The sequence below is a fragment of the Spinacia oleracea genome, chromosome 3 (assembly GCF_020520425.1).
Source record: "Spinacia oleracea cultivar Varoflay chromosome 3, BTI_SOV_V1, whole genome shotgun sequence".
In the NCBI taxonomy this organism is placed as follows: Eukaryota; Viridiplantae; Streptophyta; class Magnoliopsida; order Caryophyllales; family Amaranthaceae; genus Spinacia; species Spinacia oleracea.
The window spans coordinates 52273283-52334294 of NC_079489.1; the positions used below are offsets into that span (position 1 = coordinate 52273283).

The following is a 61012-nucleotide window of genomic DNA, read 5'->3' on the forward strand; positions in this document are numbered from 1 at the left end:
GCGTCGCAGCCAGTTGCGTCGCACCAATGTGCGAAACAAATGAGCTTAAATGACCGACGCAAATGACTGTTTTTCCACTAGTGCCCGTAAACCTTTGAGTATAATTGTATGAATATCGTACTCTACTATATAAATTTCTAAATTCTTCTATTGTCATTGGACACCATAACCGAATATATAAAATATGATCAACTTGTAAATAATTATTTGCTTCTTTATTCATTAGATTATTTGATACCCAAATCAATTTATATATGGGCTAAGTTTATGAATTACGTTACATATTATTTTAATTTGAGCTTATTATATGCTAATGGTTAGAAACTTTAATAATTGAATTGGAATTACATGAAAACTTGAATGAGGTCTCAAAAGGTGAAAAAAGAAAGTTCAGGTCCCGAAAGGTGAAAAAACGAAAAGGTTAGTCCTCAAACTTTTGATTTACTTTAACCTTTTAACCCAAGGACCTAACATTTTAATGTACTCTAGTTAAATTTGGCCGAAAAAGGGGAATGAGGTCCCAAACGGTGAAAAAAAAGGTATAGATCCTAAACGGTGAAAGGTTCAAAAGGTTAGACCCCATTTATTAGCTTAACTCGTGAATGTTTTGTTTGACTACCCAAGACAAGTTGACAAGTCACATACGGTTCAACGTGGACTCCTAAACTACTAGTCATAAATTTTATAAGCAAACTAAAATGACAACTTGACAAGCAGAACTCAGACACACATGTCTACGCAAAATTAAAAAAATCAAATTTATTTCCACTTCCTTTTCATGCCAAGTGTAATGTCTTTCAAGGTGCAACAAAAGATGTTGCTTTAACTGATGCAGGGGGATTGAGAGAGCTGTGGTAAGAGGATTACAACACCTCACTAAGTCACACCAGCTCTGCACATCGGTTCACATATATCACGCATCCAACATCCTCTACACACCTACACTCCACGAACATACACAACATATCACTAAATATTATAGCACACACAGATGACAGCTAGGCATTTCATCGAACAAGTGGTGGGCATTGTCGAAATTACAGCTTAAAACCAAAAATATTAAGTACAAGAGTACACCATCTATTCAATTTAAATTATTTAGTTTCACAATCATTTGAGGCACATCGATCATACAAGTAATTTTGGTGCAAAATTGATGATATTTTAGGGTTTAAAAGATGAACAAAATTAAAGTGTTGAAAGTTCATAGACTACTTGGGAGAAAGAGATGTCCCTGTGAGAGGAATACTTGACGCTTTAACATCGAAATTGCAACAACAATCGTGAAGAGGGAGGTGATGATTGGCAATTTCAAGTCCTTTTTTTTCTTCATTAGTTGTTTTTTCGAAAATTTAGAGCAATTGCGAAGAATGAAGGACGATTTGGGGAAGCAGAGAATTCAAGAAACGAAGATCAAAGGGTATTTTTAGGTTTTAAATAATTGGGTATTTTGTCTGAGGGAGAAGAAGAACGCGCGATAAGGGTATTAGAATTTTCACGAAACCTTAGGAGGGAAATTTCACGCTTTGAGGAAAATTACAACAACTCCATCAAAAGGCAAATGGTCGAATTAGAAAATTCAATAAAATAGTACAACCGTTGCTATAGTTAGTAAAACCGTTGCAAAAACAATAATCCGTTGCAACAAACCTCGCAATAGAGAAACCCGCTACAACAACCGTTGCAATATCTTTGAGCGTTGCAAACAACCGTTGCAACATCTTTGACTGTTGCATTCACCCGTTGTGTTCACGGTCCGAATGTTTTGACACCAGATCGTGCGGCGCGCTCTTGCCTATGGGGCGGTAAGGACGCAAGCCTTGTGCGGAAAGTGAATCTTAAGGCTCAGGGCACAAGCGGGTGCTTGCTTCAGAATGGTCACTCTTGCCAATTGGCGACAAGAGCGAGGGTCGAAGGTCTATCGGGGAGCTTCGCACAGCAGGCACAAACAGGACCGACGAGAAGAATGTATTTGTTCTGATGGAGACTTTGTTGAGTCTTGGAAAGCTTAAAAACAAGCGACTGCACAACATTATAAAGGCTAACAACTAAGCAAGTGATTAAGCAAAGACAACTTCTGATTAGAGGTATTGGTCCATACCCCTCATAGAGGTTTATTTTGAATTAGCTAAAAACTACCAGTAAGCACTGGAATTACACTAACATAATTTAACACTAGAAACTATTAGAAAGATCCTAGAAAGCAATAGAAAAGAGAAATATAAGTAAAGGAATGTTGAATTCTAACACATTGCCTATGCTCGTTTATGTAGTAGTGTAAACACGTCAAAATAAATTAAGAATCAAGTTGTTAATTTTTTTTTTTTTTTAGACATGATCCACAATAATTTAGTATGAACAAGGTTAAAAATTAGTGTGGATAAATTTGCCCCACTAGAAAAAAAATAAGTGGACAAAAATAAAATAATTAGCGTACGAGATGTCCTACCGTCTAACCGGTTATAGTTAGTACATATAAAATACAAGTAGAAGTTCTCATAATTACTAGTACTATCAACTATGACAGAAAATTTTACCACTATAATGGCAAAATATGGTCCCTGCACTTTTTTTTTCTTTTGAAAACTTTTTTATACAAGTAATTATATAGCACTAGCAAGTTGATTTCTTTGTGCTAATTTTTTTAGATTTTCAATAATCATTACAAGTTTTGTGTTCAGCCGATTCACAAAAAACTTTGGAAGCCATCCTGCTGGATCTAGCTGTATCAAAAAACAAATTAAAAACGATCAAGTTAGAAATTCTTGTACAAAATATTTTCATTAAAAAAAAAAGCGCAGGAATTTTATCAAATTGTTGTGATTAGATTTGCCGTAAACTAGTTATTGGTAAGGGCAATGTCTCGAGTCATTGGTCATTATCGATAATACGATATTAATATTTTTGAACAGACATAATTATTGAAATATTAAAATTTTAAATAAATCGGAGATGCAATAGTTTTTTAATAAAATAAAATTTAATATAAATTGGTTTGCATATAGTTCACCCATTATTTATATTTAATTTAGTCCTTGTTTCATAGATTTGAAATGTAATTTATCAAAGGTTAAGTTGATATACTCCAGTTTTGTTCCGTAGTCCCATGCAAAATTATTATTAAATAGTGAAAATGAGCAAATAGATAATTTACTTATTCTTGTAAAATAACTATGGGGGATCATGATCGAGATAACATGTGAGAGATTGTGGTTTCTTTTAATTATTTAAGAGGAGGGGGCATAAGAAAAGATAAACTATAAAAAAATTTGAGTGGAAATTAATGAAATAGAAAAATTTAGTAAAATATGGTAGAAAGTTACCAAATATAAAAGTGATACAATTTTTTTAAAAAAAACACTCAAAAGAAACAAATGATGAATATTTTTAAAAAATATGGAGTTATTAACATAAAAGTTACGTAGCCTAGATTGTAATTCTTTAACATTATTAATGGGAGGACGTAGAGCTGTCAAAACGGTCATCGGGTCGGGTTTGGGTCGGGTCATTCCGGGTCTCGGGTCATGATCAGGTCGGGTCGTGTCGGGTCAATATTCCATCCGGGTTGAGTTCGGGTTCGGTCGGGTCGATTTCAGGTCGGATCATGTCGAGTTTTTTCTTATCCCGGGTTCAGGTCGGGTTCGGGTCAGATCACATTTCGGTCAGGTTTGATTTCGGGTTCGGGTCTTATCGGGTCGGGTTTAAGTCGATTTGTAGCAGATAATTTCGGGTTCGGGTCTTATCGAGTCGGGTTTAAGTCGGTTTGCAACACAGTTATTTTCGGGTCCGGGTCTTAGTTTGGATCGGATAATAATCAAATCAAATAGAATTCAGGTCGGGTCACTCTCAGGGACGGGTCAAACTCGGGTCTGATAATTAACCTATACATTTTAATTATTTTATATTCTAAAAAATTTTGTTTAACTTATTTTAGAGCTAAATTTTTCGGTATCTAGCAATAAATAATTAAAATAGATTTATCGTTGAAGTTAATATTTGATCGTGTCATTGATAACTCGGGTAAATCGGGTAGCGGTTGTCACAGGTCGGGTCAATAGCAGGTTTCATCGAGTTACAATCGGTTTCGGGTTGACATCGGGTCGGGTATCGAATCGAGTTCGGGTCATTGTTCGGTCGGGTCAGTTCGGTTATCGGTCATTTTCGGGTCGGGGTCGGGTTCGGGTTCGAGTGTTACAACATCGGGTTAAAATCGGTTATCGGTTTTTTCGGGTCGGGTACAGGTCGGGTTTCGGGTTACCTGTTTTACCGTAATTTCGGGTCATGGTCGGTTACGGGTTCGGTCGGTTCAGGTCGGGTTTTCAGGTCGGGTCAGTTTTTGACAGCTCTAGGAGGACGTGGTTTTAAATTGTGTTAGAGATCATTTTTACTATTGAATGGATATTGAAACTCAACGTTTTCGCTTATGTGATGCTATGTCGTGATGAGAAAAAAGGAGATACGTGGTGGACTGGTGGTACAATTGTCTTGGAGTTTATAATATTATAGTTAAGGTCATAAAATAAGGTGTACTAAACAAGCTATATTTGATGTTACTAGTTGTTGGTCGGCGCGCTAACGCGCACCGTCCCCCAAGTTAGCAAAATCTTTTTTCGTGAAATTATGATGGGTTGTTTTGGTTTATATAATTTGTGAAATTATGATGACATATTACGCGAAATTAAAATTATTAAAAGTACTTGTTTGTAGTTGCAACAAAAAATAGAGAAGTCCGTTATTTATCATGAACACAAATTCTTATTTACAATGGTTGTACAATAAATATTGTACACCAAAGTAAAAGTTAACTCAAAAGGTTTAAAAGTTAAACTTATATAGGTAAAAGTTATTCATTTTTTAATGATAAATTTTTTCATTTTAATAAAAATTGTTTCTTCAAAATCACTAATAATGTATAAAATTAATCATTTAACCTTTTTAAAATGCTTATCTATCAACGTTTTTTTTACTAATATAAAAGTTAATCAAAACTAGATTAAAGTTACAAAAAAATAGGTAAAAGTTATCTTGGTGTACAATAAATTTATTGTACACCTAGTGCGCACAAGACCTTTTATATCTTGAATTATTTTAAGTTTGTTTCTTAGATTTAATCTTGATTTTAAATTTTTAATACATCCTCCTAAAACCCGAGACTCACCTTCTAAATGTATAACACACAATCAACTTGCAATAGGACTTTAATGCACTTTAAAGGTACATAGTTCGTATGATAATCTGCTCCTCTATAAGGTATCTATATCTAACTTAATTTCATATACGAACTTTATTAATTAGTTGTATTCATTGGTTTATAGTTTTAGGCACATAACTGCTACAAAATACTTGTACTACAACAGAACAAACACAAATCTCAATAAAATATCCAAATGGACTAATAGATTGACAAAACCTCCGCAAGTTATCAAGGAGTCAAACAATTACAATGCATATTAGTAGTATTACATTATGCAAGTATAAGAGTTGTCTTGACAAAGTATTTAAGAGGTATTTTCTGTAAAAAGGATCGGGTTGATAAGCTCTTGTCCTAGTTTCTATATTACAACAATTGAATTCTCCTGTCGGAAAGCAATCCAAGGGCCATCTAGAACTTAGGTGCAAATACAAGATAGTTTACAAGCACGTATCCTAGCTTAGCAAATGGTTCACAAAAGAGAAGGTTTACTTCTTACCAAACTACTTTGTAACAATGCCATCCTCTTCGTCCTCTTCAGAGCATTCTTTTCCAATAAACTAACGAAAGGCTCCATTGCAAGACGTTGCTCTTTAAAGGCTCCGTTGCAAGAAGTTTCTCTATGACAGTCTTGTCGTTGTGCGAATCTCCACTAAGAAGTGGGTTAGTGGGGTGTTTTTCCTGACGGACCTTTTGAAGGTCTTTTGATGATTCTGAAAACATTGAATCTTGTTATTAAAAGAAAAGTTCCAGTATTAGGGTACTTAATTAGATGCTCTTGTTATCATCATCTTTGCTATTATAGTATAGTCTTGAGGAAAGAACATCTGCTTATAAATTAATCTCCTTACCCCGTTTCTTGCGGGAGCCTCTTTGAGGCAATGGGGAAATGATAATGAATGTATATCTCTGTCCTCCATCTATTTCGCATGTCTGTAACGGAACATAGCAAAACAGAAAATCAGTAAAACATTCACATAAGCCGTTGAGAGACACCTGTCTTTAAGTTTAACTAAAAACTATCTGTGACATACCTCCATGGGCAAATAATTCACTTTGTTTTGATTCCCTACTTGAAGACAAGGTAGGCGTATTGCATAGAAAATCCATACACCTCCTAGAAGTACTCAACCACATACTTTATATTCATTTTCTCATCAACGGTGAAACTGTCGAGAAAAGGAAAAATACGAATAAGCCATAAAAAAAAAGCAAGAAAGTGCTAAGGAGAAAATAATGAGGATAATTGGATAAAGGCTAACACATTAGCTCCCTGGTAAGATGTGGTGACACTCTTGATACTCCGTATTTCCTTCATACATTTCCTCTGTGAGTAACCTCCACTTTGATGCCTCTAAGTGATTTCTTAACCTGGATATAGAAATGAATGGAAGTTACCTTCTGATAGTATCAAATACTAATTACAATTTCAATCGATAAATTAATTGTCGGTATATATATCTTAAACCAATTTAAATCTGAAAGCTAGTATTGGGTATTTAAGACTTTCAAAAGAGTCTTTAAGTGTTTCAGGGTACCTAGAGCTAGTAAAGGAAGAAAGTAATCCTCTAAGCCCACATGTAATCAACAACCACAAGTCAAATATTGGCCAACGTAGAATTGGGTGATTACAAGTTTTGCATACTAATAGATGTCATAGCCTCCCTCAGCTACACAAGTATAAGTCAAGGTACAACAATAATAATAATTCCAAGTTTCCAACTCCACAAGTAAAAGCCAGGGTAAAACAGTTACAAAACTATAATAAGGAATGAAAATACAAATTCAAAGACAAGGAGGAGTGAACCAAAGATCCCTGCATGGAAAGACTAAAAGCATATAATAGATAGGCATTAGAAAAAGCAACCGAAACCTTTTTCAGTTCTGCTTCCAAACATGTGACAGAAACTGGTAAATATTAATGGATCATCGAATAAACTAAAGGAGGCCTTATGTGATCCTAGTCCGAATAAGGTGCTCAATACCCGATTTCAGATCCAGAAACATCCTAGCAAGTCATATATGTTTGGTGTATAACACCTTTATTGAGTTTTCTCCCAAAAAAATATATGGGAAGCATAGGCTGAATAGCAAGACCTAAGTAATAATTCTAACATTTTTCTAAACTTGGAACAAAGCTAATATAGCAATCAGAAAGTCTAAAATCTAAATCATAAATCTGTTATGCTCAGAGCTTTTAACTATCATATCATGCAACATAGCTAAGAAAATAGTTGATCCTAAACAAAAGTTCTTGTACACAATGTCAATAATGTTATATGAGTAACTTGTCATGTGTAAGTACCATTAGTCCTTAACAATACCAATCGATGAGCACCAAAATTAACAATGTTAATGATAAACTAAAATAATTTTAAAAAATTAGGACAGTTCATTATTCTCTGTACAATAGAAATAGTAAACAAATGTAAAGAATTTCAAGATCAAGCTTACCGGACGTAGAGGCAGACCTAAAGGTCCAAGATAACATGATGCAGCAGATGCACCTCGGTCTGGACTCTGGAGGATGATGATATCTACAAGGGGTACCAAATTTACAATTCCCTTTTTTTCCAAACAATATTCACACTCGGGTTCACCTGGTCTCCCTGGAAACTTATGGTCTGCAGTAACAGTGTCTGACTTCCCCGCGGAATATGGCAGAGCATAAGATCCAGGTAGACCAGGTGTAGAAGGTGTCACTCCAATACTCCATACACGGAAACTCTTGGAGGAGCATGTTGACCACCTGGCGATAGAACAAGACTTACAGGTCCCTGCATCAATCAAGAAAACAGACCAGTTAAGAGTTTAGTAACTCCTGCCCAGTAACCCATACAACTATACATACCTTGTATCTGTATCTTATCAAATAATCTACCATACCTTATCTTTCTTAATAAGAACGGGAGCATTCTTTCCCATCCTATCCAGAAAAGAAACGATTTGTGAGCGCTACTACTCAACTATGTAAAGCAGACTTGAAGAAATAAAACACATAAAGATAGTTTGAGTAAAAGAAGAACAGATAAATACGAACCAGTCTATAACATGGTTATGCATTATATAGGCACATTCAAAACCCAGCAATATCATTATAAGAGCATAAATTAATAAATCAAATCAGCATTCATACCTTCTTATTCCTGAAAGAAAAAATCCTCTCATTTGAATCTCTTTGTAACTCTAGCCATGATCTTTAATCTTTCCCTGCAGCGGCCTACAAAGAACAGATAAGTAAGTGGCAAACTTTATATGCAAACCAAGTCATATAATTACAACAATACATCCACATATTAAGCAAGAATTTTAATATTTCAAAACAAAATTAATAGGGTTCCTGCCGTAATTAACGAATAATAAATTTAAAAAGACAAACAGATTGCCGATAATCTAAAACAAAACACAATAGACTCCCCCTAATCCTATTCGATTACTCCTAATCAATTTTATTAAGGAAGGAATTAAAGAACTGAAATCATAATATAATTCCAATCCACTTAATTGATTATAGTCTAGCGCACTCATAACCTCAATCTACTTAAAAAAAATGCAACGAATCCAGAAACCTGCTTATATCTTAATCTACTCGAATCTTAATCTACTTAAACCAAATACAGTCCCAATCCTCTTCAAGCCCACTTTGTAGTTTCTTCTGGTTTGACCATCCACGCTCAAAAACAAAATACCGGTTATGAGCCACAGGGTCCACAAGCAATATGCTTTTGAACAGTATGATAGGAATGACCAGCATAAAAGTGAACCACAAAAGGGTAGCATGAAACTCAAAAGCCTAAACTATGGTAAAACTGAGAGTTCCTATATTTTATATCTGCACCTAACCTGTGAAGATATTATTTTGTAGCATTGCCTACATTAGGAGCAATCAAAGTTTGAAAAAATTATGACTTAAAGTCTAAACCAAGTCATTAGACAAAACTACATACAGAAAATTACACTTTTCATAAACGACAAAATTTCAGGGAATAGATATGCCAACAAAAGCAAAGTATTTCAGTAAAACATCTATCCTAACCCTTCCAGCATAATCAATCATAGTGTATAATGACTAAAACATCATTGTACGAACTGAAACAAGAAGAACGAAAATGAAAAAGAAAAGTACGGAGTATCAACTTTAGAAATTACGTATTTATCCTAGTCTTATCAGGGAAATAATTTGATGAGCCAGTATAATGAAAGCAGTCATAAAGGCGTAATGTACCTGAACTCAATGTAAACAACATTTTGCCCATCAGATTTGTGCTTCAGTCTTGGTTGAACATGAATCTCCACCCAGCCATCAGGAGAAGGTGCATAACGAACCATATTTACTAACAATTCTGCCAAAACTTGCTGAATTCTAACTTGATCCCCGCAGATAGCCAGAGTTTTGATTTCTTCTGGAATATCCATGATCAATTGTAAACCTCTTCTTGTAGTAATATCAACTTGGCTGACAACCGCATTTATGACATTTCCTAACATAAACTCAGCCTTCTCTAGCTCTAAAGGGCTATACAAAATAAGATCTAGATATCAGTCAACAATCCCCATCAGAAGTAAAATATGTAGGAGTACAGGAATCTAGATGGAAGTTTAATGAGAGGTAAAATCAAGAAAGTTGATAGGGTTACAAGGGTGAATCAAGTATCTGGCCCTACTATACTCATGCAAGTATAATATTGAATAGGATTGATAGAACATAAAACAAATGTTATCTTTCAACTCTGTGGCTGAGAAGCACAATCTAACATACATATAACCATGATAATGACAATGTCTTTAAAATAGCAGGATACAAGCAAATCAAAAGGCCACAAGTATCACATATAAGTGAGATTAAAGTCCAGTGTTTTGCATGAATTGTAGTAAGTATTCAGAAAAGAGTTTTAGACATAACGATTTTGAACATAGACATTAGTTGCAGAACCACAAACAATATAAAACTTACTTATCATCAAAGATTTCCAGATTGGTATCTTCTACAATCTTCTGAATTTGTTTTTCACAGGAACTGCTTGTCTCTATAAATTGCTTCAGATCTTCACTCAAATCTGTGGATTCCAAAAGTGAATTAGCAAAACATATTCCATTTGGGGGATTCTTTATTTCTTGAGATAGGTAAGCCAATTCCTTCATCCTTTCAAAGCATAATTTTTCCTGTTGTCTCTAAATTTTTATCATTTATTGCAATTCAGGACTTGCTATTTGCAAAAAGCAAAAGGCTCCAACAATATCATTCAACTCGTTAATTATCCATCCCCTAAGATTCTACGGTGAATAAAACTAAGGTAGAACCCTATTACTAATTAGAGCAAACATTTGAAATCGCAATCTTTTTTGGGGGTAATTTTGGGCAATTAGACATTATTGACCTATGCACTGTCGCTTCAAAGTAAATTACCTAATTCTTCTAAGACAATTACATTACATCAGAATACCCTTTTATCTTCACAAAACACAGGTTTTCACATTGCAACTCACTTGAGCTTAACAAGCCTTGAGCACAAAGACAAAATGTGGTCCATTACTTTTAACCGAGGTAGCATATGTCAATAACAAAAGGCAAAACTCGACGATGTCTCAAGTTTACATGCAATCATGATTCAACATTAAAAAGCACCATTAAAAAATTACTCCTTTTCCCCTAAATTTTGAGCAATAGAGGAAAGTAAACTATCATCCAACGTACTTTAAAATAATGATCAAGAGTAATTGATGACCTTACTTGTACAAATATGAAGCAATCCTAAGAATTATACAGAGAACGATATCGATGAAGAAGTTTCGACTCGACCTCAGCTGAAAATGAACAACAATTATCAGGATACTAACAGGAAATAAAATTATAAGCCAAGAAGGATATAAATCTAACAGGTTAAATATTATGTTGTAATTTAGCAACCTTTGTCACCGTTTTCTTTGACATTCGTATTCTTGATCAGAAGTTGCCTTGTCCACCGGTAAAAATCACAAAGAGTAAGCTCTGGGTAATAAAACAATTGGCTGCAGTTGTTTAATTCATCAAAATAATACAAGCTACTCACCTTGGTGTCAATCTCATCCATTAAGGGAACTTTCCAATCCATCTCCGGCATTTGCAAATAAGTACAAGACAATAGCATCATCAAAACAGAAGACATATCTAAAATTCATCAAAAGATATATGCAAACAGAAGAAAAACCTCGTTCATACCATGTGCCATGCTTTTCAAAGTGTCCAAACCTTTTGCTATCACATCCAGACCTTGATCCTAACAAAATAAGAAAATCAACATAAAGCAATGATGGAATCATGAGGAACGTACATGCAAAGAGGAAGTCAAAAAACACAAATTCCCACTGAATGTTCAGAAAAAGGCTTCGCACAAATTCACCTCCTTATTTTTTCTCATTTCACACTCTTGCTTAAATTGGCTCAACTATTCTGTCTCCTGTATATACTCATCATCAAATCTTCCTTCTAGCATTAACAAGGAACAAAACAAAAAAAGTTATAATTATGCCAACACTTTCAGTCTTTCACGTGTCAACCCTAAAATTGATGAAAACATATTCTCCAAAATGTCACTGCAACACACACCTGAATCAAATCTTATCTCCTGGAGAGTGGCTGAAGAATTCCACCCACCCAGATGTCTAACCCCCATTCTTTTTAGGTCCAGGGTTCCATTTGGTATTGATTGAATTCTATCAGGAAAACCAAGGACCAAAATCATTACGAACTGCAAATTCCTCAATTGAAGCCCTGTCACCTGCAGTTATCAAAAATAAATACTCTAAAAAAATGCAAGACAAACAGCCAGAGAACACAATGGCTTTACTAACAATCAAAATACAATGGCTTTCACCATTCAATCCTAAATGACTAATCATCACAGACACATTATCAGAAATCTTCGCCAGTATATTAACAGGGCTCAGAAGTAGGTCACAACTCAAAGCAGCACGATTTATGTCAAAATACCAGTTCAACATACAAATAAGATAGCACATATCTTCCTCTTTCTATTTAAGATTTTAAATGCAATCATGAATATCGTTATGTCAGACTTATTCTACCGTATGCGCCAGTAGCAACAACCGACATTTCAGAGCTTCATATTAATATAATCCGCCAAAATTGGGGAAATTTGGGCACAAAACAATTGAATGTTGAAGTAAAATCAAGTTTAGTGGAATCATAAAACAAAATTGAGAATAATAACTCACCCTTTTTTTTGAGCCAATCGCTGCACCTTGGGCACTGCTTCTAAGTAATCAACCTTTAATTCGACGAATCTCAACATTTAACGCCACAACCGATGCCCTATTCGTCTAACTTGCTGCAGTTTCAGCTTTCTGCATAAATTTTTCCCAATTCAACAACAATTAATACAATCTAGAGGAACCCCAATTCAACAAAGTACGAGAGAGAGGGAGACCTGGTTTCAACAATTAAAACCAAGAAATAAAACCCTAATTCAAAAAAAAAAATCAGAGAAGAGATAATCATACCAGAGAGAAAGAGGACGAAGCGACAGTGAGGAGAGAGGAAGAAGATTTCAATCGTCGTTCATATGAAGAGAAAAACCTTGCCAAGCTTGCACGAATTGCAAGTTGTATGAGGAGAGAGAAAGTGACGATGATACATAATAAAAGGAAGAAGGGGGCGAAAGAGATTGGAGAAGAGAGAGTTCAGAATGGATGGGGTGAGCTCAGAGAAAACATACGCAAAAGATGAACGTGGCGCAACCTGAGATATTAGGGTAAAACTAGTATAATACCCGTGCGATGCACGGTTTAGATTAATTTTGAATGAATATTAAATTATAGTTATTGACAACTGTCATCAATAGTGTTTATAGATATTCTTCTAACTAAAATTATTATTGGATATATATGTTATGGCTCCGTCCAATCTCTTATTTTATTTAAGAAAAAAAAAACACAAAGGGTACGTATATAAAATTATTTTCACCATGTTCATCACCCACGTCAAAGATTAAAGTCATTTACATCCATCATTTACTTCGATAATCATATCCACCTAATACTCAACAAACCATGTATCTTTATACCCGATCACTTAACACCCACCTACACAATCTAGTTTATTTAGCTACAGATGACTTCAACGCGGGGCGAGTGCGGAGAATTGGTCACTCCATAATTGTACTTGCTTATCTTGTTCCTATCCTCGCCACCCACGATAAATATGATACTCATCCTCATCTCAAACACAATCTCGATCCCACCCTCGCGGGGCACAAAATAAAACTCGTCCCGCTCCTTCACCCACCCTGAAATCTACACCCGCCTCAAGCTCACCCTTGGTCCGACAAATTTTGTTTGGTATGAGAGTTTTGAATTTTAAAACATGGTTCTAGAGTGGTTGGGAACTTAGTTATCTGATTAGGTGATTGAGTAAATGTCCAAAATTATAATACGTAGGTTAGTATTAAAAAATATTGATATACTTATAATCAATTAGATAAAGGATAATTGAACCTGTCAGGTCCTACCTACGGCGGATAACCTCATCACCCGCATCAGATAAACTTTTCATTCCCATAACCCACCAAACTTATCTCCATCCCTAGCCACCTAGGATCGATGATGGGGTCAATCATGTTGAGGGTCAAAAACTTTCCTTCATTCCCGCGTTAGATAACTAAGTTACATATATATGAAATAGTTCATTATCACTTGCATGATTCACGATAAAATTTTAATATCAATTTATGCACTAATTTAAAATCAATCTACTAATTGAGTAATAGTGAAGATGTTTACATTTTAATTAATAAACTACAGCCCTTGTTGGAAATAATAGCGTAGCAAATGCAAAGCGGTAGCAATAGAACAGTAGGAGATGTCAAGTCGAAGTAACTCACAAGTAGTCACCCCACATAACATCTTCTTCAATTTTTTCGTTTTTAGGTGGTAAAAAATAAATTTTTTTTAGGTGGTAAAATACAAGTGTTTTTTTTATGTGGTAAAAAACATTCGATTTTTTAGGTGCTAAAAAACACTTGGTCCTAATAAATATGGACTATGTAATTCTATTTAGCACTCCTATTTTCTTCTTTTTTTGAATGTCCAACAATAAAGCAATACAATTAGATAGTGACACTTGTCAGCTCCACACCGATGCATCTTTATATACATGTATATGTTAATAGAATAATAAAATTGCAAATATGTATGTGGATTTTGAAATTCTCTTTAACTTATTTACTTTTTTTTGAATGTCCAACAACAAAGCAATACAATTTTTCCCCTTACTCTATTTTGAATTAATTGAATTACTTTTCAAAACATGGGATTTAAATGTTCTTTAAGATATGAATAAGTCATATCCTAACCTGTCTATGTCTTTTTTTAATATGTCATTTGTTGTATACAACAAAAAATTGAAAATCCAATTGGTAATTTCATATATTTATTTTTTTAACTTGCAACAAAGTCTCACGATACACAACTTACAGAGGAGATAAAGATAAAAATATCAATATAAACATATAAAAATTTGAATCACATAATGTTCTATCCTTACATACGTTTAGGTTTCAATTAAGTTGTTCGTTTGCATATTTTCTTATTCCTTTTAAACTTGGGCTTTTTTTGGTTGATAGATACAGAGTAGTATATTCTTCATCTAATCTATTTCTATGTTGTGTAATAAAAACATATTTCGCTATCCATACAATAATAGCGGCTATAATATTTCAGTATTAATATACGTCATAGTACATATATTGCATGTTCAATTTTTTTGATATAAGATAATATACAGGTTTTTCATAATATGGATAATTATTTTTTGGACAAAACAATATTTATGTCAAAGGTTGTTGAAATTTATTTTCTGGAAGTTTGTTGCATCTCATATAGATACTCGTTAGTATGTACTTATCAGCAATATTTCAATTTTTATGCAAGTCTATAAAATATGTCTTTTTAAAATTAAAATCCTTATATTATATTCGTACAATATACTCCTTATTGATTCTATCTTCATCTTTCTTTTAATATAAAATATGTTCTTACGATATATTTGATTCTCTCTTCATCTTTGTTTTAATAATTTTAATTTTTATTTGTAGAACAAAAAAAATACTATAGTACATAATTAAATCAAGGCGATACTATGAAGCATGTTCTAAGTGTGAAATAATTACAACAAAACTATGAAATATGTTACAAGTGTGAAATAATTAGATCAAGGAGATTAAGAATGTCATTTATTGATTTAAGTAAATACATATTTTAAACATTCCTTATGTTAATAAACACTTTATTAAACAACGATTGTAGTTTAATTAAATTATATTGTAAGAGTATTAAACTATATTCTCTAATCGTAAGAGTGCTTAACATAAGCATGGTTAAATTGCCTGTACATTAAATTGATATTTATCAGACAATTGCTCTCTTTTTCTCTCCCCTCTCTGTTTACATAAGCACGTAATAGAATCTAAATATTAATATTGAATATTGACAATTTATATGTCAAAAAAAAAATTTACAATTTAATAAATAGGCATAACTTGCAATATATAGGCAGTTTAACATAAACAATCTTATTACGATATAATTTAATTAGATTATAAGCTCTATTTACATGTCGTTTACATAAGCACGGGAATGGAATATTAACTTAACTAGATTAGGTCCCGTGCACGCACGGATATTTAAAATTTTTTATTTGACCATCTTTTTTATAAAAATTTTAATTGAATTATTTATCCCTTAAATCTATTGTGTAATTAATAATCTCCAATGTACTCATTTTATCATATTTTAACTTACTACGTATTATATATTTTATATGTTTAATATGATGATCTGACTAAAATATTTGATATATTTAATATGTTAATTTGACCAAAATATCGAGTAAGAATGTTTTCTATTATTGATATGACAGTTTGACTAAAATTTTAGCAAAATTTTAATAATGGCATATTCCATAATCCTATATTTTTTTTTCCATATATAAACATTTATATAAAAGGAGAGAAAATAAAAAAAGAATAAAATAAATATATTTTTAGGAAAGAGTTTTTAGCGGGAAAATTTTTCACCAGGAAGTGACACGTGTCATTCCTGGTGTCTCTTTTAGTATATAGTAATAGATTGTCTATATTTTTTCTATTTTCTATTTTTACTTAGTATTTTTAGGATGTTTATTATCAACAGAATCTTTAGGATTTGTAATCAAAATAAATAATACACTTCCTTAAATAAAATATTCTAATTCCCTCAAAAAAAAAATTATTTTTTTTAATTAAAAAGAGAGGCGAATCAATGAGTGACACTTGTCATCACCACATTGATTTCCTCTCTTTTAGTATATTATATAGATGGTAGTAACGAAAATGTGAAGAAAAATAAGGGTAAATCAGTACTTTAACTATTGGATGAATAGTGATAATCAACTCCTCACTTTTAAAGGTTGTAAGATCTGTAAATTCATGTAATTTTGAAAAAGAAACAAAATTTAATGATGTTGAAATACTCCCTCCGTATTTATTTAAGAGATACACTTGGTCGGGCACGCGTATTAAGAAAAAGAATTGAATGAAACAAAGTAATAAAACAAGTGGGTTTTAGTAGATATTTTAATAAGAAAAACAAGTGGGGACCATGTTATTTTAGGGAGTGGGGGTGAGGTTGGGATGTAGATATATTATTTAATTAGATGGTGGGGTTGATAAGTTACTAAAAATGGCAAGTGTATCTCTTAAATAAATACGGTCGGAAAAGGCAAGTGTATCCCTTAAATAAATACGGAGGGAGTAACATTGTTGACGTGATATTACTTTCTAGATGGTAAGAAATAAAAAAGTATCTTCTATAATTTTTTATTATTTATAATTTTTTTTTGGTGTGATTGGATTAAAGTTTTGTAACGGGATTAATATTGTCATGTGGTGTTACGGTAAGAAGAAGAAAGTTAAATAAAAAAAAAATGAAAAAAGTTAAAACCTGAACAACATAGGTGACCATGCAGGAATGATCTTCAAGCTTCTCCACAACCCAGCCAGATTGTAACAATAAACCCCTGATAGCCTTGTTTTGCTTAGGGTATAACCCAGCAGCTATCTCTTTTGGGAGTGAAGCTACTGCAACCACAAGGGTGCCGTCATCCATCGTCTCACGTCTTTCGTATACAATAAATTCTCTGTTCTTAAACAACGGCCTTGATGCGTCACCGAATCTTAGACGTATTATGCTCAGATTTTCCTCCAGATCCTTTATGTATCTTGCCTCCACCAAGTCAGGATCCCATTGCTGATATATTATATACAAACCAAATACTATGGAATAAGAAACTGTATATATATAAACCAAATACTATGGAATACAGTACATGTAACAATAAATTAAGGACGGAAAAAGTATGAATTTTAATCTCTCTGTTAAAAAGGGGTTAGTTGAGCCGCTGGGAAGTTCTGAAGGTAAATGAGTTAGTTCAACAACTATATTCATATGACAAAACAGAAAGACAAGACCAGACCTTTGCAGCATCAATAGCATTGGCAACAGAAATGAACTGCTGAGGAGAGACTGATTTGAGGAGCCAACGACTACGAAAGATGTGGAATGATCCTGAACGCCGCTTTGATATTTCCATACAACTATCTAACAAAACAATCTTCCACCCGTCATTCCCATTCCCATTCCTACTCGAGTCTGACGCTGACAGCAGCTCTTGTATACAGTTCTCGCTTGCATATTGTACATATCTCTTTAGCGAATCTTCACTAATTGACCTTGGAAAACAAACAAATGTTATGTTCAATGATCATACCCGAGGTAACGAAACAAAAGTTAATGAATAAGAAACAAAGAAACTTACCAGGTGCTGCTGCAAGGTGCTGGGCTACTCATAGCATCAAAGTGTAAAAAGAACAGTGTTACAAAAATATCATCACTTTTTTTTTTGCATATCACAAACTTCAGCAAAGGGAGAAGCATAAATACCATCAGAAAAAGAATGGGATGGAGAAGGTAATAGTGGTGGGGTTGAAGATTAATTTTTGAGTGGTATCAAGATTATAGAATATTAATTTTGTTGATGTGGGCCAAAATCATTTGATGCACATGCAAATGCCAGACACTTCAAATAATTTTTATTTATAAGAAAAATAATAATAATGCATGATTAGAAACCTCACCTTACTCAACTCACTAATGACTAATGTATAAGGAAAGGAAAAGCAGAGTCATAAATAAATCTAGTTTGATTCATGTCAAAGTTTATTTTTCAAATATCAACTTTTCATAATTTTACTAATATATTGCCAGTGAAAATCAAAATGTTTTATTAAGGAACAGATGAAACTCAAGTCTCAAAATGTTAACAGAAAAAAGAAAAGATTCCTTCTTTGTAAAAGAGCAGCATAAAATTTGAGAAGCAGATAGAAAGAGAGCACATGGAATGCTGCTTAGTATCAGAACACAGAAAAAACAGGAGAGAGAAAGAAGTATAAATGCTAAAGCTAGAACAATAAGAAAAAGGGTTGGAACTCATAATCTGCATAAGTAAACTCTTAATCTTGCCTGTTTATGGGCGACAAAAGACCCTACCAAACAAAACCATCAAAAAATCACGTGCCAGAGAAACAGCCAAATTCTGCAAACAAAATTGACAGCAAAAGCAGGCAATCTGTATGATCTAGCCCTTTGGAAAGCTCAATATTGGAGTAACAACTAACCAGTCACATGTACTTTCCAATATCATTCTTAACCTTATTATTTCCTGGTCATGATTAAATATCATGTGTCTTATACAGATGTTGATAAGAGTTATTAATAATTGCACGACTGACCGGAAACCGAGGTTTGGAGTATCTGCTGATTATTGGCATGCCCTTACAGGAATATCATGTCGGAAGCCCTAGATTTCAATGAAACTGGACATAAAATTTGCACAAGAAACCATCATTAGTACAGTAATAAGGAAGTCATAAAGCAACATCGAGATTATTATTAAATAATGTTGGTAACTTGCCATAAACAAGTTGCCAATACAGGATGATTAAGGATCATAATGAAAGAAAATGGAACTGATGATTACGCACTAAAGACTTATTATAGTTAAAATAGAAAAGGCGGACAGGCTAAGACTCTCATACAAGTTAATTACTATAGTTGCTGCTTCTGAAAGCAATGAGACTACACACATAGAATCAATGAAAGCAACTACGATTTTGGCCTTTGTTCCTCCAAGAAACCTTTGGCTTTCAGACTCACTACTGTCTCATGTATTGCTTCTTCTAGTGGTGTAAAAATTAGGCCTAGATCGATCAATCTCTTGGCTGCATCTCTACAGGCCACCAGACCTGGTTGGGTTTCTTCAGTAAACCTGGCATTTCGTAGCAGTTCAATTAAAAGCTCAATTAACAAACCTCAAATGCTAAATTTAAATAAAAGAGAGCTTTTGAGGAAGAGCGGTTACATAGTACATATACAAAACAGCATAATACACACAAAAGTAAACAAGGCTTTTCCATTAACACGAAAATTTGTCAGTTCATTTCACTTTCCTAATCTTTCAGTTCGTTTCTGTTCTTTCTAAGCCATGACTAGAGATCAAAAAAAATTGTAAAATATATGTAATAAGCTTTCCCACTATTTTAAGCTTCTCCGAGAAAATCCCTTGTAAGCTTACTCCCAGGATAATGATTTTACAGTTTCCTAATTTCTATTTGCTTTCACTAAATGTATAGAATGCCACAGGCTATTACATGAAAAATCTAGTACTATATATACTGCTTATTTTCCGGACTCTGTTCAGTATTTTGCCCTACAATATCACAATCGAAACCCTATTTCATTTGTTTTGCAACTACATAATCACAAAAAAAAAAAAACTGTTCTTATCATCTAACTGTAATTTTCTCAAGATGTAGAGAGGATAGAGTTTTTTAATTTTGTTGCATGAAAGTACGGAGTACAAAATAAAAGAGTAGCATTACCAATGGTAAAACCGTCAAAAGCTAAAAGGTTTAGGTTTACAAACTGCTTAGTGCTTACCAAATGTATGTTATTTACGCTACATAAAAAGCTTCTTTAAGCACATACACATACTTGCAACTAACATGTTGTAAACTGGACAACAAAAGACCAATGACAATATGGTGAGATAACAGATTTTTTTTATTTTTAAAAGAAAACAAATTATAACGTAGCAAAATAGGATACATGAGTTCAATGGATAAAGTCATAATGTTATCCATTAAACCAAGAAAAGTCCACAACTGCAAAAGGGAAACTTAAATCCTTGAAAGGGAAGAAGCTTTTCCCTCATAAAGCCTATGATCTATTTCCTTCCTAATTATTGATGCAAAGGATATTGCGCGGTCGGGGAACAAGTCCGCAGCAGTGAAGATTTCACATAGAAAATATTAAAAATAGCCTAGTAAAAGCATGAATTCAGGGAAGGGTAGAAATAGAAGAACAAAGCAACAAGAAAAGTTTCTGTAAGGGCATCTTCCATCATCATTAGGCCCAAAAATTCTGATCAAGTCAAATGAGTGTTTATGATGAAAAGCACTAAACCACCACAATTTCAAGGATCTTTTACTCGACTAAGTTTTTCTATCTTAAAAAAAAAAGAAAAGGGTTCGCAACATTTCACATGGTCCATAATGTTGGTCATCTTTGTTTTCTTTCTTTTTTTGTGATTTCGCTTTCTGCGGATATTGGTGGAGCAGTGCAGCGGGCATATGATTTCTAGTAAGTGGTGGCTGACCAAAAGAAAAGAAAGTTGTTAGATACAATGATCCTATAAATTTTGGAAATCCACATTGACAAGAGTAACAACCATAAGCAAAATGTTGAATGATAAGCCAACCACGTATCTTCACTTCTAGCCCGCTCAACAGTCAACACAAACAGATACACGAATTGCTTTGTGGAGGAAAGGAAAGAGGCCGGAAAGGTAGGGCAGGGACCAAGAGAGAAAGAGAGGGGAAATATCAGAAAACTAAATTAGAAAATAAATGTTCCCCGAACAAAACAAAACAAAACAAGCTTAAGAACATTTTAGTTGCCCCTTGTATTAGTAACGAAGAACAAACAGAAGGCCAACCCAAGGACCAGAAAGCAAACAGCAACATCATAAATCACACTACTCCTCTGGGAATATCCAAGCATATTTTAATATGACATTGCTAATCAGAACAATACAACATTGCATTGTTCTCCTTAGCTAGGTCAAAACAAGCTTTTAGATCCGTTGCGGATAGAAAACACGCAAACCAAAAACACTTCATGCACTGCAAAAAAAACATATCACTCAAAGATTGTGAGCATCAACAAAACGACTACATACATGCACTCAATTCCCAATCTTTCAACGCCTTATTAAAAACAATCCTTAATTCTGATTGCTTATATTTGATATTCAAAACCATATACTCAGATCAATATACAAGCAGCATTAACTTCAGATAGGACTGTGAGGAAAAAGGGGAGTGAAGACATGTTAGTGAACTAGCTACTAGCTACCACCTAACTATGTAGAAAAAGGAACAACGGTCTCAATTCTCAAAGTGCTTGACAATCTTCTAAGCTCATCCTGCTCCCAACTATCAGAAATGAGAATTATAATGAAAAGGAAAGATTCCAGAACCTAAGTGCTTTGGTCTTCTCAATCCTCCCCATTCAATCAAAAAAATATAAACAATTCACATATCAGGCCACTCACTGCTTTTGTTATTCACCTCTTATTTCATATTCTTCTCGGCAGAGGTGATAAAGAGGTAAAAGTGAAGAACAATATATAACTTATGCCTTTACATGTTTCATTCAATTTATTACCCATGCGTGTATGCTTCTGTATTTATAAGCAGATAATATCACCCCATCGTACGACTGAATTCTTCAAGATTCAACAGCCTTATATATAGTCATAATTCTCATAAACAAAATCAAGTAAAAACTAATACCAGTTCTGGCATACCATATTACCATCCGTCATCAAATACATGATAGTATGATACCCAATCACCAAAATATGAACAATAAAGCAACATGATAACAACCTTACACAAACAAAAACATAATTATAAATGGCAAGAATAGAATTGAAATTTTGATAGCCTAAAAATAAGTGGTGATAATAAAGTACTAGTCGTAGAATTAAGTGAACAAAGGAGATGAATGAAACCTGTGAATTGGATACTCTGGGAAGAGTTGAGAGACAATGGCAGCGAAATCAGCAAACTGGTAGATACCATTGGTGCAAAGGTAGCGGCCAGAAACAGCAGGGGTCTCAAACAGCAAGACTTGAGCTCTTGCCACATCTTTGACATGTACTGCCCCTAGCCAGTGGCATTCCTGAGTGTATTTTGACCCCTGAAGCAGCTGCTGCAGTACAGCACAGCTCGCATTCAAGCCTGGCTGCAACAGCGGGCCAAGACATGTACCTGGATTAATACCCACTACATCTAATCCATGCTTTTGTGAGAATTCCCACGCAGTTTTTTCTGCCAATGTTTTAGATACCGGGTACCATTTCTGTGAAATGTATACACATAAACACTACCCAATAAGTTACGGCAATGTAATTCAGAGAGTGAGCATCAGCTTACAGGAAAAAAATAAAAATTAAAAAAGCTAGACATTTTATATTGTCATTCAAAATTACACATCAAAACAAATAACCTGCGAACAAAGTATAAATTTTAAGACTTGTGTTAAAATACCACGACTATCCTTTATTACTTGAAATTTACATTTCTTCAATACTAATGTAATCTTTCTTTAGTATTCTTAGTTAATGGTAACATCAACTGTAATATGATGATACTGTAGCTTAGAAATGCGGCAGGCGTATTATTTCTCATTGCAATTCAACTTTATTTTGTTTATCATAGAAATCAGCTTAAAACAAAAAAACAAAAAAAAATTCCACTTGAATTAAATAGATTCCCCTTTCTGACGAAGGCTCAAACATTCCAACAAAACCACTCCAATTTCACTATTGTTTGAAGTTTGAACTCTTTAATCATTACAAGGCCTTACTTAACATAACTCATTATCTTAAAATTACATAAATTAATTATAATAAAAAAGAAGAAACACCTTATAATTATAATTAAGTAATTAGCAAACATTTAATGGGATGGTCGAGTATCTACTACTCTACTAGCATGGTTGGTTAAAGTATAAAGTCTTCTGATGATAGTATGAATGTATGATAGTGTGATTTGAGGAGAGAGAGGGAACCTGGTGAGAGCGGCAGTAATTAATATCAGTCCAACAAGACTCATCAACAGGCAAAGAAGTGGGCCAAGCAAAATTAGGAACCATAGCAGAGATGGAGGAAGTGAGCACCACCCGCCTTACTCCGTGATTCTTAGAAGCTTCTAGAACGTTCTGGGTGCCTTTAACAGCGGGGTCCACTAGCTCAGCTTGTGGATCCCGGGGATCTTCTAAGGTACAAGGAGATGCCACGTGAAACACACCGTGACAACCTTCAACAGCCCTCGAAACGGCGTCGTAGTCGAGGATATCAGCCTCGAAGATGCGAATGGAGGCGGAAGGGAAGAGAGAGAAAAGGTGGGAGGAAGAGGAGTTGGGGAAGATGGAGCAGTGGATGGTGGTGTACCCGGATTCAATCAGGGTCTTTACTAGGTATGTGCCTATGAACCCGTTTGCTCCTGTTACGCATACTGCCGCTTTTTTGTCGGTCATCATGGCCGCGGTGGAGGTTGGGGTGCTGCTGGCGCCAGCGGCAGCGGCAGCGGCAGCGGCAGCGGTAGCGGTAGGAGAAATTGACATTCCGGTCGGTAAATGAATGTCCCTTTGTTATTTTATTTATTGTTTTTGTGAAAATCTCCTTTTTATTCTTAAGACATTTACACTAATATAAACGTGGTTCACGCGCAATAGAGTAATTTGTATGGGTTACATGTGTAACTGTCACGTGACACTTATTTTGTGATTTTAAATAGTAACTACATTAGTATATTTAGATTAATTTTGAATGGAAACTAAATTACAGTTATTCACAATTATAATCCATAATGCTTATAGATATTCTTCTAATTAAATTTAATACATGATAGATATGTTATGACCCCTTCAGTTTCTTATTTATTATACTAGATTTTAGCCCTTGCGATGCACGGATTCTATTAAATTGTTTGTTTAAATAAAACTCCTATATATATACCAATTAATATATTATATTGGATTAGTTTTTTATTTTTCATTGAATTTCATTTTAGATTTTTTTTTAATTATGAGAGTGTTTGTTTTTTGATGAAATTGTATATACGTAATATGAATAATCAATTAATAAAAATTTATACGTGACACTTAATTATTTATCTATGTGGCACTCAACTTTTTAAAATTCAAAATTAATTTTGAAATCATATTTTTCATTGTCGGAAACCATTATATTTCCTACGTGGCGCTCTAATATTGGATTAATGTTTGATTTTAAATTGAATTTTATTTTATTTTATTTTAGATTAGTGTTTGATTTTGGATGAATTTTATTTTAATTTATTTTTTAATTTTTAGAGTGTTTGATTTTAGATGGAGTTGTATATATTAACAATTAATTAATTAAAATATCTACGTGGCACCTAATTAATTATCTACGTGGCAATCGATTTTTTAATTCAAAAATAAATTAGAAATCTTATTTTTCATTGGCCGAAACCATTAGTAATCCTAGGTGGCGCTCTAATATTTCAGCAAATATGTATATATATATATATATATATATATATATATATATATATATATATATATATATATATATATATATATATAAGATTGATTTTAAATTGAATTTTATTTATTTTATTTTAGATTAGTGTTTTATTTTGGGACTAAGGCTTTGTTGTTGTTGTTGTTGTTGTTGTTGTTGTTGTTGTTGTTGTTGTTGTTGTTGTTGCATTAGTGTTTGATTTTGGATAAATTTTATTTTAGATTTATTTTTTTAATTATTATAGTGTTTGATTTTTGATGGAGTTGTATATATTAGTAATTAATTAATTAAAATATCTACGTGGCACATAATTAATTATCTACGTGGTAATCGATTTTTTTAATTCAAAAATAAATTAGAAATCTTATTTTCCATTGGTCGAAACCATTAGTAATCCTATGTGGCGTTCTAATAGTTCATCTTGTTCATCACCCATGTCAAAAAGTAAAGTCATTTGCATCCATCATTTACTTCGATAATCATATAGACCAAATACTCGACACACCATGTATCTTTATACCCGATCACTTAACACTCACCCACACAATCTATTTTATTTAGCTAAAGAGGACTTCGACACAGGGCGAGGCCGGAGGATTAATCCTCAATAACCGTACTTGCTTATCTTGTTCTTATCCTCACCACCCACGATAAGTACGATACTCATCCTCATCTCTAACACAATTCTGATCCTACCCTCACGGGGCACAAAATAAAACTTATCCCCGCTCCATCACCCACCCCGAAATTCACACCCGCCTCAATCTCAACCCGTTCCCTTTTCTTTCTTTTTTTTTTGTATGAGAGTTTTGAGTTTTTCAACTTTGTTCTAAAGTGTTTGACAACTTAGTTGTCTGATTAGGGTGATTGAGTAAATATACAAAATTTATTATAGGAAAATTTGTAATTATTAATCCAACATTTACCCGGTTTTCTTAATTAAGCCTACCTATGCGATATTTCTAAATAATCCAACCTTTATGACCCAACTACTATTATTAAGCCTGGATGACCGGTTACTTGCTACAAAGTCAAGGAAAATTTGTGATTATTAATCCAACCTTTGCCCGATTTTCTTTCATTAAGCCTACCTATGCGTTATTTCTAAATAATCCAACCTTTATGACCCAACTACTATTATTAAGCCTGGATGACCGGTTACCTGCTACAAAGTCAAGGAAAATTTGTGATTATTAATCCAACCTTTGCCCGATTTTCTTTCATTAAGCCTACCTATGCGTTATTTCTAAATAATCCAACCTTTATGACCCAACTACTATTATTAAGCCTAGATGACCGGTTACCTGCTACAAAGTCAACGTTAAAAACGTTGACAACCTAAAGTTGGTTTCCCTCCTAAAATATTGGACACGTCATCATCACTTGCCACCTAAACAAGGATTTCATTTTTTTTCAACCCTTAACCCTTCTCTTCTTTGGACCGTGTTTCAATTCCTATCTCCTCCATTACTGCTGCTTCAACCACAATTGTACTGGTCATGACATCATCAGCGATTTTCTTGTGGAAATAGGTGACTTCATCCATGCGCATTCAAATTTCGTCTCCAAAATCGTACAATTGAAGGTGAACTTACGAACCTTAGCGTTTTTGTTCCTTTTTTGGTAAATTTTGAATTTTGGGCTTCCTTGATGGTCAGTTCGTAAAAACCCGAGCTGTTGCAATAATATAGTTTTTTTATGTTGTGGGATGTTGGTTATTGTGATCTTGTTGAAAATTTAGAAAGAAAAAAAAACCTTGAATGTGAAGAACATCCAGATCCAACAGATCGACAATTGCTTTACCCCAGCCTTAGCTATTGCTGATTATTTTTGATGAACTTCGAATAGAGAGGTATAACCGTATGAGGGATCGACAATGGTGGAGAAGAGGTAGAAGAGAAATAATGGAGAGGAGTGCAAAGATGAACCAGAAAATCGCATAGGAGAGAGGAACGAAAATTAAAATAGCAATAAAAGAAAATAAGGGGAAAAAAAATTTGTTATATGTCACGTAAGGGTGAATACCGCCTATAGCAGGTTAGGAACTTGTTAGGCTTAATAATAGTAGTTGGGTCATAAAGGTTGGATTATTTAGAAATATCGCATAGGTAGGCTTAATTAAAGAAAATCGGGCAAAGGTTGGATTAATAATTACAAATTTTCCTTTATTATATTGAAAAAATTATTGATGTACTCATAATCAATTAGATGAAGGATAAGTGAGGCGGTCAGGTGCTACCCATGGTGGATAACCCCATCACCCGCATCATATACATTTTTCATTCCCATAACCCACAAAACTTATCTCCATCCCCAGCCACCTGGATCGATGATGGGGTCAACCAACCATGATGAGGGTCAAAAACTTTCTTCCATCCCCGCGTCAGATAAATAAGTTACATATATACCAAATAGTTCATTATTGCAAGGATAGTATATCACTTATACGATTCATGGTTTATGAAATTTTAATATCTATTTGTGCACTAATTTAGAATCAATCTACTTACTGTGTAATACTCCCTCTGTCCCGGAACACTCGAAACAGTTTGACTGTCACAGAGTTTAATGCATTGTAATTGACTTATTATTTAATTAGATGATAGTTGGTAGTGAGATATTTTTTTAATATAGGTAGTGGGATGTGTATCAAACTTTTAAAGGGGTAGGGGGATGGGGGTGGGGTAGTGGAATTTTTTAATGTTATTTTTAGGAAGTAGAGATGTAGGTGGGTCCTTGGATAAGTGAAAAATTGATATAAATGTTAATAAAAAAATTCATTTTTAGAAAACATTGCAAGTAATCCGGGACGGTCTTATAAGGAAAGCGTTTCAAGTATTACGGGACAGAGGGAGTAGTGGATAATATATCACTTATACCATGTAATATGTTTACATTTAAATTAATAACCTACAAATATAAATATGGACTACAAAATTCTATTTAGCACTCTTATTTTCTTTTCTTTTTAATGTTCAAGAACAAAGCAATACGATTAAGGAGTGACATTTGTCAGCTCCACATCGATGCATCCTTATATACTAATTAAAATCAAACTATTTTACTGGGTAATAATGGACATGTATATATTAATAGATTAATAAAATTGCAAATATGTATATGAAAATTTGTTCTCTTTAACCGTCTTGTTTACTTATTTTTGAATGTCCAACAACAAAGCAATACAATTTTTTCCCCTTACGCTATTTTGAATTAATTGAATGATTTTTCATAACATGGGATTTAAATATTCTTTAAGATATGAATAAGGCATATTGTAACACCCCCAAAATTTGGACATGTTATATAATCAAAAACCTTGTTTTTATTTCATAAAACTATCGTCCAAACTTTGGGAGTGTCACTGCTACATTTATTCTCCATAGAAAATAAATGCAAAGTAACAAAACAATTTCGAACTATTAAAGTCAAAATTAACTAAGTGGTCTAAAGGTGGCCAATAAAATATTACAACCAAATGCCATAAAAATAAATAACAAATCCAACTTAGACTGAAATAAAAATTGTCTCTTGACTAGGTGGTTATTCTAAGCGTCTCCTCAGTCATAGCCAAATACCTTTACCAACCTGCAAAAATAAATAGAAAAGAGACAAGAGAGACAAACTCCCAAAAATCAGATAAACTGAGTAATTCCAACTCCATCCCGTAAAATAAATAATTTTAGTTTGAAAACGTTTTGAGTACATAAAATAAACAATTACACAACAAGTACCAATTTAATAACTCCATTATTAAACTTATCACATAAGATCAATATTAATTAAGTGAGGGAAAGAGAACGCTAAGGGTCGCGCGTAACCTCTGAGAATGGCCAAAGTAAGATGAGTACAGAATGTCCCTAGTGTGTACACCCCTCACTAATTAACTATGGGTCTCCGCGACCGCGCACCAATAGAATTAGGAGGAAGACTGAGCAGAAAGTTTAATACAGAATAATAGAAACCTACTAGAAGCCTACCGGGTCTCCACTAAAGTGCACCGATAGAACAACATCTAGAAGGGCAACCTGTTCCTAACCCTTACGGGCTTTTCCCTCGGAGATTACACTTTACGTTATTATGTTTTAATAAGATTAAAAGAAAAAAAGAACACAATACAAGCACTCAAATGGACGCAGTGCCCATATCCAAGTCCAAATTATCACATTCATTCGATCGAATAATCTACCCGCTAATGAACTCAATAATGACTTATACTTTTCCCACTGACGATTGATATTAAAAGGGTCAGCAAATTTACCACCATCGTCAACGTATATCAAGAACAATTGTTCACGTTAATTAATATACCCCGCTTTGTAAAACATGAACCAAGCAATTGTCTCGTAAAATAATGGTAGTAGTACAATTAAGATTTACATAATAATACTAACCTCATACATACCCATAAACTCAAATCACATAGTTCATATATTTCCTCCATTTTTTTTACGGTTTTTTCATGAAATGCCCCTGAGGTTTGCAATAATGCACCAAATACCCCTGCGTGTTTCAAAATTCATAAAATACCCCTATTTTTTCCAACTGTTCATAAAATACACTTGGACTTAACGTCCGTTAGTCCTCCGTTAGTAGGAATTTACGTTTTTACCCTTATGTGACTTAAATCCCATTCATCTGCATACTTTCTCTCTCCCACTCAACCCACCCAAACTTTCTCTCTCCTCCCACTGAACCAACACCACTCCTCACCCCGTCACCATCTTCGCCCCCGCTACCGTCGCCAACCTCGGCCAGGGTTTGACTTTCTCTGTTGCACCGTCGATGGCATCGGTGACCCGGTCAACTCTCTATCTCCTCCATTGGCGTTGTCGACGAGTGAGATTTCATCAAGGTGAGAGGCATTGATTAACGGGAGGAGAAGACGGCGGGAGGAGTTGATCCCAGAGCGGAGGAGAGAGAATTACAAAAAATCGGGTTGGCGGAGGAAGAGGAGCTGCCACCATCGTTGGGCGGAGATGACGGAGGAGGGACAACACCAGAAACGTCTGTTGTTGGCGTGGTCATGGTGGGTGAATTCGGCGGCGATTTCGGTGGGAGAAATTAGGGTTTTGAGAGCGGTTTGATCTTGTTCGATCTTCTTGTGGTTGTTGTTGGTGGAGGGGGAGGTGATTGACAGATTGAGCTTGGGTTTCTTGGGGGTATGGGCGCCATTTTCAGGGGAGGGGAGAGAATCGGAAGCCATGGGAGGTGGGAGAAGAGAGAAATATGCTTGAAAGCCGCTCAATTTTTGTGAGGTACTGTGTGATGATGGAGTAACTACATTTGGGTTGAAAGGTATTGAAATAATGGGAAGAGTTGATAGTTATCTAAATTCTAAAACAACAAATTAAGTATCAAGTATGGAACTATCAAGTTTTGAACATTAGAGATCTAAGACTGTGAAGTACGAGATCTGAAGGCAAGGGTTTAGGTGAATAGTCAGAATTAGCGGGGGTTCCACAAATGGACTGGGAAAGTGTGAAAACAACAATACAGGGCAGGCATTGTTGACTTTGTTTCTAACCCAATTATGCTACCAAGAACCTTACTTTTATGGCACATTGCATCTCAAATTCCTGAACATCATTATATCATGTCTCTGAACAACACTCTGAAGATCAGTCATCAGTTAAAGCTCTATTGTAAAGCTGGTGACATAAACACGATTCAGCTGCAAAGAGATTATCAAATGAAGGTTAAAGGCGGAATATTTAAAGTTATTACTTTGGTTTGCTGTTGGAATTGGGACTGCAAAACTAATTTGCGTTCTATTGGTGTAGTTCTTTCTTAAGGGTGGAAATGGCTCAAGCAAGGTAACCAAGAATGTGATGCATTGTAGTACAAGAGTGATTGTAAATGTTCATTGCAAGGGTATTATTACCAGCTTACTTTGAATTTTCAAGAGCTTTTATAGACTTTCAAATGTATATGGCAATGGCAATATAATCAGAGTTTTTGTAAAGCTACTCTGCAAATTAATCGGCTTTTTATGGAATATAATTCCTATTTATTGCTGGAAATTTGTTACAAACTGCTCTACTTCATTGCTAGGAAAATTAGAAATTCAAACTAGCCGTTGGATTCAAATTCTGCAGTTTTAAAGGAATTTTGGGTATTTGATGCAAAGAACTTTATAAATAGGTGTATATTATGCAATAACTTTATATGTAGGTGTATTTTATGAATTATAAACATGACTTAACGGAGTACTAACGGAAAGTCATAATAGGGGTATTTGGTTAACAGTTTGGAAAAAATAGGGGTATTCTATGAATTTTGAAACGCGCAGGGGTATTTGGTGCATTATTGCAAACCTCAGGGGCATTTCATGAAAAAATCGTTTTTTTTATAATTGCACCATCTTAGGTTTTGACACTATTCACATATTCTTATATAGTTATTTTTTGTGATTTATATGTAAAGAAAAATATATTCATGTGGGATCTTGTTAGATTCGTCTCGAGATATACTTTCAAATTATCAAATTTTTATAATTTTTTCAATTGTATAATGAGAGATATTAATGGTTAAAATAGTGCATTGGCAAGCGTGAAATCTAAGATGGTGCAATTAAAAAAAAATGGAGGAAATACAAAACACTTGATGTCTAAAATATTTCTACGACCTAAAAGATGATGGACATTGAAAATTACCTTGTGTGGCGAATCGTTAAACACAGTACCCCTTTAATCAAACACCAATTATCCTCCGTCTATAATAATAATACTAAAGGATGCTAAATTAGTTAATGTTATAAGCCTCAATGACCAACATAATCAAGGCGGAAGTTATAGGTAAATTCCTCTTGTAAAAACTCAACCAAAACAAACAATCAATAAAATCCTCTTTGTTAATTTCAAGCCAAAATAGACCAAGTCAAACTGACCATTATAAAGCAATAATTCATATACTCAAACATACTAGCATGATTTCTTTGTTCGCAAAAACAATACAAACCATCTTCCCAGTCGAGAACAATATGGAAGGAGCTAGAGGTGAAGAAGAGACGAGTTCCTTCGGTAACACGTTGTAGTAGTTGCGGTGTTTGTTAGGAATTTAATGGCTTCGACGCCAACGTCCTTATTCAAAAAGAAGGTAATTTCGGTAACAAATTTATTCCACAAAGTTGGAGAAAGGGTGATTGATGATGGTGAACGATGATGACGGCTGAGGAGTGTGAAGGTTAATGAAAGTTTGCTTTAGAACAATGTTAGTCACGGCAAAATTGTTAAAGCACAAGTATTTATACTTTAGGATAGGTTTAGGGTTTCATTAGTATATTTTAAATCAATTTTTAAAAATAAAATTCAATAAAATCAGTTTAGAAATATCAATTAATTTAAATTAATAAAGATAATTATTAAAATATTTATTTGAAAATTCGGGGTATTACACACATCCTGACCCGTTTTATGTCTTTTTTATATATCAATTGATGTTGTATATCAAAAAATTGTAAAAACAATTGGTAATTTCCTATATTTCATAGTACACATATTGTCAATTTTTTTGATATAAGATAATATCCACGTTTTCCATAATATTTTGTAAGTGCATTGTTTTTTGGACCAAACAATATTTCATGTCAAAGGATATTGCAATTCATATAGATACTCGTTAGTATGTACTCCATATCAGCAATATTTCATTTTTTATGTAAGTCTATGAAGTATGTCTTTTTTTTTAATTAAAATCCTTATATTATATTCGTACAATATATTCCGTATTACAAAAGAGAAGCGAATCAATGAGTGACATGTCATCACCACATTGATTTCCTCTATTTTAGTATATTATATAGATAGATGCGTATTACAGTAACTATGTATTTTAAAGATTTACTTTGTGTTTTGTAGATTTTCAATGCGATTTGTGTCTAGCCCACTTTATATACGTTTTATACTTTTTATTTTTCAAAATTTCAGATCTACATTCTGTTCGTTTTTCTTTCATTTATCTCTCTTCATTTTCTCTCTCTTCATTTTCTCTCTATGCTTTTTAAAATTTAGCCCAAATTTCTAGGTTTTGTTCGATTTTCTTCGTAATTATCTTATAATTCTTATAATTGGATCTATTAGATGAGGAAAAATTGGAGGAAGTAGTAGATCAAGAAGGAGGTTCGTCGTTTCCGAAATCGATTCGGAAATTTTGCGCTCGTCTACAAATATATCTTCGCAAGAATTTTTAGAGATCACATCTCGGTTCGTCTATTCGACCCTACAACCAAGAAAATAATTGATGTGGCCTAAAATGAACGCCACCTGGCTGTACCATGAAAGCCCAAAAGGAAGAACCAAAGGCCCATCAGCAGGCAAATCCGGGATTGTCTCACAAGCCATCATGCACACACAGGGTCAAGACCCATCAGCAGGCAAATGATATCCACTTGCTCAGAAGAAGCCCATTCCGCTATCTCACAAAAAGGAAGGTCCAAAAGCTTAAGAGGCCCACCAGGTCTACCATCAGGCCCCCAAAACTTAGCAGGACACGTGTCTTGATCTTACAGAGCATCCAATCATGCAGGACCAGTTCCCAAGAAACCCTAGCACTATAAATAGTGCAGATCCCTAGGTAAAAGGGGGCAATCAATTCATTCCCACCAACCTCAAACTATTTTTTTTACTCTGCCTTCTCTCTACAAATTACTTCTCTCTCTAGCTTATACTTACTTAAGCATCGGAGGGAATATTCCTACGGGAATATTCTTGTTTTGCAGGTTGCCAGAAGTTCGTGCCAGCTCATACTTGATACCTCCGAGGAACGCGTGACACGTCATCACCGTAAAAGATCCCACAACAATAATAGTAAGCCGGGATGTGATATTTGATGAAAATAAAGGATGGAGCTGGAACAAAGTGGAAAAAGAAGTCGGTAGAGATTCCAAAACGTTTGTTATCGGTTTGAGAGAGTTTGGAAATAAAGGCATAAGGGAAATTGAACATTCATCAGAAACTGAAGAAAGCACACACGCCACTCAAGCTATGAGTGAGGGCGTGGTGAACGAGGAAATGGACAGAGTGGAAGAAGAGAATGATAACGTTGAGGATGAAGAAGATGAAGACAATGGTGATGGCAATCTAGAACAGTTACAACCACAATTAAGGAGGTCAACAAGACCTATTATAAAGCCTGCATATTTGAATGATTACGTTCATATTGCTGAGGTAGAGTGTGAACGACTCTTGATGGTAATAAACGACGAACCTTGAGATTTTCGTGAAGCAAGAGAGCTGAAAGTTTGGATAGATGCATGTAAAGATGAGCTTTCATCGATAGAGAAGAATAAAACATGGAATTTGGTTGATCTTCCCATCGGAATCAAACCAATCGGGTTGAAATGGGTGTTCAAAATAAAACGCAATTCTGATGGAAGTATCAACATGTACAAAGCACGACTAGTGGCGAAAGGGTACGTTCAAAGACATGGCATTAATTATGATGAGGTATTTTCTCCGGTGGCCCGCATTGGATCAATTCATTTTATCATTACCCTAGCAGCTTCAAACGCTTGGGAAGTACATCATCTTGATGTGAAAACTGCATTTCTCCGTGGTGAATTGAAAGAGGAAGTTTATGTCACTCAGCCGGAAGGATTTGTAATCCAAGGAAGTGAAGACAAGGTTTACAAGTTGAATAAAGCTCTCTATGGCTTAAAACAAGCACCTAGAGCATGGAATGCCAAACTAAACAAAACCCTCGGGGTTTTGAAGTTTCATAGATGTTCAAAGGAACCATCACTATATCAAAAGGAAGAGAAAGAGAAACTCCTTATTGTGGCTGTGTACGTGGATGATTTACTTGTTACAGGATCATCTTTGAAGTCGATACTTGAGTTTAAAAGAGAGATGAAAACATTTGAGATGAGTGATCTTGGCAAATTAACATATTATCTTGGGATTGAAGTGCATCAGCATGAAGGAGGCATTATTCTGAAGCAAGAGAGATATGCACAAAAGATATTAGGAGAAATTAGAATGGAAGGGTGTAATCTATCTCATGTGCCGGTGGACTTAAACTTAAAACTATCTAAATCTCAAAAGGAGAAAGGTATCGAAGAAAGGGAATATAGAAAAAGCATAGGATGTCTTCGATATTTGCTCCACACACATCCAGATTTGTCTTATAGTGTTCGAGTCTTAAGCAGATACATACAAGAGCCTAAGGAATACCATGGAGCAGCATTGAAGCAAGTGTTGAGGTATTTACGTGGAACACTTTCTCACGGTCTCTTGTTTAAACGTGCGGACAAGATAAACTTGATGGTATATAGTGATAGTTCCCATAATGTTGATGTTGATGATGGTAAGAGCACAAAGGGCCATATATTCTACCTTGGTGATTGTCCAATTACATGGTGTTCACAAAAGCAAGAAACAGTGGCGTTGTCCTCTTGCGAACCTGAGTTCATGGCAGCTACAAAGGTAGCTAAACAAGCAATCTGGTTTCAAGAGCTTCTAGGGAAGGTCGTTGGAAAATCTTGTGAGAAAGTGACCATACGAGTCGACAATAAATCTGCGATTGCACTTACCAAGAATTCAGTATTCCATGGACGAAGCCAACAGATACCGACTGGATCATTTCAAAAGGGAGTGTGTTGAGAATGAACAGGTGGAGGTAGAGCATGTTCCCGGCAAAGAGAAAAAGGAGGACATCCTAACAAAGGCACTTGGAAGGATCAAGTTTAAAGAGATGAGAAGTCTCATTGGAGTTCAAGATGTGAGAAGATAATTTCAAGCATAAGGGGGAGAATGTTGTTGTAAGCTTGAAATAGCTTGAGGTTCAAGCCAAGTATATTTAGGAGAATCTAAATATGAATATCTAATATTTAGGAGTTATCTAATATGTGAGTTTACCTTTTATTTAGGAGTTATCTAATAGAAGGTCTAAAATGCTCTTTGATCTTATATATAAGGAGATACCAAGTTGTGGTATAACATATGAGATTGTGAGTTTAAGGTTTTGAGTTATTTTCCTTAAGATTAATAAGATAGTTATTCTTATTAAACGTTGAGTTCATAATCTTAAGATTCTATAGTTTATGGGAAAAAATAGTTTACGAACTTTGATCAATTAGAAAATGAACTATCTGAGGACTATTCCACACTTACCGGGATGTGTGGTTGCAAGTCTTGGCTCTCCCAAGTTAAACAAACATGAACATATACAACATATTAATGGAATACTCGATTCTACTCAACTTGAGTCATTTATACTCCTAGTTATGGCGTAATTATCGTGCTTCTTACCAATTACACTATGACATTCAGTTCTACATGCAGTCTTATTTCAGTACCTTATTACTTATTTCAGTTTTAATTAGATCAGAACAGATCAGATCAGATCAGACAAATAAGTTCAGATCAGATCAGATCAGAAAAAATAAGTTCAGATCAGATCAGATCGGAAAAAATAATTTCTAATCAGATCATAAGAAATAAGTTCAAATCAGATCAGATCAGAAAAAATTATTATTATTATTATTATTATTATTATTATTATTATTATTATTATTATTATTATTATTATTATTATTACTCCGTATTATTATTATTATCATTATTATTATTATAAATCAAATGCTAACAAAGTAAAATATTGTACAAATAGTTATTATTATTATTATTATTATTATTATTGTTATTATTATTATTATTATTATTATTATTATTATTATTATTATTATTATTATTTTTATTATAAATCACGTGTAAACATATTCCATAAAGTTAGATGGGAGTCTAGAAACAAGCTGTGCTCCCACCCCTTTCTGAATGCAAAAGCTCAATTTATGAAAAATAAATACCCCACTCTTAACATTGTTGGAGTGACTAATAGAGAGAGACTTGATACGTGAAAGTGTATCCAAGGCCTCCTTATCCAACTCCCCGAATGTAGAGAACGCAAATGGGATGAACTTGTATCCGTTGTCCTCACATTTGGACGAATACTTCTTCCTTTTCTTCTCCACAACATTATGCAAGACCACTCCGGGAGCCCAAGAACTCATACCCACACCTGCAAAGGGAGAGATGCCAGTCACATCCAGTCATATTATTATTATTATTATTATTATTATTATTATTATTATTATTATTATCATTATTATTATTATTATTATTATTATTATTATTATTTCTTTAATAAAAAAGAATGTTGTTTCGGTGCAATTAAAATCTACTCCCTCCATTTCTTTTTGATCTTCCTGTTTCTATAAATGTCGTTCCTATTTGATCTTCCTGTTTTTATTTTGGGACATGACTTTTTACCATAAATTTTCCCACCATCCCTTATTTAATTCATTCACATTTCCCAATTCACCCACCCAACCCCACTTTTATGATTTTTTATTACTTTCATAAAAATATCTTATCTCTCCTTCATTTCTTTATTACTTTCTTCATTTATTTATTATTTTCTCTTACACCCAATCATTACTCTTACACCCAATCATTAAAAGATTTCAGTTTCTTAATTTCCACCCAAAACTCCAAACAGGAAGATCAAAAAGAAACGGAGGGAGTATTATTTAAGGCATAAAAAAACATTAACAAAACATTCAAATTCATCATGTCCAAATTAAAACCATTTAGTCCATATCAGAAACGATTTGACCAGATCATGTTCATATCAGAACTGATTTTCACAGATCATAACCATTATATATCCAGACCAAAACCGGTATGATCAGGTAATATCCAGATCATGTTCAGATCATCAAAGATCTTGTCTAGATCAGAACCGATCCTTACAAATCATGTTCAATCCTTACAAAACCAATATGTTCAGATCATAACCGGTTTATACAGATCATGTCCAGATCAAAATCGGTATGTCCATATTAGAACTGGTTTAAATATCGACTCTGTACAGTTTATGTTCAGATCATAATTAATCTGCAGAGATCATGCCCATATAAGAATTAATTTGTACAGATCATGTCTAGATCAAAATCGGTCTGTAAATATCATGACCAGATCATAAGTGATCTGTACAGATCACATCCAGATCAGAACTGGTCTGTCCAGATCATGTCCAGACCAGAATTGATCTATATAAGAATTAATATATACAGATCATGATCCTGATCAGAATCGATATGTCAAGATCAGAACCAAGTTGTCCAGATCAGAACTCAGACGTGTAGATCAAAACCTATATATTCGGATCGATCTATCAAGATCATGTCTACATCTGTACTGATTTGTCAAGATCATGTCCATATCAAAACTCATATGTCCAAATCATGTCCCGTATGTCCAAATCATGTCCACATCAGAATCAATCTATCCAGATCAGAACCAATTTGTACATATCATCCCCAAATCAAAACCGATCTATACAGATCATATCCAGATCAGAACTGATATATCCAAATCATAAACGATCTATCTAGATCATGTCCAAGTCTATCTTATTTAAGAAATAGTTAAATCATGAGTAAAGTCAAATAAATAATAAGAATATTGTAAATTTTGTATAACATTTATTTTACATGTACGTCTAATATTAATAAATGTAAATTTTTGTTTAAACTTAATTCTGAAAAGTCAGATCAGACCAGATCAGATCAGATCAAATCAGAAAACAATAAGTTCAGATCAGGAGAAATAAGGTGAACTAAACGGGGCAAAATACATTGTATGTGGCACCTTAACCGGCTCCAACTTGCGTGAAACAAGACCCACTCCAACAAACTCTTCTTCTGGACCAGATAAATTATAGTTGTTAAAGAGGAAGAATACCAAATCCAGTGACTACGATACATCAGCAGCATAAGACTGATAGCAACAGAAAACCTACAGCATTAATTTACTTTGATGAGAGAGAAATAATGAGAAGGGCTGAATATACAGTATACGTGGTGAATTTCTCTTTCCGTAAGGATAGGAGATCGAGCTGTCCAGGATATCATAGCGATTCACACATTTGTTAACTGAGGCGTCAATATTGAACAGTTATGTTATGCTAATCTACTTACAAAAATCTATCTAGAACAATCTTGTTTAGTTCCTCCAACTTGTGTATTATTTTAGGATTCATCAAATCCCTTGCATCTCTAATTAGTGTTCCTTCTTGGCTGAAATTGTATGCATCCACCACAGCTTTTATCCAGGTATGCAGCTTCTCCGGTGTCCTGTACAATTCACAAGAACGGAAATGAAACACCTTAGAGTGAGTGAGTGAGTGAGTGAGTGAGTGAGTGAGCGAGTGAGAGTGAGGAAGGGAACTATTTCGCAACCAACCCTAACATGTCCTCATATACAGGTACATAAACGATAAAGAATAGGGAACCAAGATTTTGATCAAAGATATACATACGTGTACAAATTATCGACATCCTTTCCTTCAAGCTCTTCTCCAGGAGTAAATGCATCTTGGAGAGCAGAAAGTGTCTCCTCGGGATCCTCAATTGTCAAAAGATATTTCACAATCCTGATCTCCTTTGGCATTAGCCTCTGAAGGTTACCTCTTGCAGTCTTGTATAAATGATACAACACATCCTTTACCTAGAGATGAAAAAACATAAAAAGAGTTGTCATTGACCAATCAACATTATCATGCATACTTAAATCATAATGAGAGAAGCACCATAACACACTGACTTAGAAATGTCAACTATTTCAGCTCTACTTCTTTTTCAGACAGAACGTATATTGTTAGCTTCCATTGACCACTGCACATCCTACAACTACAATAAAGGGGAATAATTGATCTTAGCGACCACACAATCTTATTGAGGATGGATGTACCAGATAGAAAATTGGCCATAACATAAGACTTTCAGATTATTTTACTTTTTTGTTCAACGAAAATGCCTTGACCCAGTTCTCCGACAAAACAACTTTGCTTTTTAACTGCTGTTCCACGTGATATCCAAGTATGGAAGACATAGTATTACCATTTAAGGAAAGGGGGGAAACCCACACTCCTAATGTAGATAAAAGTCAGAGTGTAGGGAAAATTCTGGGGCACCTATTAGTTTTATTACATACAGAGTATCAAGTAATTTACAAAGTTCAGCAAAAAAACAAAAACAGACAAAATTTAGAATTTTATCATCAGACAAGGGTTCCACGACCTTGTACCACTAATATAGTATTTCACAGATAAATTGGTATTTTTGTGATGTTCAACATTCCAACATTAAGAATCAGACAATTTAACGTGAATATCAAGTAATAAATAGATAGAGCTCCAAACCTAGTTACAGTATAAACAATATCATTACAAGGCGATTCTCAGTAGCCAGTTGTTGATGTGAACTCAGGCAGTAAATTTAGAAACAAGAAAAGGCCATTTTCAAATAGAACAATCTCCAAACAAATTCAGAGCTTCTTCTCAAACTAGTGATATCTTACCTCGTCTTTCATCATGTTTGATTCTTTGGCACTAGACCAAGCTTTTGTTATCATCAAAACCAGAGCAGAATCAAGTTCATTCTTCGCAGCCAAGGTGTCTATTTTTCTGCAAGCAGCATCTAAGGAGGGAGAGTTGATAATGTCCTGGAACTTCACTTCAGCAGAATTTATAGCCTCTATGCTATCAGAAGCCGTATCATACGCTTGTACCGCAGATAAGCACGTGTTCCCGAGCTCTACCACAGCTATTTTTGCAACGAAGTATCATTACTGATGGAACAAGATCGGGAGAGATAGTGATAAAGGTAAAAAGGGCTCTCCACAAGGACAGGAGGCCTAAAAGCATACACATGGATCTAACATGCACTGATGAAAACTTGGATAAGATCATACAACAATAACCAATATGAGATCCAAGCCTTTTTTAGAACATTCTAAGGAGTCACCATGTGTATACTTCTGATGTGGTTGCAAATTGGTACAAGAAACTACCAGGGAAACCTCACCAAAGAGAGAAAACAAGTGAGAAACAGACTATTGATATTGTATCATACAGAAAGATTCTGCTTGTTTTCCCTTGATGGTGGCAAGAGGACAGATTTGGACCCCATGGCTCAAAACACAGAACCTCCATGGTCATAACTTCCGCTACCATTAACAGGAGCTACCCATCATGAATTAATGAGAATGATAGAAGCCCATTGAGGCAGCTAAGATAGGAGAGGGACAAAAGCAGTGCTAGACATATGGAAGGGGCAAGGAGGTGCGCAGTCTAATTTTTATAGGTATTAGGGCCATGAGGAGGTGATGGAGCAGAAAAAATTGGGAACTATGAATTCGCACCAAGCTATACTTTTCTTAAATTAATTCACAATTTGAAATCAAATACCTAATCAGCTACTCATGACGAAAGAGCATCACAGTGTATCTACCTAAATGTTCATGATTATGATGTACCAACAAATCGATGAGAAAGACATGATTCTCGAAGGACTTGTAAACCTTGTGCAAGGCACAATAGCTAATCTGTTACTCTTGTAAGTAGAGTTTTAGTACACTTTCTAAACTAGCAGTCTGAAAATAAAGAACTTAAAATGTCGAGTCCAGAACATACTCCATACAGTTATGAAGTTTGATCCACTTGCAGTACTGTGTAGAACTTGACTCTCAGAGTTTAAACCTTATCCCTTCTGTATATCTCATACTGCCTTTGTAGTCCCTCTCCTATCTTAGCTACTTGAAAAGAAATCAAAATAAATAAATTAAATAAAGGTGTAATGTCTAAATATGCATCAATAAGAAACAGAAAACTGAAGAAGCTTCTTTCAAATTTCATTTTTTCTTTTGTTGCCCAAAAGAACACGAACATTAAAAATAAAACTAAAGAAAAATATATACTTCAATGTTCTTTTTCTAAAGAAAACATCACAGCAACCGTTTCCTTCAACAACAAAAAACATCAAAGCAACCTTTGGCACTCAAAATAACATCTAACAATCCAAAACAACATAACCTGTTAAATTAATGAAAAATTAACAACAATGATCCAAGTATCGTTGGTCATCTCAAAGTAATCCATACTATTGTTTAACTTGGAATAATCCCAATTATTACCCTATTCTTCCCAAAACAGTCTCAAACTTTAGATCACCTGTTTAATAGTTTTACAAGATGAGATGCCATTTTATAATAATCCAGTAGTTTTCTTAACAATGCTAACGAAGCACCCTAACTACCCTTCACCACCCTTCCCTGTTCCTAAGGACACCTCATCCCTCCCTTCCCCTATCACCACCACGACCAAAAAATATGACCACTCCACCAAATAATAAAGCCACCTTCAAACAACCATCACAAATTCACAACCACAATTGCCAAATGAGAGAGAGAAGATTTAAAGATAAGAATTTGAGAGAGGTAGAAATAAAAACTTGGCAATTCCAATCACAAAAAGAAAACAACCGAAATGGACAAGATAAAAACAATCTATCAGCTACCCTTCAAAATGAGATAAAATAAGAAACTCTAACCGAACCTGAACAAGTCATTTCTCACCGTCATGTTATCTGCATGAATGCCACAATCTATAACTCTAGCTACCACTAGTTTTTCAATTTTCCAACATTCAACCCGCTATCAAATTTCAATACCCAAGGGTAACAATAAAAAATATTATTTTTAAGGACAAAAAGAGGGAGGAAGGAGGGCAGCAAAAGGACTAATGCGCCATTGCAGTCGTCTTCCACTCCACTTCCACCCAGAAGAAAGATGAGAGAGTAAAATTTCCCTTGTACCTATAAATGGCTTCTAATTAGAACTTGAACATAAAATTTCCAAATTTAACCACAAAAGCCTATGCTCATAGCTTTTGGTTTAAAGCTTTGTGTAATGATGCCACCTCCATCACTTGTTTTCTTCGCCAATTGTAGTGCACCCACTGTTTTTCATGGCTGAGTAGCTGGCATCTTCTCATCAGTGGTTCTTTCATCTATAACTGGAGCTCCATTGCCGTAGCCGCCTAGCCGGCGGCACACAAATATCGATGGTTATGGCGGAAAATTGGAGGGATCATGCCATGGATAGTGGTAAATGTGGCTGTGGCAGGGAAAGGGGTAAAGGGGGAGGAAAGAAACTAGAAAGTGGTGTCTGGCTGTGGGGATTGTGGTTGTGACAGGGGTGGAGGGAAAGGAAAAAGAAAGGAGAGAGAAAGAGCTGCTAATAAATAATAATGTATAAAAATAAAGAAATAAACCAGCTTAAAAGGTTACAGGTAAAGGGGACTGATTTGGAAAAGGTAGAATACCAGTTGAGAAGACTACAAGTAGTTTGGATAATTTTGTTAATTTTCCATTACATATATGCAACTAAAACTTTTACTTTCAAATAAGTCATCACCAAATTAAATGGGACCAAAGGTTAGGAAGGATGATATATAGTAAGATGAACCATAAGATTAGTTGCTAACCATTTTGCTCTACTGGATTATCAAAATAGGATTCAGCAACAGTGTGAAGATGCTCAAAAAACTCTTTAGTGAAGTCCTTACGACGCCTTGCAACTACTTCACTAATATTCTTTGAGGCTCCTCTCGCAACTTCAAGAAGTTCATTATTTCGCTGGACATCTACATCAATCTGCACAAATGAAGATTCAGAGTATTTTACAATATACTCAACAACAACAAACAAAAAAACAAAGCATGTTCGCACAATTAACAAAACTTATGCAAGATTGATACGCGGGCATATGGAGTATCCACTGAGTCAATGCTGGTTAAGTATGTTTCACTGACAATAGTATGTACACATGAATGATCAGAAGAACAAAGGAAAGCACCAGAAAATAATCCTTTTTGGAGAATACAAGCTGCATGCCAATAACAAATTAGAAAGCAGCTGATTCAGCCAGTGAACCTTAAATGATGACAATTTACACATCAGTTTTAAGCAGGATCCACGCACTCAAGGAGATTTAGTCCTTGTACTTGAATTGTCATTATGTGCTTTTACCTACCTCCCTCAGCTTCCTTCCAAGACGAAGTAGCTTGTGTTTCATTTCAGGGTTATCTTCACTATCTGCCCGTTCCTCGCAACGCAGAAAAAAGTGGGGCCGGATACAGCTCCATTCTTTACTGAAGGTTAATAATCTTCTCCAATCAGTTGCAGAGGGTTTGTCTAATAAAAATACTTCAATCAACTTGTCACAGACACGGATCATCTTAAGACCATCCAAGCTGTCAAGGTCATCTTCCTCTTTTGTATTTCCACCATCTTCTGTTGCCTCTTCTTGAAAAGCTTTACCATTAGGGAATGAAACTATAGCTTGCTCTTCTTTCCAACTACTGACCTTCAGAGAAGCATTGTTGACCCTTACCAAGAAAGAGGGGTACTGCAACTTATTCAGGTTACGAACGTAATAGCCTGGAAATTTAATGCATAGAGGCTCACTATTTATTTAGTTTCATAAGAGAGAACATTATAACTAGAAGAGCTTGCAGAAATTTAAACTACTGCACCAAAACCAGAAAGCAGATACAGCAAACTACAAACTACAGCAATGCACCCAATGTTTTAACAACAACATACTACAACAACAACATTAACTGTTATAAGGAACCGTCTGCTAACATGAAGTTTGCACTTAAGTCGTCTAGCTAAATATAAGTCTGCACTTAAAATAATAGGGTATGACAGGGGAGTAGAGATAAACAAAGAACCTCAAAAAAAAAACAATATAAATTAAGAGTTCTTTGATAATAGTACAACATATGATAATTTCTTATAGTGAGATTCCTATAATTTGCTAACCTCGGACATTTTGAAGTATTACTTACTAAACATGAGGACTCACTCTTAAAAACATAGTGCTCCATGTAAGAGTGAGACATTAATACTCAACTTAAAAATTAGCTTAACTATGATAGTTTCATCAAGTGAAAGGTTATGGTGGTTTATTCCTGCAACAGTTCATCGGTCACCATCTGAGCAAAAAATGGCAGTTTATAAGATCACGTTGTACCTGGGATAAGTCCTAACATTAGCTACAAGTGCAAGAAGTATAATACGAAGTAGAATAGTATCTGTAATGACAGACCAAAATAAAGCTCAAATCAGTCACTGGACAACAAAATTGGTTCAGTTCTGAATTTGGAAGAATTTGGTTCAACATTTGAAAGGATAATTCCTTGGATTTTGGCAAAATATAACAACCAAGTTCTGTAATGGAGTTCCGGCTTCCGTAACACACAATTTTGAAGAATTAACATTGGCGTTGATCTAATTATACCATGCCCAAAATGGATAATAGCAACAACCAGACAGTGACACTCACAAGTACATAGCGATGTAATATTAAAAAGGAGACTGATTCAATCTTGGTGGAAATAAACAAGTGAAAAACAAATACGGCCAGATTAAGTCCATTACCAACTCTGTTACCTCGACTCTTCATTTTACCTCAAATACCCGTGTTGGATTCTCGACACTCGGACATGGGTATGGACACTTGGACACTTCATTTCGGACCAAAATCATGCAACTTTTTCACAAAATAGCCTTGTCGGACACTTGCACACGTACCTTGTCCAATATGGGTATCCGATATCATGTCTCGTAAGTTTTTAATCCTAATTGGTTATTTAAATTATCTCAATTGAAGTTTAAGCTACAAATTAGCTTCAATTATAATAGACCACTGCAGACATTAAAATATAAATCTCATTTACTCATTCACTGTACATTGCACTACGAAACTTCCACAGTCATCAACAGAAACAAACAGGCATTTTCTATGTATAAACCGGTTGTACCTTTTGCACTCTACAACCAAGGCTATTCTATGTGCTTGTGCGTTTTGAGCACATGTGCAAAAAAACAGCTTTGGTTGTACCTACCGATTGTACGGTGAATATCCTCGAAATAAACAAAGCTTAGACTTTTCCATCTCATAAACAACTATGTGAAGCATCTTATGCTCTGTTTGGAACGTCATTTCAGGCGTCTTAGATGATAAAGTGCTGAAATTCTAAGTCACCTTAAATGATTAGAGCGGTTTGTCAAGTACCTTAAATAGAATATAAGGTCTTGAAATTGACTTAAATTGAGACGTTACTTTGAGTAACGTTTCGATTCAAGGTCCTTAAATTTTCATGTATTTTACCTTTAATTATTTTATAAATTTCAACTCCTTAAACCATTAATTCTACCAAACAATTCATCTACTTAGGTACCTTATTAGTTCGAGCACCTTATCAGTTCAGCTACAGCCTTTCGAGTTTCAGCTTAACTTATCAGTTTCAACACTATTTCAGTTAGTTTTACCAAACATATCCTTAAGTTACAAACATATCTAATCTAACCTTTACAACTCACAACATCAAAATCCTTAATACAAGTATAACCATTTTATAGAGTAATATACTACTACTACTTGCCGGTTTTCAATAGTAATTGGTTGAAAGTGATTGTTTAAGGATAACATTCCACAGGATATTGGCAAGCAGCATATCAAAATATCAGCAAATTCAGAGTTTAAACATAAACAAAAAAATCACCAAAAAGCTGAATCATGAGAAGCATAACCATGAAATAGTTGTAAAAAAATCCCGCAAAATGTACGCAATCAATTCATCAAAGTGTCCAACAGTTGAACAATAATGAATTTAAATACTATGAACAAGTTGAATCAAATTCCCGCAATACCCTAGATTAAACATAGAGATGGAAATTGAGAAAAGCGTGTACCATTGTCGTCCCTGAGTGATTTGGGTTTTGAATTTGTGAGTTGCACAAGGTTTAGCAAACGGCCGACTGTAATCATGGGGAGAGAAAGAGAGAGGACAAGGAGAATGAATCAGGACAAAGATAACAGTAGAAGGGATTTCCAACAACGGCTTTTGCGTTCGGAATTTTTGGGGTTTATCAGACCACTCTCGCCAAGGGAGGAAAATAAAAATCAAACTACTATCTCTTTGCCACTTCTTACTCTTCACTTCTTACTCTTCCACGTCACTTCTCTAGTAAACAATTTTTTCTAAAACAAATTCATCCCATCAATGAGCTAAAAAAACTCTTCGCCATTTTTACTTTTACTATTCGCTAAACCTCATCAGTTCACCACACTTTCTATCTCCCACATACTCCATCTATTTTATATTTATTCAACGGTTTTTCTAACGTGTGCCCACGGACACATATTAACAAAACAGATTCATAATAAATATTTGATATTAAAGGATATATACAAGTTTAAAAAAGGTGTGTTAAATATTTAATTTGTGAAATAATAAAACATACCTTATTTTAAATCTAACTAGTTTTATCACTTTTTTTCTAATTTCTCACTATATTTATTTTAAACAACTTATTTCCCCACTTTAGCCTAGCCGCAAATATTAATATCAAGATCTCAATTAATGCTAGTACTAATTGCAAGTTTAATTTTGACGCCTAACTCCTTTTCCTTTTTTTCCTAAAATAATCTCATATTGCCGCAAATCTCAATATGCTTAGCATGTCTAAGTATGATCATATTATTATTCTAGTTGTTTCTCGGTCAATAATATGAACACAATTAAACATGAATCATTAAGTTAAAGAAATCTTAATATATATGCTGAACAATTTGACCGCAATTTTTTTTATGAACAAGCTTTAAGATGAAATATCAGGTTCAAACATTCCCTTCTTGTCTTTTTTCTACTACTGCACCATGTAAATTGAAATTTTCTTCCATAAACTCTTTCTCATGACATGTAGTATAGTTATGACCACATTTTCTGCATAACCTACATTTTTTCTGTTGTTTGTTATTTACTTGTACTTCTTTTCCACTCCTGTCACGTTTTTGCTTGGGTCGCCCTTTAGTCTTCGACTTTGGTGGATGTTGAATAGGATGACTCGTATCAATTACATTGTTGGTGTTGCCTTCACCATTGTCCTCGTTTACAAGCAACGATTCTTCTCCGTCGATCGTTAGTCTGCGGCACCAACATAAAATGAAATATGCAGGCGGGGTTGAAAAACTCCTTCACGGAGAAACACACTTAAAATATGCCGACAAAGAATCCCCAAAAATTCAAAAATTTTATACGAGCAATTTGCCACTATCCCATCCCAACGAACAACGTTCTTTTGACGTGTCTCACTGTCCAGATAATATTGCACTATTAAATTACCTGTATTCAATTATATTAATAACTTAAGTGAATAGTGCAATATTATCTAACAATTGATAAATTAAACGAATTCTAACAATTAGTTAAGATAAATTATTTAATTTACATTAATTTTTTTATTTACATTATTTTTATATATATTTCGATATTTATATATTTTTAATACTATAAATTTAATTGAAAATATTTTATAAATTTAAATAACATAAAGGGACATAATTGAATAAAATACATAATAGATGGACTAAACACAAGGCAAGTTTCAGATAACTAGAACATTACAACAACTAAACACACTATGTTATAGACTAAAGCATCATAAAGCCAAAATAAAGTACGTTAAACCCATGATAAAAAAAAAATTAAATACGATAAATCAAACACAACCACTAAAATGACAACTCTTTTTCGAGGCATGAGTTTAATGATTATTGCCTCCATATTTTTGCCAGTTGTGCTCAATTAAATCCTCTTTCAAAGAGTGATGAGTTTGACTGCTACGCAAAGTTGTTCTTCTCCCCAAGTATGCGTTAATGGAGAAAGGTTCTCAAGTCTGGAACTCAAAAAGTTCACCATTATTCATTGTTGCGGTTAAGCTCGAAAGATTTTTTTCATAGTACTTTCGTAACACATATCAGCTCGGACATACGTATCTCGTTCATCCTCAACTATCATGTTGTGTAAGATGATACAAGCCTACATTATATCGCCTAATATATCTTCATTGTAAGCAAGAGATGGTTGTCGTACAATGGCGAATCTTGCTTGCAAAACTCCGAACGCACGTTCAACCTCCTTACGAACATGCGCTTGTCTATCACCAAACAACTTTTCCGTTTCAAGTTGGGGACGAGAAAATCGTTGAATGAACATAGCCCAATTTGGATAAATACCATCTGTGAGGTAGTACCCCATGTTGTATTCATGCCTATTCACCTGAAAAGTTATAGGAGGTGCCTTACCTTGCAATACATCATCAAAAGCAGGAGAACGGTGCAGAACATTAATGTCATTACATGAACCAGGAATACCAAAAAAAAAAAGAATGCCAAATCCATAGATCTTGATCTGCAACAGCTTCAAGAATTAGGGTCACTTTCCCGCTGCGTCCTTGGTATTGACCTCTCCATGCGGTAGGTCAGTTCTTCCATTCCCAGTGCATACAGTCAGTACTACCGATCATGCTTGGAAATCCGCGCATTTCATTTTGATAAAGGATCCTCCTTAAGTCTCCATCTGTAGGACTTCTTAGGTAATCCTCTTCAAAATGCTTGATTACCCCTTGAGTAAAATGTAATAATGATTTTTTTGAAGTTGTTTCACCCATTCGCAGATATTCATCAATTGCATCCGGAGCCAAACCATACGCTAACATTCTGATAGTTGCAATGCATTTTGCAATCCCGATAACCCTAATTTTCCGGCAGCATTTCTTCTCTGTTGCAAGAAAACATCATTTTCAACCACTTTGTTCATGATACGGCAAAACAAAGGTCTTCTCATTCGAAACCTCCGACGAAACTGCTTGTCTAAATATACTGGACTTTCCACAAAGTAATCATTAAACAAGCGGTTATGCCCTTCTTCACGGTTTCTATCTGCTGGAATCGGAATGTCATCATTCACATTTCGAAGTCTAGGACCTCGTGGAAAGAATGTGTTTGGTAAATGATGAATGACAAAACCGTCAACCATTTGATCAACTTCTCCGTTTGAATTTTCATCAGAATATTCCGAGCTTGAACTTTTTTCAAATAACATTTTTTTTAAGATAGAATAGGAAGTGTTAATGAGAAGTGAGTGTGAGAAATGAGTTTAATAATGTGTGTGTATTTAAAGAGTAATGTGGATAAGATTATATGGATTACGCGATAAGATTTTACTGGATTTTATTGGATTCTCTTATATCTTCTAAGATTTTCCAAGATTCTCGATTTGTTGACAAGATTATATGGAATACGTGATAAGATTTTTTTGGATTTTCTTAGATTTTCAATTTGTTGATAAGATATATGGATTTATGATAAGTTTCTTGGTTTTTCTCTTAGAATTTCTAAGATTTCCGATTTTTTGATAAGAGTATTTAGATTTCTTGATAAGATGTTATTGGATGTTCTTAGATGTTCTTAGATTTTATATTGATTGATAAGATTTTATTGGATTTCTTGATAAGATGTTATTGGATTTCATAGACATTACAATTGTTTGTTAGACAAATTTTTTTCTTATAATATAATAAAAACAATGTGTAAAATTCAACTTGGCAAAGAAAAATAATATATTACATAACACAGAGTAATACAAAGTTAAAGACACTAATACAAGTTTACAGGTACAACACGAATTAATACAAACTTATTGAAAACTAATTAAAACTAGATTGTGACATAAAATTTAAACACATGAAATAAACTAAACATTAAACACACTTTGCTAATTAGCACCACCATAAGCTCCATAATCAATATTTCCTTTACTTTTTCCTCGTTAGGATTTAGTGTTAGGTTATGACAAATATAAATCATATATTTCATGCGGAAAAACCATAAAGCTAGAAATCCAAATTAATTGCCACATAGTCAATTAGCATAACTTAGGATACATACATGTGATGCGCGCCTTTCCTGGCTGCTCCCGAACCAAACAAGAACAAATTTAGGACTCCAAATTTCGCCCCTCCGTAGATAGTCCACAGCACGTTCGAATCCGCCTTAGATTTAACCAACTAGGATATTCTCTAAGGTATTATGTTTATTCGAAAGATTAGTTATATATTTAGGCAATTTATTAAATTCGTACTTGAACTTAAACTATATGAATACTTATTGAATTGTTGTGTTATAAATTGTGATTATGAACCACGTATTTATATGGTGGAAATAACGGACTTCGATTTCTACTAGGATTCAAATAACTAAATCAATAAGGATTCTAGTTAAATTAATCCAGTAAAATTTAATGTTTAATCAAACACAAAAACATTCAATTCGAGTAGAATTAGGAAAACGATATTAAGCAAGCAATCCTAAACGACCAAGGACTCAGTCGTACGTAGCATAGCAGCCACGCAGCCCACAAGGGGCGTTGGTGCGCGGCTCGGCCCAAGGCAGGCGCTGGCAGCACGCGGCCCATCATGGGCACTGCTGCTGGGCCTTGCCTTGCTCGCTTGCTGCGCTGGGCCTGCTGCTCACTTTGTGCGCGCGGGCTTAGCTAGGCGCGGGCCTGGCTTCGTGTTGGGCCTTGCGTCTAGCAAGCTCGTCCGATGACCGTTTCGTACGTCGCGCTTCCGATTCATTTTCCGATTTTGGAATTCATTTCCGATTCGAACAATATTTAATATTTCCGATTCTGGAATTTATTTCCGATTCGAACAAATATTTAATATTTCCAATTCCGGAATTTATTTTCGATTCCGACAATATTTCCGATTCCGATAATATTTCCGTTTTCGGCATTATTTCCGATTCCAACAATGTTTCTATTTCCGAAAATATTTTCCGATACGTACCATGTTACCGTTTCCGGCAGCATCTACGACTTGGATAATATTTATATTTCCGTTATGATCCATATTTTCGTTTCCGGCAATATCATCATTTTCGGAGTATTCATATTTTGCCTTTTGACGATTTCAGCTCCCACTAGAACCGAGATCCGTTGATTCCGAATATTCATAAATAGAGTATTTAATTCACTTAAATACTTGATCCGTTCACGTACTATTTGTGTGACCCTATGGGTTCAGTCAAGAGTAAGTTGTGGATTAATATTATTAATTCCACTTGAGCTGAAGCGGCCTCTAACTAGGCATTCAGCTCACTTGATCTCACGGAATTATTAACTTGTTTAATTTAATTGATACTGGATCTCATTTATTAGAATTAGCATTGAATGCATACTTGGACCAAGGGCATTATTTCCTTCAGTCTCCCACTTGTCCTTAGGGACAAGTGTGCATTGCCTAATTTCTTTGTCGCTTGATGCTTGCTCATGAACATAAGGTAAGAGTAGTCATCCTTATTATGTTCAGAGGTATTTCTCAGTTTTTAGAGTTCAACTAATCCGAGCACGACCATGCATTTTACAGTTTCTAGCTCTCCTAGTGGCCTTGTACAACATTCAGCATCTCATCCTGATTTATGGGAGGACAATCTCAATCTTGTGATCTTGAGGTTAGACTTCGTTTGATAGGTGATTACCTGAGCGTTGCAGTTATAATCTCCTTTTACGGTGCGACGGTTGACAACGTCAAAGTAACCAATTCTCAAACAAGTAATCTAAAATCACTCAGGTATTGAGGATTAGTGTCTAATAATGTAACGAAAGTTACTTATGACATATTTTCATCTCTTACAGTAAAGTTTCATAGGTCTGTTCGATACTAGTCTTCTCAAAGTAAGTATCTATGCAAATGTTTGCGACATTGCCATGTTTACATAGTTCAAGAAACAGAACTACTAGTCATCTTACATTCTAGCCGTCTAGCATTTTCTATGCGTCCACCTTTATAGAAAACTTCCGACCAGGGACCATTTTCAACTTTTGACATTCAAGTTCACTTGATAGACATTTTTTAGTCACAGGACTGGTCCTGACAGTCTATCTTGAATATATCGTCAAATTGAAGGACTCATCATTTAATAAACAACAAAATTAAATGGAAATATGAATTCTATTCATTTATATGAATGGTTAACCAAAATGTTTTACAAAGTATTAAACTTTAAAACTTTAAAACATTAATTAAGGACATCAAAGCCATTCTCCAACATGTTTGATTCCCATAGCTGCAGTGTGCGAGTTGTGCTTTGCTTGCAGCAGAGGTTTAGTTAATGGATCTGAGATGTTGTCTTCAGTTCCAATCTTGCTTATCTCGACTTCTTTTCTTTCAACGAACTCTCGTAGAAGGTGAAATCTACGAAGTACATGCTTGACTCTCTGGTGGTGTCTAGGCTCCTTTGCCTGTGCAATAGCTCCGTTATTGTCACAATATAGAGCTATTGGTCCTTTAATAGAGGGGACTACACCAAGTTCACCTATGAAATTCCTTAGCCAAATAGATTCCTTTGCTGATTCATGTGCAGCAATGTACTCCGCTTCAGTTGTAGAATCCGCAATGGTGCTTTGCTTAGCACTTTTCCAGCTTACTGCACCTCCGTTGAGGCAGAAGACAAACCCAGACTGTGACCTGAAATCATCCTTGTCGGTTTGGAAACTTGCGTCCGTATAGCCTTTAACAATTAATTCATCATCTCCACCATAGACCAGGAAAACATCTTTGTGCCTTTTCAGGTGCCTAAGAATATTCTTGATAGCAGACAAATATGCCTCTCCTGGTGTTAGGTTATGACAAATATAAAACATATATATTTCATACGAAAAAACCATATAGCCATGAATCCAAATTAATTGCCACATAACAATTAGCATAATTTAGGATGCATACATTTGTAGCGTGCCCTCCATAGCTGCTCCCGAACCGAACAAGAACATGTTTAGGACTCCAAGTGTAGTCCCTCCGTAGATACTCCACAGCACGTTCGGATCCGCCTTAGATTCAATTAACTAGAATTTAGCCAAAGGTATTATGTTATTCGGTTATAATTTTGTGGCAAATTATTAAATTTAGTTTTTAACTTAAAACTATATGAATACTTAAAATTGATGTATTATAAATTGTGATTGCCATCACCTATTTATAGGGTAGGATCATCGGTACTAGAAACCTACTAGGATTCAATTTATCTAATCTTATTAGAATTAGATACTAATTAAATCTATTAATTTAGTGTTTAACTCAACAACTAATTCTAGTAGTTTTAGGAAAATAATCTTAATCGAACTAATCCTAAACGCTTAAGGATTTGATGCAAGCACGAACTCAACTCACACACAGGCACAGCCCACGAAGGGCACAAGGCGCGCGCACGCGGAGCTCGTCCCAGCAGCGCTGGCACGCAGCCCATGCTTGGGCGCGCCAGCCTGCTTGCCTTGCTCGCTTGGCCTGGCCTTGCTTGCTGCTTGGCTGGGCCTTGCGTGCCTTGGCGGGCTGCTAGCTCGCCTTGCTGTGCGCGGGCTTCGCTAGGCACAGGCCTGGCTTCGTGCTGGGCCTTGCGTCTAGCAAGCTCGTCCGATGTTTATTTCATACGACGCACTTCCGATTAATTTTCCGATTCCGGAATTCATTTCCGATTCGAGCAATATTTAATATTTCCGATTCTGGAATTCATTTCCGATTCGAGCAATATTTAATATTTCCGATTCCGGAATTAATTTCCGTTTCGAACAAATATTTAATATTTCCGATTCCGGAATTTATTTCCGATTAATTCCGATAATATTTCCGATTCTGACAATATTTCCGTTTCCGGAAATATTTCAGATTCCGGCAATATTTCCATTTCCGATAATATTTCCGATACGTACCATGTTTCCGTTTCCGGCAACATCTACGACTTGGATAATATTTATATTTCCGATACGATCCATATTTCCGTTTCCGGCAATATCATAATTTCCGGAGTATTCATAATTTGCCTTTTTACGATTTCAGCTCCCACTGGAACCGAGATCCGTGGTTTCCGGATATTCATAAATGGAGTATTTAATCCACTTAAATACTTGATCCGTTCACGTACTATTTGTGTGACCCTACGGGTTCAGTCAAGAGTAAGCTGTGGATTAATATTATTAATTCCACTTGAACTGAAGCGGCCTCTAGCTAGGCATTCAGTTCACTTGATCTCACTGAATTATTAACTTGTATAATTAATTAATACTGAACCGCATTTATTAGACTTAGCATTGAATGCATACTTGGACCAAGGGCATTATTCCTTCACCAGGGTCTGACCGGTATCCGCTCGTAGCACTGAGTGCGTACGCAACATCCGGGCATGTACATATCATAACATACATTATTGACCAATCAATGATGTATATGGAATCCCACTGATTCGTCTACGCTCTTCCAGTGTTTTTGGGCACTGAGTCTTGCATAGAGTCATTCCATGAGACATGGGTAGGTAGCCTCGCTTGGAGTCTGCCATCTTGAACCTTTCAAGCACCTTATTAATATAAGTTCTTTGACTAAGTCCAATCTACTTTTTAGATCTATCTTTGTAAATCTTGATGCCCAATATGTACTTTGCTTCTCCTAGATCCTTCATCGAAAAATATTTCCCAAGCCAAATCTTGACAGAGTTCAACATAGGAATATCATTTCCGATAAGTAATATGTCGTCGACATATAATACTAGAAAAGTAATTTTGCTCCCACTGACCTTCTTGTATACACAAGATTCGTCTGCGTTCTTGACGAAGCCAAAGTCACCGATGAAGGAAATAGTGCCCTTGGTCCAAGTATGCATATAATATTAAGTCTAATAAATGCGGTTCAGTATTAATTAACAAGTTAATAATTCAGTGAGATCAAGTGAGCTGAATGCCTAGCTAGAGGCCGCTTCAGTTCAAGTGGAATTAATAATATTAATCCACAGCTTACTCTTGACTGAACCCGTAGGGTCACACAAATAGTACGTAAACAAATCAAGTATTTAATGGCATTAAATACTCCATCTATGGATATTCGGAATCGACGGATCTTGGTTTCAGTGGGAGTTGAGATCGTCACAAGCAAGAAATGAATACTCCGGAAACGATGATATTGCCGGAAACGGAAATATGGATCGTATCGGAAATATAAATATTACCCAAGTCGTAGATGTTGCCGGAAACGAAAACATGGTACGTATCGGAAAATATTAATGGAAATGGAAATATTGCCGGAATCGGAAATATTGCCGGAAACGGAAATATTGTCTGAATCGGAAATATTATCGGAATCGGAAAATAATTCCGGAAACGGAAATATTAAATATTTGTTCGAAACGGAAATTAATTCCGGAATCGGAAATGTTAAATATTGTTCGTATCGGAAATGAAATCCGGAATCGGGAAATTAATCGGAAGCGCGTCGTACGAATTAGCATCGGACGAGCTTGCTAGACGAAGGCCCAGCACGAAGCCAGGCCCACGTCCAGAAAGAGAAACGCGCGCCACAACGCACCAGCCAAGGCTGCGCTAGGCCCACCGCAAGGCAGGCCCAGCGCGCGCCAAAGGCTGCGGCAGCGTGTGGGCTTCGTGGCAGTGGGCTGCGAGTGCTCGTGGGCTGCGCGCGCGCATGGCGCTCCTCGTGGGCTGCTGTGCGTGCGTGTGTGTGTTTGTGTTCACATACGAAACCTAAAGCGTATAGGATTCATTTATTGATTAAATTCCTAATCCTAAAAGATAAATTAATTAAATAAGAGTTCTACTAGGATTCTAATTTAATTAATTCGTATCCTAGTAGGATTCCAATTCTCTTTCCATACCCCTATAAATATGTGGCCTGGGTCACAATTTATAACGAGTTTTGAAGCATTCAAAGTGATTTTTGAGAGCAAAAATTCAGTCACATTCTTGCCCATAATTGCCGAAAATTATAGTACCTTAAGGGCGATTCTAGTTGGTCAATCTTAAGGCGGATCCGGACGTGCTGTGGACTATCTACGAAGGGACGACACTTGGAGTCCTAAAGACTTGTTCTTGTTCGGTTCGGGCGTAGCTAGGGAGGGCACGCTACAAAGTGTATGCATCTGAATTATGCTAAATGATTATGTGTAAATAATATGTTTCCTGGCATTATGGTTTTTCCGCATGATTTATGTTTATTCATATGTATCATAACCTAACAGTGGTATCACAAGCCTCTTATTATTTTCATAATCTAAATTGCATGAACATGGTTAAATTTTACAAATTTGCAAAGAATTAAAGGGGTGATTAATTTTCGTAATTAATTGCAAATTGCGTTTATTTAATTATATGTACGCAGTTTTTCGACAGTTTCTTCGTTACTCATCCAAATCGAGTGATTTTTGTGTCAATTCCGCATGTAAAAGGCATTCTAAAATTTTGACAAAAATAGTACGTTTCGGCCGAACCCAGAATTCCCAAATTCGAAGCCTAACTATGACTTTTCGGAGGTTTTAGTTTTTCGAACGCAAAAGTTTGTAAATTTAAGATGTTAAATTAAGTATTTGCGATTCTTGTTGATAAATCTTGAGTTTTTGATTGACCTACTGTATATGTTTAACAATTATGAATGCCTAGACTTGTTAATTATACAACCTAATTTGTAATTATGATTAATTTGTTGAAATTCGAATAATTTAGAATTGATTTGATTTTCATGATTAATTAATAATTTAATTAGGTACCAATGATTAAAATCCACCATAAAAATTGTTAATTTATGATAAATTTTTAAATTTTTATGACCTAGATTTGAATCCATGTTAATCGGAAATTAATTGATTAATAAATTTTCGAATTTTCGCCCTAAAATTATGAAATTAATATGATTTATTAATTTGTCATTAATTTTGGAAATAAAAGTTTTAATTTTTATGCCATTCGCTCATAAAACTTGCACGCACAAAGCAATGGACGCTACGTGTTACCCTTAAGGGGTGTTGTATAGTGCGGGCATGCGACGACGAGCAAGGGAGCTCGTCGCCCATGCGGTACGATGCAACGAGCAAGGGCCATGGCACACGAGCACAAGGCAGCACGCTGCCCTGTGTCGAGTGCTGTGCGCATGTGGGCGGGTGGGCAAGGGCGAAGGGCAAGGTGCAAGCCAGTGGCAGACGCGTGTGGGCAGCAAGCGTGCTGCGCCACCGCGCACGCTGCCAAGCCCAGCAAGCAAGCAGACGCAAGGCGACGAGCAAGCGGGCGCGCGCAGCGTGGCCTGCAGTGCTGCGTTGCGTGTGGCTTGCAGGCGCGACGAGCGAGCAAGCGCGCGCGCAGCGTGGCCTGCAGTGCTGCGTTGCGTGTGGTTGCTTGCGTGTTGCTGTACGAACAATCAAGGGGCGCTAAGCCTCGTGCACTCGATGGGGTTTGGGCGCAAGCCCAAGTGCCTCGTCGTGTCTCGATTGAGTCGTTTTAAATTTTAATTTGAGATTTTCAGTTCATGTAATTTTAATTAATTTTAAAATTAATAATTTAAATTATTTTCTTGGATTTTAATTTTGATTATTATAATTATTATAAATTTTAATTTATACTAATTATTTTACTAAAATTAAACCTTGAATTAATTTAAATTCGACTGAAAATAAATTAAATAAGTGGATTCAATTATAAATTTATGTGAGCTTTAAATTTTAATTAAATTTGTATGTTTCCGGTCAGACTAGAAATACATTTTTATGTTTAAAATTAGTAAAGCATATGAATTTATTGGTTTAAGTGGGAGCAATTTTAGTCATAAACTCTTGATTAGGTCTACAAATCCTTTAAGGTTAAACAACTTGATTAGAATTAATAAGGACTGAATAATTGGTAGATTATTGGTGCCCTTGTTTAATTGCTGCAAATATTTATGTGATGCATAACGTGTTTTACTAACCAATTATGTGGGCCATTCATGATAATGAATGGGTGAATGGTATATATTGTATATGTACTGTTTTGCAGGTTATGAAGTGACTAGTATGGCCCAAATAGGATAGAAAATATGGTCTGCGTACCATTAATTTGAATGTAATTGGTCTAAAGCACCAAATTTGTTTTTCAATTAAAATATGGTCTGCGTACCATCAAATAGTTGTAATTAGTTTAATTATAGCTTATCCTATTTGAAGAAAATGGCGCCTCCCACGGAGATTTTCAAGACGGACTTTGAAGTTGAAGCTTCAAGATGAAGTCGGGCCATACTAGATCACATTTATCTTATGCATGCTTTAAGTTATTTATTGCTTTTAAATATGTCTTAAATATGCATGAGATCAAAGCTTGATTATGTTGCATGATTAAGGATTTTAGTTCACTTAAAATCTAACCAACATAGTAAGAGCCTTAAGTTCCAAACTTAAAAATTGAGTTAAAAGGTGCCATGCCAAAATAACACTTACTTGGATATCCTTTTTCATCGATCTTAGTAATAGTTTTCCGCCATAGCGAGGTGTTACTTATCGATACTAAAGGGGTAAGGTACACAAATAATTGTTAGTACATGTTAGTTTTGGTGAAACTCAACGATATAAGTAAGGAGTCCTTTTAAGTCGTGGCAAAATCGATAGGTTTACCTAATAAGTTCTTAGACGTACCTATCAACCAAGAGTAGTTTCTAGACTATTAGAAAAAGGCTTTTGCTTACCTAAAATGTTTTAGAATTGAGTCAAAATACATAATGTGCTTAATTCTTCAATGGTTTTAGGGTCTTGGAATCATTTTATTCACACCTGCCGGAACAATAAAATCGAATAAAATGCTAATAACTTTTTAAATTGCATGATTGCTTTAATTTTCAAGTTATTACTCATGATAAATGTTTAGACTTTGCATGCTTCAATGTATGTTTTAATTATTGTTTATAATTAAATATCTTGCACTGCAATAAATCCTTTTAGAAAGGTAACAGTAAATTTCCTCGATTGGTAGTGAATCCAAGAACGATTCACGGAAATGAGAGAAAATGAGCAATTTAAAATGTACGTTTCTTTTAGCGATTTTTATGGTTGTTTTCGAGTATCAAAGTCGAAAGGCAAACCGATTGGTGCTTGTGAATTCAAAATATAATGTAGTTTTGAGATCATAAAGCATTGAGTTTAAATGCTCAGCTTTACCAATGGTTAACAACCTAATATCTTTTTCCATTTAATTCTCGAATGAGTCTAGTCCTTAGACATTCGAATAGATCGATTCTTAGAGAACTTTAGAAGCTTCTGGTAAGATCATCTAGTTGAAGCAAATATTCAACATAAATAAAATGGTAAGAACTTTGTCGGAGTGACATTGAACATGTCTAACAAAGTATGAAAGTCAACACTAAAGAAGAAAATTCTTAAGACTATAAGAAAGGGTACAAGAAATAGGAAAACAAGGAACAAATGAAAGAAATTTTACGATTTCGTTTCTACCTATAAGTTTATGTTTAAAGAGCAGTGACCTAGCAATCAAACTTCCTTGGTATCATATACCGCTTGAGGTTCTTACTTCGGTAATAACTCAAACAATGAAAGCTAGGATACACTAATGACCTACAAGTGGGAAATGAAGCATGGCAATGCTACATTAGTTGTAGGGTCATTTAGTTTGTTTTAAGTCCTTTCAAAGGCTGGAACTTAATGCCTATTTTGTTCCATAATCAGCATACTTGAATTTCTGTTTTCAAACACAGAAAGACTCACATTCAGAAGAACAAAAATAATTCTTATTTGTTTGTTTATTTGAATGAAGTGGTCATTTACGGGTTGAGTCAGTATGCTTGATTAAAACAAACAAATCTTTAACAATAAGAACTTTACTTGGTTCAAATCAACCCCTTGATTTGAGTTCCACTAAACTTTGGCATTGTTGCTTAGACCATATCAACAAGTTAACATTCAAAAGCTCTATTTTGATGGACTCTTAAAAGTTCATTGATTTCTAGATCAATTTAAGACAACTAGTCTTACTTGTTGAAAGTAACAAAAGATATGAACTATTGTTAGAACGCCTAGACGATAGAGTTCAAAGCTAAAGAAAGGTTTTATGACTTTATTATTTCACACAGATTTGAGTGAATATAGGTTTATTTACTCAATGTGATATAAGTTTGAATCTGTTTGGCTAGTTCAAAGATTCAGAAGTATAAAATCCACTTGGCAAGGAATCATAAAGATCTAGGTCAGATCATGTTGATGATTACTTAAGTCAAGCATGATCATCAATGATTGTGTGTTGTAATTTTCACAGTCTAGCTCCATAAGATATGACATATCTAAGTTGGAATGATCGAAGTCAATTAGTACTTGATTCGATCAATGATGAATCATAAAGACTTTTCCTATCTTTTCTAAAACAAAATGCTCAACTACCACCAAACTAAACCAAATTCGTCAAAGCTATTGAAAAGTAATTTCAGAATATCTTTTCGATAATATATATCTAGAGAGTTGCCAAACTCAGTGGGAGCTTAGTGTTTGTTATTCGACAAACTAAGGCCCAAGTATAGATATATGTTTCATTGTGAT

The 61012-nt window shown here is 34.8% G+C and overlaps 3 protein-coding genes and 1 long non-coding RNA gene across 5 annotated transcripts; 1 reads left to right on the forward strand and 3 right to left on the reverse strand.

Annotated features, from left to right (window-relative positions):
• Positions 1-2557: 2557 nt before the first annotated feature.
• On the reverse strand, positions 2558-18173 carry LOC110781100 (uncharacterized). The gene is made up of 4 exons (XM_056840302.1): positions 18042-18173; positions 17700-17955; positions 17168-17473; positions 2558-2723 (listed from the first exon to the last, which is right to left on the reverse strand). The coding sequence occupies exons 1-4, from the start codon at positions 18167-18169 to the stop codon at positions 2604-2606; spliced, it is 810 nt and encodes a 269-aa protein (XP_056696280.1). The 5' UTR covers positions 18170-18173; the 3' UTR covers positions 2558-2603.
• A 786-nt stretch (positions 18174-18959) lies between these two features.
• LOC110780171 (phenylacetaldehyde reductase) lies at positions 18960-24032 on the reverse strand. Of its 2 annotated transcripts, XR_008930500.1 has the most exons (4): positions 23420-24032; positions 22359-22708; positions 19321-19550; positions 18960-19098 (listed from the first exon to the last, which is right to left on the reverse strand). XR_008930500.1 is itself a non-coding variant. In XM_056840301.1 (3 exons), the coding sequence occupies exons 1-3, from the start codon at positions 23972-23974 to the stop codon at positions 19388-19390; spliced, it is 1068 nt and encodes a 355-aa protein (XP_056696279.1). In that variant the 5' UTR covers positions 23975-24031; the 3' UTR covers positions 19153-19387. The 2 variants fall into 2 exon arrangements, 1 of the variants encoding a protein (XP_056696279.1); XM_056840301.1 differs by lacking the exon at positions 18960-19098 and having other exon boundaries at positions 19153-19550; positions 23420-24031.
• Positions 24033-38354: 14322 nt separating this feature from the next.
• On the forward strand, positions 38355-38716 carry LOC130470331 (uncharacterized). Its single transcript, XR_008930501.1, has 2 exons — positions 38355-38466; positions 38513-38716. It is a non-coding gene; the product is annotated as an uncharacterized lncRNA (long non-coding RNA).
• Positions 38606-46738, reverse strand: LOC130470330 (uncharacterized protein At4g37920). The gene is made up of 6 exons (XM_056840303.1): positions 46522-46738; positions 43793-44199; positions 43245-43413; positions 40280-40524; positions 39240-39427; positions 38606-39054 (listed from the first exon to the last, which is right to left on the reverse strand). The coding sequence occupies exons 1-6, from the start codon at positions 46595-46597 to the stop codon at positions 38895-38897; spliced, it is 1245 nt and encodes a 414-aa protein (XP_056696281.1). The 5' UTR covers positions 46598-46738; the 3' UTR covers positions 38606-38894.
• Between the last annotated feature and the right edge of the window lie 14274 nt (positions 46739-61012).

What these genes read in the sequence shown, in the direction of transcription:
- LOC110781100 (XM_056840302.1), bottom strand. Translation starts at nt 18,169, where the DNA reads ATGGTATTTATGCTTCTCCCTTTGCTGAAGTTTGTGATATGCAAAAAA. An exon ending in GCACCTTGCAGCAGCACCTG is followed by an intron (nt 17,956 to 18,041) that starts GTAAGTTTCTTT and finishes TTGTTTTCCAAG; the next exon opens with GTCAATTAGTGAAGATTCGC. An exon ending in ATGCTATTGATGCTGCAAAG is followed by an intron (nt 17,474 to 17,699) that starts GTCTGGTCTTGT and finishes ATAATATATCAG; the next exon opens with CAATGGGATCCTGACTTGGT.
- LOC110780171 (XM_056840301.1), bottom strand. Translation starts at nt 23,974, where the DNA reads ATGTCAATTTCTCCTACCGCTACCGCTGCCGCTGCCGCTGCCGCTGCC. An exon ending in ATTACTGCCGCTCTCACCAG is followed by an intron (nt 22,709 to 23,419) that starts GTTCCCTCTCTC and finishes TACATTTCACAG; the next exon opens with AAATGGTACCCGGTATCTAA. An exon ending in CCAGAGTATCCAATTCACAG is followed by an intron (nt 19,551 to 22,358) that starts GTTTCATTCATC and finishes ACGAAATGCCAG; the next exon opens with GTTTACTGAAGAAACCCAAC.
- LOC130470330 (XM_056840303.1), bottom strand. Translation starts at nt 46,597, where the DNA reads ATGATTACAGTCGGCCGTTTGCTAAACCTTGTGCAACTCACAAATTCA. An exon ending in TTGGAAGGAAGCTGAGGGAG is followed by an intron (nt 43,414 to 43,792) that starts GTAGGTAAAAGC and finishes TCATTTGTGCAG; the next exon opens with ATTGATGTAGATGTCCAGCG. An exon ending in CAAACATGATGAAAGACGAG is followed by an intron (nt 39,428 to 40,279) that starts GTAAGATATCAC and finishes TTTCATCTCTAG; the next exon opens with GTAAAGGATGTGTTGTATCA.